We start from the raw sequence: 68,842 nt of genomic DNA on the forward strand, positions 1-68,842 counted from the left end.
AACGATTTTATTGCAAAATAAACCCCGTGGTGGCTTCTTTATTTTTTTTGTAATTTTTTTTGGGGGGGGAAACCCCTCAAATTTTGGGAAAAAAACCCCAAATCTCCCTTTTTTTCCAGCTGTTTCCTTCATTTTCCCTGTGATGATCTCCAGATCATCCCATTTTTCTGCATCACTGGGTGGAAAAAGGGGAAAGTGAAGGTTAATCCCCCCCTTTTCCCAGCTTCCCCCTCCCCCCTCCCCTTTTTTTGGGCAAGTGATGAAAATGAGGAGCTCTTGGGGATGAAGGTGGCACCTAGGGGGCTTGTCTGGTATGAAACGGGGGGAAAAAAGGGGGATTTGGGTTCATCGGATGGGATGGGGTGATGGGTGAAGGTCTGCTGATGGGGGTGAAGGACACCCGTTGGATGAAATTACTGGGGGGGGGAAAGGGGAGGAAATTTTGGGTCATACCAAGGGATGGCACCAACTGATGGAGGATTCTTCATGGTGGTGGTACCAAGGACCACGGGGGATACAACCAAGACGGAGGGAGGAGATGAAAGATGCCAGCTATCCCCCCAACGAAGACCTGGTGACACTCACGTTGGTGAAGTCGGGTGCTCTCCAAGCCTTGGCCACTGCCACCACGTCCCTCAGCAACTTCCCGTCGGGTCCTCGGAGGTCGTTGGCTGCGTCCCTGTCGTAGTCACCGCAGAGGCCACAAAGGCGTTTGCTCAGGTCCTGCCCCACCTTCATCATCATCTCGCCATCGGGGCTGAGGCCGATGATGACTTTGGGTTGGAGGGTGACCCAGATGGTGCCTTCGTTCTCGGTGATGGTCACTGCGGTGGGGATGTCAACAGGGAGGTTGGCTGGGACCCCGTTGACCTGGAGAAGACACCAAGAGGGTGATTCTGCCTCTATACAAGGCAACAAATATTTCAATAAATAAATAATATCAAAATAAAATATAAATCAGGATGAAACTGCCAGGACCTGGGTCATTTCTCCACCACTGTCCTTCTCCAGGGTGGTGGAACCCAACATGGGGTGAAGTCCCACCATCGTAAGGATGGGGCGAAGTGCCCTGAAAGGGCAGAAGGTGGGATGGAGATGGGCAGCCAGGGTTGATCCGGTGGGATTCCATCCTGCTGGGGATCAGGATGGGGATCTGGCCACTTGGGATCCCCACGTGGAGGTGGGAGAGGGGGTCTTGTGTGAAGGTAGGCACCCATGGGTGCTTCCTTGAGGTGAAATTACCCAGGAAAAGAGGAAATTTGGGTCAATTTAAATGGCTGAGGAGATGCGCCAACATCTCTTGGTGAGGGTGGGATGGAGGACAGCACCCATGGGTGGCCCACAGCTGGAAAAAGGGCTGGTTTGGTCCAAATGAAGGAAAGGCTCGATGAGTGGAGATGGTTTGGGGGTGGGATGAAGAAAAGCAGAGGTGGATGCTCCCCATGGAAGGAATTGCGGGGAAAAACAGGGATCTGGGTTAAAACGAAGGGATGGGTCAATGGGAGATCTTGTGCTGACATTGGGATGAAGGTGGCATCTCCGTAGCCTTCGCTTAGGTGGAAGTTTTTGGGAAAAAAAGGCCATTTGAAGGAAAACAAAGGGTTGGGTGGTTGTGGGGAGATGTGGAGGGGACGGTGGGAGGAGGGACAATGCAGGCAGGTCCTTCCCTTGTGGGAAATTGGTGGGAAAAGGGCAAATTGAGTCCAAATGAAGGGATGGGCCAAGGGTTTTGGCCAGCTGGTGATGATGGCAAGGAGGACAGCCCCACCCATGGACCTTGCAACATATTGGTGGAAACCATGGATTTTGGTGGAAACCATGTGGATATTGGTGGAAACCATGTAGATTTTTGTGGAAACCGCATGGATGTTGGTGGAAAATGCGTGGATTTTGGTGGCAACCATGGATTTTGGTGGAAACCACCTGGATTTTGGTGGAAACCTTGTGGATTTTGGTGGAAACCACATGGATTTTGGTGGAAACCACATGGATTTTGGTGGCAACCATGGATTTTGGTGGAAACCACGTGGATGTTGGTGAGCGCAAAGGGCAGGAGGGACATTCTGGGTGGCAGCAGGATGGAGGTGACCTACCCAGACCTTCTGGTCCCTCTTGATGGTGACGAAGGCCTTGGAGCTGAAGAGATGCAGGGCCGCCACAGCTGGCCGCTCCCCCTTCTCCCCAACATCTGCCAAGAGCCGGAACCAAGCGGCGTCGTGAGGGTCACACAAGGTGGACGCCACATAGATGCCGGTGGCCACGGTGGTGCCGGTGGCTCCATCGAAGGAGACGAAGTGGGTGGCGGGGGCCAAAAGGCAACGTCCCAGTTGCTCCACGCAGGTGCGGACACCATTCCTCATGCCACAGACTTTGCCGAAGGGGCAACTGGCCTCCTGGCACTGCATGCCACCTGCCGCCTGGCACCTGCAGCGCTTGCTGCAGTCGGGGGAGAGGACGGTCTGGGTGATCTGTGAGGCGAGACAGGCAGGGACAGCGTCTGCGACCGGTGTCCCCGTGCAAAGATGGCAAAATCTGGGAAGAACCACCACATGCAACCTGTGTGCTCCTTGCAAGCATTGCAAGCATCGCAAGCATTGCAAGCAGAAATGCTGTGTGCAACCTGTGTGCTCCTTGCAAGCACTGCAAGCATTGCAAGCAGAAAGGCTGCGTGCAACTTGTGTGCTCCTTGCAAATGTGTAGAAATGCTGCGTGCAACCCATGTGCTCCTTGCAAGCATTGCACACGTGCAGAAATGCAACACGTGTGCTCCTTGCAAGCATTGCACACGTGCAGAAGCTCTGTGTGCAACACGTGTGTGCCTTGCAAGCATTGCATGCGTGCAGAAATGCTGCGTGTGCAAAAATGCAATGCTCCTCTCACAAAGGTGAAAGCACCCATGGGGCACGCAAGGGTGCAAGCACCCTGGGGTGTGCACGGGTGCAACACTCGCCCTGCAAGGGTGCAAACACCCATGGGGCATGCAAGGGTGCAACACTCCCCTTGCAAGGGTGCAAGCACCCTGGGGTGTGCTAGGGTGCAACACTCCCTTTTTGCAAGGGTGCAAACACCTGTGGGGCATGCAAGGGTGCAACACTCCCCTTTCTCAAGGGTGCAAGCACCCACAGAGTGTGCAAGGGTGTAACACTCCCTTTTTGCAAGGGTGCAAACACCCACAGAGTGTGCAAGAGTGCAACACTCCCCTTGCAAGGGTGCAAGCACCTGTGGGGCGCGCAAGGGTGCCATGCTCACACCTCATGGGTGCAACCCTCCCCCGCAGCACCCACCTTGAAGTAGCGGCCATGGTGCATGCAGCCGCAGGCCTCGGGCACGACACACTCGTTGCCGTTGAAGAGGAAGCCGCTGTCACACTGGCAGCCCTCGAAGCACTTGGCGGTGCATGGGGCGCTGCCCAAGACGCTGGCGCAGGCATGGTCACAGCTGCGGGTGCAGAGCTCATAGTGGCTGTTGGGCGGGCAGGAGAGGGCTGGGGGGGGGGGTAAAGCAGCAGGTTTATTCCTTTAGTTTCTCCTTTTCCCAGGAAAAAGCCCTCAGCAGGACTCGTGGCAAGAGGGAATAGCACCCTGGGGCAGGTGCTGCATGCAAAGTGCCTCCCCTTGCAAAAAATGCGCCCATCGAACTGGTGAAACGCTTGCTTCTTACAAAAAAATGCAACGTTTTGCATGCAGGGGATGCCCCCCCCTCGGGTAAAATTTGCAGAACCAGGCCGAGAACTGAAAATCAAGGCACAGCTGCACACAGCTGCTTTTCCACCTTCCAAGTCTGCAAAAGTAAAAAGCAGCTGCAGGCAGCTGCGGCTCCTTTGCAGGACTGCAAACCCGCTGCATGCAACTGATTTTCCCTTGCAAAAATGCAAAGCGGCTGCATGCAACTGCTTTTCCTGGCAGAAATGCAAACCTGCTACATGCAACCACTTTTCCTTTGCGGAAATGCAAACCAGGTGCATGCAACCGCTTTTCTCCCCCTTGCAGAACTGCAAACCTGCTGCATGCAATCACTTTTCCTTGAAGAAATGCAAACTCACTGCATGCAGCTGCTGCTTTTTCTTGTAGAAATGCAAACCTGCTGCATGTAACTGCTTTTGCCTTGTGGGAATGCAAACCTGCTGCATGCAACTGCTTTTTCTCTTGCAAAACTGCAAACCCACCACATGCAGATGCTTTTCCCTTGCAGAACTGCAAACCCACTGCATGCAGCTACTTTTTCCTTGTGGGAATGCAAACCTGCTGCATGCAACCACTTTCTCCTTGTGGGAGTGCAAACCTTTTGCATACAACTGCTTTCTTTTTGCAGAACTGCAAACCCACCACATGCAACTGCTGCTCCCATGCAGAACTGCAAGCCCACTGCATGCAACTGCTTTTTCCTTGTGGAAATTCAAACCTGCTGCATGCAATTGCTTTTCCTTGCAGAACTGCAAACCCACTGCATGCAACCGCTGCAGTGGCTGCATGCAACCACTTTTTCCTTGTGGGAATGCAAATGTGGTGCATGCAATCTCTTTCTTTTTGCAGAACTGCCAACCCACCGCATGCAGCCAGTTTTCCCTTGCTGAACTGCCAACGCGGCACATGCCCCCCCTGCTCCCCCCGCAACTCACGGCAGTTGGCAGCCTCCCGCCACTCTTGCAGCTGCCCGCCGGCGGCCTGGCAAGCAGCGGCGTAGGCCTGCAGGCTGTGGCACAGCGCCTTGGTGCCTTGTGTGCACTGCTCCTGCTTGCAGCCCTCCAGGTACTCCTGTGGTGTCACCACCGCGTGGCACCCAGCAAAGGGTCCCGTCGGCTCTGTCAGCAAGGCGCAGGGTCCCGGGAGGTCAGAAGGGCAGGTGGGGGGAGGGGAGCCGTGGGTGCAGGTGTCTGTGAGGGTGCCCCAGGCACCCCCCAGCTCTTGGGGGGCGCTGAGGTCATCGCTGGCATCGCTGTTGAAGTCGCCGCAGAGGCCAGTGGTGCGCTGGCGGTAGGCATCGGGGAGGGTGAGCAGTGCATAGGCATCACCGTCGTAGAGGAGCTTGAGGCCGTCGCGCACCCGCAGCACCCGGTGGGCACCCTCCTGGGACACCGTCATGGCGCCCTCGGCCAGCGTCAGCGGCAGAAGGTGCTGCTCGCCGTCCACCTGCAGGGGGGGAGGGGGGATGAATTGATTAATTATTCAATAAATAAATACATTCAGGGGGAAGCGGGGGTGTGTGTGTGCCCCAAAGCAGGGTCTGCACACCCCACTTTGCAACCAAAAGTGGTTTTTGCACCCCAAAGCAGGGCTTGCACCCCAAGGGAAAGGTTTTTGCACCCCAAAGCAAAGATTTTTGCACAGCAAAGGATTTTTGCACTCCAAAGGAAAAGTTTGCACCCTAAAGAGGTTTTTGCACCCCAAAGCAAGGCTTGCACCCCTTGCTGTGCACCCCAGGAGAGCATCTGCAAACTAAAGAGGTGTTTGCATGCCCTGCTTTGCACCCCAAAGTTAAGGTTTTGTACCCCAAAGAAAGGTTTGCACCCCAAAGCAGGGCTTGCACCCCTCACTGTGCACCCCAGGAGAGCATCTGCAAGCTAAAGAGATGTTTGCATGCCCTGCTTTGCACCTGGAAGTGGTTTTGCACCCTGAAGTTAAGGTTTTGCACCCTAAAGTAAAGGTTTGCACCCCAAAGGAAAGATTTGCACCCCAAAGCAGGGCTTGCACCCCAAGGGAAAGGTTTTCGCACCCCAAAGCAAAGATTTTTGCACAGCAAAGGATTTTTGCACCCCAAAGGAAAGGTTTGCACCCTAAAGAGGTTTTTACACCCCAAAGCAGGGCTTGCACCCCTTGCTGTGCACCCCAGGAGAGCATCTGCAAACTAAAGAGGTGTTTGCATGCCCTGCTTTGCACCCCAAAGTGGGTTTTGCACCCCAAAGAAAGGCTTGCACCCAAAAGTAAAGATTTTTGCACCCCAAAGTAAAGATTTTTGTATCCCACATTAAAGATTTTTGCACCCCAAAGTAAAGATTTTGCACCCCAAAGTAAAGGTTTACACCCCAAAGCAGGGCTTGCACCCCAAAGAGGTTTTTGCACCCCAAAGCAGGGCTCACACCGCTCGCTGTGCAGCCCAGGAGACCATCTGCAAGCTAAAGATGCGTTTGCATGCCCTGCTTTGCACCCCCATGTGTTTTTTGCCCCCCTCCCCAATAGTTTTTGCCCCCCGAAGCAGCCCCACTCACCGTCACCTCCCACGAGGTGCCCCTGGCCATGCCCACGGTGACACCAAGCACGGTGACCAGCAGCTGGCGGATGACGGGTGCCCCCTGGCCGCTCTCCTTCTCTACCTCCACCTTGAAGGGCATCAGTGTGTCGCTGGGGCCGGCAGCCTCAACGGCCGCCAGTGTGTAGGTGCAGGTGCCGGCGAAACTCAGCGAACGCCCGTCGAAGGTGCGGTAGGAAACGGCCCCCAGCACTTGGCAGAGGCCACACTCGTGGGAGTAGCAGCCCTGCACCCCATCCTGCACTGCACACACCTCGCCGGCTGCGCAGCCCTGCGGCCGGCATTCCACTGCCCCATTGGCTTTGCAAGTGCAACGCTCGCTGCAGTTGGGGCAGGAGTAAAACTCCTCACCCGCCTTGTAGTAGCGCCCCTGGTGCAAGCAGCCGCAGTGGGGCAAGGTGACGCAGGTGTCACCACTGAGGAAGGAGCCCTCGTCGCAGAAGCAGCCTTCGGTGCAATGGTGGGGGTCGTCGCATTCCTCCGCCTCTCGCTGCCCGCGGCAGGTGGCAGGGCAGGGGGGGCCGCAGAGCTCGTAGTGCTGGTTCGGGGGGCAGATGGGACCTAGGGAGAAGAGAAATCAGGGTCTGAGGGCTGCAGAAGTGTCATGCGGGCAATACCCTGACTGCCTCCATGCATGCAATACAGCAAACGCCTCCACGCGTGCAATACACTCTGGTTGCCTCTGCGTGTGCAATACAGCAAACGCCTCTGCGCGTACAATACACCGACCACCTCAGTACATGCCATACACCAACTGCCTATGCACATGCGATACAGCAAATGCCTCCGTGTGTGCAATACCCTGACTGCCTCTGTGCATGCAATACACTGCTGCTGTGCATGCAATACACTCACTGCCTCCATGCGTGCAATACCCTGACCGCCTCTGTGCATGCAATACACCGAGTGCCTCAGTACATGCAATGCACTGACTGCCTCTGTGTGTGCAATACACCAACTGCCTACACACATGCAATACAGCAAACACCTCTGTGCGTGCAATACTGCAAACACCTCCATGTGTGCAATACACTGCCCGCACCGGCACCTGCGACCCTCAGCTGCCCCCCCTGCCCTGAACCCTGCGTACTGCAGAAGATGGCAGTGCGCCACTGCTTGATGCGGATGCCCTGGCTCTGGCAGGCGGTGACGTAGGCGCTGATGGCCTGGCAGACAATGTCTTGATGCCCCTTGTAGATGCAAGCGTCAAAGAGACAATCATTGAAGTAGGGGGCTGGGTTGATGGTGTCATGGCAGGCAGCTAAGGGTCCCCACTTCTTTATCAGGATCCCGCAGTGTTTGTCACCCTGGTAGGTGCGTTTCTGCGCTTCGGTGCAAACTTCGCAATTCTCGGTGCAACCGGCCTGGCAACCGGGGACGTCGGCCACTTTCCAGGAGTCGGCAAATTGGATTTCGTCAGCAGCCAGCTGCCCGCTGGGCAACACGAAGTCATCCTGGGGGTCACCATTGGCGTTGCCGCAGAGGCCACAGACAGCCTGAGAGTAGGTGCTGGGGAGGATGACCCTGGTGTAGCTGTACCAGTCGAAGGTGACGATGACATCAAAGTCGGTCTTGATGAAGCCGTGGACGCCTCTGAGGTAGGCATGGAGCTTATTGCCATGGCTGAAGGGCAGGTCCACCAGGATCCCGTTGACCTGGAAGGGAATCACAGGTTGTGTGATGTCATGCAAGGACTTTGAAGCCCACAAACACACCACACAAGGACTTTGAAGCACACCAAGACACCGCACAAGGACTTTGAAGCACACCAAGACACCGCACAAGGACTTTGAAGCCCACCAAGAGGTCATGCACCCAGCTTGCAACTCAGCTGTATGCCAAACAACCTTGAAATCCACCCAAATGACAAGCAATGACCTCGCAAACCAACCAGGCATCAGGCCATCAGCTTGCAGCCCACCTGAACATCACATGACGAGCTCGCAACCCACCCTGGCTCCATGCAAGGTGTTTGCAGCCCACCCAAATGTCACGCCACAACTGTGCAGCCCATCCAGACACCATGCAACAACTTTGCAACTCGCCCAGATGCCTTGCAACGACCTTGCCACTCACCAGGATGCCACGCGATCCCCTTGCAACCCAACCTGCTGCCATGCATGACCTTGTCACCCACCCAAACACCATACGAGGACCATGCAGCCCACCCAGGTGCCTTGCAATGACCTTGCAACTCACCAGCCCCTCACCTTCCCCTACCTGGAGCTTCTGGGGGTGCATCTGGCTGAGGCTGAGGGTCATGTTGTAGACGTTTAAGGTGACCTCCTTGGTGAAGGAGACCACGTGGCTGCCCCGGTTGTTGTTTTGTACAGTGACAGTGAAGGGGACAAGGGTGGGGTCATCAGAGCAGAGGGCAGCCAACTGGTAGATGCAGGTGCCCATGAAATCATAGCGCCGACCATCGAAGGTGGTGTAATGGGGGTCACCGGTGGCCACACAGATCGAGCGGGTCTTGGCCACACACCGCCGCACACCATTCACCATGGTGCACGTCTCGTCTGCCTTGCACCTGGTTTCCTTGCACACCACCATGCCCAAATCTGGGTCACACTTGCACCAAGAATGGCAGGACTCATCACCCCAAAACTCTTCACCAGGGCGGTAGTAGCGGCCGTCACGGGTGCAGCCGCAGCTGGCCATGGCCACACACTGGCCACCACTGAGGACGTAGCCCTCGTTGCAGGCGCACGTCTCTACACAGGGTTGGATGCAATTGGTAGGCGCGTCTCGGTTGGCGCACGTGGCTGGGCAGGCGTTGCCACAGGCTTCGTAGTGGCTGTTTTGGGGGCAGGGTAATGCTGCGGGGAGGCAATGGGGCAAATTAGAGGGGGAAATGCAGCAGCAGCAGCAGCACGTGGGTGCTACGAAGAGCTCACGCACCAGGGATGGAATTTGCACTGTGCGAAAGTGCTGGGCGCTTGGCATGCAACACCGCGGGGATTGGGTCTTGCATAGAGAGAAGCGCATTGAACGCATGGTGTGCAGTGTCTGGGAGATGGATATTGCACCGTGTGAACGCACCAAGTGCTTTGCATGCAACACCCCCCACCCCCCCCGGGTTGGATGTTGCACCGTGTTAACGCACCGAGTAAATCGACGTGCAACACCCTGGAGCTGGACGCTCCTCTGTGCAAATAACCCCAAGCGCTTCCCATGCCTGATCCTGTTCTAGATGTTCCCTTTCTCTGCCAAAGAAAATGCCCCACCATGCAGAGCGAGAAGGAAACCCATCGCTTACGGCAGCCTGAGGGTGTCCTCCAGTCATGCACGACGACCCCGTGCTTCTTGCAGGTGGATGCGTACGCCTCCAGCACCTGGCAGAGGATTTGCTTTGCCCCGTGACTCATGCACACGTCATAGAGGCAGTTGCGGTAGAAATCTTTGGGCTTGACGACGTCGTGGCAAGCCTGGAAGGGCCCCTGGAAGGTTTTTTTTGATGAGGCCGCAGTACTGGTTGCCGCCATACAGCTCCCTCTTCTCCTCCTCGCACACCGGGCAGGTGCCTTCACAATAATCCCAGCAAAACGGATCGTCATCGTCTGGAACTTTCCAGCCTTTAGCCCAGGCCAGCACGGCGGTGAGGTCACTGCCACCCTGGGGGACGTCATCCTCAGGCTTGAGGTTGTAGTTGCCGCAGAGGCCGCAGGTGTGTTTGTAGTAGCTGCTGGGGAGGTCGATGATTAGGTGCCAGTTCCAGTCGTACGTCACGCGGAGCCCAAAATCCGTATCCAGCACCGCACTGAGCCCACTCTGGAAGACCTGCACCTTCTCGTTCTCCAGGACCACTGGGAGCAGCGTCACCACTCCATTCACCTGCCAGTGGGGAGCAGCGAATGTGAGCGCTGAGCACGTGCACCCGTGTGGTCTCGGGGTCTGCAACACCCTCACTGCGGCGTGCAACCGCTTCTGCTGCCATTGCTCGCTGCTGCCTGCCATCCTGTCACTGCAGCGTGCAATCGCTTCTGCTGCCATTGCTCACTGCTGTGCACAACCCCCTTGCTGCAGCGTGCAATCACTTCTGCAGCCATTGCTCACTGCCGTGCACAACCCCCTCACTGTGGCTGCAGCCACGGCTCACTGCTGTGTGCCATCCCGTTGCTGCAGTCTGCAATTGCTTCTGCAGCCACTGCTCCCTGCTATGTGCAACCCCCTCGCTGCAGCATGCAACTGCTTCTGCTGCCATTGCTCCCTGCTGTGTGCAATGCCCTTGCTGCATCGTGCAACTGCTTCTGCTGCCATTGCTCCCTGCCGTGCACAACCCCCTCACTGTGGCATGCAATCAATTCTGCAGCCACTGCTTGCTGCTGTGTGCCATCCCGTTGCTGCAGTGTGCAACCCCTTCTGCTGCCACTGCTCGCTGCCGCGCACAACCCCCTCGCTGTGGCGTGCAATTGCCTCTGCAGCTGCTGCTCCCTGCTGTGTGCCACCCCTTTGCTGCGGTGTGCAGTCGCTCGCTGCAGCAGTCAGTCGCTATTGGGGTGCTGCAGCACACAGCTGCCTTGCCGTGGGGACGCAGCAGCATGCAACCACTTCACAGCGGTGTGCAACGTCTTTCCGCAGCTGCCCACTACGGCACACAATGCCCCATTGCAGTGATACAGTGGCACGTAACTCCCCCCCCCCAGCAACGTTGCAGTGTGCAATTTCCACTGCAGCCTGCAACCTGCTGCAGCAAGGCTGGGGACATGGAATCCCTGCTTACGTGCACGCTGCAGGGTGCAATATCTGCCAGGTGCAATGCGATAGTGTCCCAGCCTGCCACGGTGTGCAAGCGGTGTCAAGAAGCATAACTGCCTGCTGCAGCATGCAACCATCTGCTGCAGCGTGCAAGCAACTTCTGCAGCATGCAACCATTCACTAGGGTGTGCAGTAAGTCTTGCAGCACTATCACAGCACGCAGTCACCCGCTGCAGCAGGCAGTTGCTGCTGCGGCACTGCTACAATGTGCAATCACCCACTGCAGGGAGCTGCCACCATCGCAGCGTGCAACCATGAGCTCTGTGCTCTCCGGGCAAGATCCACACTTGGGGACAACGCTTGTCAGGAGCTTCTGTGTGTCAAAACCTCCCCAGTTTCATGATATCACTGCCTGTATCGACATCACTGCCTGCGTTGACATCACTGCCTGCGTCGACAACACTGCCTGCGTCGACAACACTGCCTGCGTCAACCTCACTGCCTGCGTCAACCTCACTGCCTGCGTCAACCTCACTGCCTGCATCGGGCTTTGCTTTTGCCTTACCCACCTCGCCTGCACTGGCTGCCACCACAAACCTCCCAGGGGGGTGGTCCCACCCACTTTGAGTTTTCTTGGAGACCTACTGCAGCCACCTTTGGCAGTTTGGGCTTCCCCAAGAGGCAGAAAACCACCTCAGGTAGCCCCATGCAAGGCAGCAAATTCCCAGCGTATCCCAGCACTTCCAAAATCCATGTTCCAGTTTGACCGATTCAGCCAAAACTACTGGTGGCCCTGACGGAGCAGGAAGAGGTGTTGGACGTGGCAGAGGAGAGGGATAAAAAAGGAGGTAGGGAAGAGATGGGTGAGAAAAGAGGTGGGAAAAGACCAATTTTCCCTCCATTTTGGGCCAACTCACCCTGACTTTGCCAACTTCCTTCTGGCGGATGGAGATCTCTTGGCCGTAGACCTTGATGTTGGCCAAGCTGACATAGGAGACGGATTTCACCCCACCACGGATGTTATTCTTGCCCTCCACCTTGAAGGGCACCAGCGTGGTGTCGTTCCCGCAGGATTCAGCCATGGTGTAGGTGCAGGTGCCTTGGAAGTCAAAATCGAGCCCATCGAAGGTGCGGTAGTGGGGGTCGCCCCAAGCCCAGCAAGTGTTGACCTGGGATGGGACACACTTGACTTGGCCGTCCTTCACCTTACACCTCTCCTTGGGCCGGCACTGAAGGGCTTTGCAGGGGTCTGGAAAGAGGAGAAACCATGGGAGAAACCATGGGAGGTGTCCTGGTGAGGGGCACATCCCATGCCATCCCTGCAAGCCAAGCATCTTCACCAGGGCTGAGGTTCCACCAAGTGTCCTCTGCTCCCCCTTGGGCTTTGGCAGGAGATTGGTGGCTCCAAGACATAAATCAGAGCAACAATAATCCATCACTGAACCCAATTTTCCCCTTTTCAGCTGTCTTTTACCTCTCCGTTCCTTGGAAAAACATCTTGAGGTTGGGTTCATCCTTACCCTAGCTCCCACGCATCCTTCAAGAACCAGATACCACCACGGTTCAACCAGGACACGTGAGTGAATGCAAAGCCAAGGGATGGCTTTTCTGAAGCATTTTGCTCCTCCAAATTTTTCCCACCACATCCCTGGCCCCTTCTCAGGGTTGGAGGAGGGATCTCTCACCTCTGTCTCCCCTTGCTGGAGGGTTTGCACCCCAAAATTAAACACCCAGCCCAGCCCCAGGATCTGCTCTGGCTTCAAGATCCCTTTTGATTTCTTTTTTTTCCACTCAAGCAACCCCATCTTTCCTTACTTTGATTGAAGCAACCCAAGATCCCATCCCGGATTTCACAAGATTCGTCGTTGGTGCAGCTATGGCTGCTGCAGGACAAGCCTTTGCTGGGGACAAACACGCAGCGCTGCTGGCAGTTGTCCTTCAAGACCGTTTCATAGGGCTGCGGGGCAAGAGGTTGCAAAGCATTACAGTGGGAAGAGCAAACTGTGTGGCACGTAAATCCATAAAAAATTGTGGAAGGGGAGAAAAAACAAATGGCATATTGAGGAATTTGTTGCTTTTGTTGCATGAAAAAAAAATGCAGGAAAAAAACCCCCAACCATCCCTTTGCCCTCTTCCACCTCCTCTGAAGGAAAATTATGTTGTTATTTAGCACCTTCAGCTGTGGAAAGCATGGCTACTATCTGAGCATCCTCATCAGCACTAGCACTGTTACACCAAGTGATAAGAGAGATGGAAATGCCCCAAATTTCTTCGTAGGTAACCCCAGAATCTCTCGGCAGAGGGGAATTTTTGTTTCGTTTCTGCAAGGAGCTTTGGGCTGCCGATGCGTCCCCTTTAGAGTGATGTGCTGAAGGGCAGGCAGGAGGAAAATATTAAAAACCCAATAAACCTAAACTAAACTCAGGAGATCGTTACCTTGTAGTATCTCCCATCCACAAAACCTCCACATTTGTCCTCAGAAACGCAGCTTTGCCCATCAAAGACGAGCCCTTCATCGCAGCGGCAGCCTTCGACGCAGGTTTTGGGGCATTTGGAGGCATCTACCAGCCCTGCACAGCTGTTGATGCAGAGGTTGGAGCAGAGAGAGTAGCTGCTGTTGGCCGGACAGCTGAGGGCTGGAATGAAAAGGACAAGAAACCCAAGGCTGAACGTTGGGTGGAAAAGCAGTGCCAGCCCAAGGTTGGAGAAGGAGTGGGACCAGCCAAATCAGGCGTCAACGAGATGAATTTTCCTTTGTGCCAGCTCTTCCCGCCCACACCCCACACCAATAAACATGTGCCTGGTTGGTGCTTCTGTTGGCTTTTCCCACTCGCCGCAAATGCCATCAAAAAGGCTCCTGTGGTTGGCACCGACATTGTCTTCCGCTTGTCCAAAACACTGATGACAACACACCCACTTGGCACTTGCGTTGGCTTTCCTCCTTTATCCCCCAACACCACCAAAAAAATGCCTCCTTGCGTTGGTTTTTCCTGGTTGCGATTATTTGCACGCCACCATCGCCCTCCCCACCCCACAGCAGCGTTTTTATCACCCTTTGCGCCGAAGGTGGTTGCCGCAGACACCTGGCCCCAACGCCCCTTCCAAATAAATTCTAAAGCCTGGCCTATTTTTCCTAATTAATCCTAACAAGGTGCAACTTCCCAGCCAAAGAGGAGGTTCCCCACCCGCAACCCCCACTTACGACGGAAGGGCGGTCTTCTCCAAGCGTCGATGATGACGCCAGCGTCTTGACAAGCGGTGGCATAGCTCTGGATGCTCTGGGAGAGGACATGGGTGTCCCCTTCAGTGAGGCAGAGGTCGTGGAGGCAGGCTTGGAAATAGAGGGTTGGGTCAATGATATTGTGGCAGGAGTCGAAGGGGCCCTTTGGGACCGTGAGGATGCCGCAGTAGTTTGGTTTCTGGAGGACCACCCGCTTCTGCACTGTGCAGGCAGGGCAGTCATCCCTGGGGCAGTCATCGCTGCAAGGCACATCAGGCATTTTCCAGGCAGAGCCAAAGGCTTTCATGTCAGGGGCATTTTGGCCACTGGGGAGGAGGAAATCATCATTGAGTTGCCCGTTGTAGTTGCCACAGAGCCCGCAAAGGTGGTCCTGGTAGCCCTGAGGGACTGTGACCGTCACGTGGTGGTGGAAGTCATAGCGTAGGACGAGGCCGAAGTCAGTCTGAAGCAGGACGCCCGTCCCATGTTGGTGCACCTGGACCTGCCCCTCGTTCAGAATGGCCGGGAGGTGGTAGGATATGGAGTTCACCTGGGACAGGGAGAAAGAAATCCTCCAATGAGCCTCAGGGATGCTAGGAGGAGAAGGCTAAGGAGGTAGGAACAAAAAACACAGGGGGGAAACACCTTCCAAGAGACCTGTTAATGAATTTACGGCTCCCACTTTGAAACTGGAAGGCAAAGTAGGGATGAGCATGGCTTTGTCTTGGAGACAGGCGTGAGGTCTCCCCTCCACCCAGGAAAATAATTTTTTGGGATGCTGTGCTTGCAATCGCAAAGAGGTGGACCACAAAACATGACTGTGACCATGCAGCTCTTGCTTCACACCCAAGTCAACATGAGCCTGTAGACCTTGACACTGGCACACTTGCCACCACAAAGGGGTCCAGCTGTGGCTCATGACCCACCACAACAGGTCCCTTGTTGCCTCACACCAAGGTCAATGCAAGCCTGTAGGCATCACCAAAACGTTTGCACTCCAAGAGATGGACCCCAAAGCACAGATTGGCTGTGGTGGTTCCCACCTCGCCTTGTGTCAAGGTCAACAGGAGCCCATAGACTCTTGACATCAGCATGATTGCACCCTAGAAAAGGTGGGCCACCGCGCATGGACCTGCTGAGACCGCGTCCCTCTCACCTCATGGCAAAGTCAACATGAGCCTGTAGACTTTGACATCAGCATGGTTGCACCCTAGAAGAGGTGGGCCACCACGCGTGGACCTGCCGAGACCACATCCTTCTCGCCTCAACATGAGCCCATAGACTTTGCCACTGGCATGCTTGCACCCAGAAAGAGGTGGACCATGAAGCCTTACCATGACAGCTCCCGTCTTGCCTTTCGTCAAGGTCAGTGTGAGCCCATAGACTTCAAGGGACAACGCTTGGATGCCAGAGACCTTCCTCTTCTGCCGGGCATCCTTCTTGATTTTCACAACAAACGGTTCAATATCGTCTGCACCGCAGGTCTCTGTGAGGATGTAGGAGCAGGTGCCTGAGATGTTGAAAGCCACCCCATCGAAGGAGAGATAGTTGTGGTCACCGGTGGCCACGCAGACCCCGAGCTCAGCCGATGGGCATTGTAAGACACCATCAACAACTTTGCCTTCAGCACCGCCAGGGCAAGAAACTTCCTCGCATTCCACGGTGCCACCAACCCGGCAGTGGCATTTCTCCTGCTTGGTGGGGAAGAAGGTCTCCTCCACCTTGTAGTAGAAGCCCCGATGCAGGCAGCCACACTGGGAGATGGGGATGCACTCATCACCACTGAACACGAACTCCTTCTCACACACGCAGCCCTCCCTGCACTGCTGTGAGCACTTCATGGGGGCGTAGACGCTGCTGCAAGTCGCGCTGCAGTCCTGGGCGCAGATCTCGTAGTGGCTGTGGGCAGGACATGAAATACCTGCCGCGAGACAAGGGGAGTCATTAGGAGCAAGGACATTACGAGCTGCATCCTGCAATTTTCCTGCCATTAAGGGGCGCAATTGTGCCCAGCGATGAGGTTCACCATATGCAGGTGACCATCCCACCATGAGGACATTCCCTCAAGCAACAGAATCTCTCCCGTGTTCGGTCCCTCATCAAGGTTCAGGCAGGGTTCCTCTCCACTTAGAACTTTTTTGGTGCATCTCGTGTGTTTTGCCCTGTGAGTGATCCAGGTGATTGGCCCTCTTGTTTTGAGCCGATGAGAAGAAATCGATGCTTAATGGGGCTAAATTATTCAACCCATCGTAGCCAGATGAGACATCTCGTTCCTTGGAAGGGTTTGTGGGCCTTGGCCATGAACAGAGAGGATGGGACTGACCAAGGCTTCGGGTGGGATAAGGCACCATGAAGTGAGATGATTCCCACTGCCGGTTTGTCCCTACGTGGGTTTAGCTGAGGATTAGGGTTCCCTTGGATGCTTGTGACCCCTCAGGAGGCCACCCCCCCCTCCTCCAATTAGCCCAACTTACTGCAGAAACCATCTGTCCTCCATTTCTCGACAGTGACGCCAGCAGCCTGGCAGGCAGCGGTGTAGTGGGCGATAATCTGGCATATCACATCTTCCTGGTCCGGGAAGAGGCAGGAATCATGAGTGCAGGCTTGGAAGTATGTGATGGCGTCCACCTGAGTGTGACAAGCTCTGAAGGGTCCATCCGCTTCCATGATGATCTCACAACTCGTCCCTGCCGTGGTGGTAGGACACGTCACCTTCGACAGCTCGACGCAACCCTGTTTGTCGGTCACCTTCCAGCTGTGCCCGAAGGCGTCCGGGTTTGATATCACTTGGTTGTTCTTCGTCATCATATCATCACCCACCTCCCCATTGTAGTTCCCACAGAGGCCACACAGGGCGTTTCCGTAAATGCCCGGCACTGACACGGTGACTTGGCTTTGCCAGTCGTAGGTGACGGTGAGGCCAAAGTCCGTCTCTACTACCACTTCCTGCCCACCTCTGTAGATGGAGATCTTCCAGTCTTTGTGGCGATACGGTAGGTTGACCAACTGGTCATTGATCTGGGGACAAAAGAAAAAAAATAATAAAAAATATTAAAATTAAAATTTGATATCTTAATAGTAAAGGTAAATTACGTTTCCACACCACCTGCAACTTGGTCTCCTGCCACAACTGCCAAAATTGTTCCAACCAAAGCACATAAATTATGGAGACGAAACCTTTTCAGATTTAATCATCTGCCCCAAATACACCCTTTGGCCACCAGCCTCGAGGTGAACGGTGCCCAAGGCTCCGGAGGTTCGATCATGCAGCGATCTCCAGCTTCAGGTAGAGATCCTTACGTTTAGTCAATTAAATCTCATCTCAGTGGGGCAAACAGATCTGGGAGCTCTGGATCATCTCAGTGGTGTGGTTGGAGGAAAATACTCAGCGTTACTCAACATAGAGAAAAAAACAGAGGGGTGATTGTGGAAGAGAAGAAATGGGGTGAGGAGCAGAAAGTGAAGAACGTGGAAATTTAGCTAAAAAACAGAGGAGTGAGGGTGGAAGAGGAGAAATGGCATGACGAGGTGTGGGGTGAGGAGCAGAAAGTGAAGAAGATGGAAATTAGATAAAAAACAGGGTGGAAGAGGAGAAATGGGATGAGGAGGTTTGGGATGAGGAGCAGAAAGGGAAGAACACGGAAATTAGATAAAAAAAGGGAGGAAGAGGAGAAATGGGATGAGGAGGTTTGGGATGAGGAGCAGAAAGCGAAGAACATGGAAATTAGATTACAAAACAGGGGGTGGAAGAGGAGAAATTGGATGAGGAGGTTTGAGGTGAGGAGCAAAGGGAAGAACATGGAAATTTAGATAAATATTTGCTAAACGCACCGTGATTTTGCCGGGGTGTTTCTGGCTGATCTCAATGTTTTTGCCATAGACTTTGACCAAGACGAGAGTGATGGAGCCCAGAAGTTGGGCATCATGGCGGCCATTCTGCACCAGCACCTGGAAGTCCACCAGACTTTGGGTCTTCTTGCACAACCCTGTCAGCTGGTACATGCATGTGCCCTGGAAGATGAACTTGGCACCGTCAAAGCTTTTGTAGTGGGTGGCGCCAACCGCGGCACAGGTCCCATATCTCTTGGGGTAGCAACCCCGGATGCCATCCTCCACCCGGCACTCTTCCTCAGCGTGGCAGCTGGCCCGGTGGCATACGGCCTTCTGGTGTTGCTCGTCACAGACGCAACGTTTGGTGCAGGTGTTGTCTGCCCAAAACTCCTCGTGGAGGCCGTAGAGGAGGCCCTCAAAGACACAGCCGCACTCGCTCTGGGGGATGCACTCATTGCCATCCAACACGAAGCCCTCGTGGCACTCACAGGTCTCCACACAAGCCGAGGTGTTGCACTCGGTGGGCACTGCGGCGGCGTTGCAGGTGGTGGGGCAGGCAGGGCCACACGTGGTGTAATTGCTGTTCTTTGGGCAGGAGAGAGCTGTCAAAGGGACAGGACACCATGGTCATGGTGGGATGGGACAGCGTGGTCATGGTGGGATGGGACCGCGTGGTCATGGTGGGATGGGACCGCGTGGTCATGGTGGGATGGGACCGCGTGGTCATGGTGGGATGGTACCGCATGGTCATGGTGGGATGAGACATCGTGGTCAGGGTGGGGGTAATACTTCTTGGCCATAAGAAGTTGTGGCAGATCACCAAGAGCTTGGAGCTCCTGGAATTTTATGTGTACTTTGTGGAGCCTGCATGGACTTTCAGGACCCTCCACATGGACCTCCTGGACACAGTTCCTGAAGTCTGCATGGACTCCCTGGGCTATCTATGCAGATTTTTGGGAGTCACTAGAGACTCCCTGGGCCTTCTGCATGGGCATGCTTCTGGGCCTTCTGAATGGACTTGCTGGACATTCAGCAGAGAATTTTCCAAGTCTCAAAGAACTTTCTGGACCTTCTGCATGGACTTTCTGGACTTACAGCAAAGACTTTTGGGAGTCTGCACTGACTTCATGGACTTCCTACTGGGACCTTTGGGATTTGGACCTTCTGGAGTTTCTACACAGACTTTCTATATGGACCTTCTGGACTTTCTACATAGGTTTTCTGGAGTCTGCCTGGACTTTCTGGGCTTCCTGCTTGGACTTGTTGCAAAAACCTTTTCCAGCCCATGAGTCTGCAAGCTTGGGACCCACAGCCCTTTTCAGGTCCAGCTTTGTGCAGCCTAATTCAAAAGACCCTGGTGGTCCCACCTTGCTTGGGAGATCAAGAGCTTTGCGGAGACACAAACATCCCTATTGACTCCATCTCCCTTTTATGCCTGTGTCTTCTGCTCATTCCCATCCCTCCTTGATGACACCCACCTTAATTATGGTTGTAGCACCCTGCCCACCCGGGGGGAGGATTTCCTGCCAACCAGGAGCTACTCACGACAACGCGCCAGCATCCTCCAATCAGGGATGGTGATCCCCTCCTCCTGGCAGTCGGCCGCGTAGGCTTCGAGGGCTCGGCACAACATGACATGGAGCCCATCAGTCATGCAGAGGTCCGAGATGCAGTTTTTCAGGTAGATGGTGGGGCTGACGGTGGTGTGGCAGTTCCTGAAGGGCCCCACGCTCTGGGTGAGCAACCCGCATAATGTCTCGCCCTGGTACTTCACCTTCTTGTCCCATGGGCAATGCCTGCACTGCCCGCTGCAGCTGTCCCAGCAGTGGTGGCTCTCCTTGGCCACCCTCCAGCTGCGGGCCAGCTCCGTGGCATCCCGCGCCAAGTTGCCGTCGGGCATGAGGGAGTCATCGCTGGGGTCACCGTTGCTGTTGCCGCACATGCCGCACACTTTGCCAGCGAGCCTGCTGGGCAGCTTCATCACCATGCGGTCATCCCAGTTGTAGAGGATCTTCAGGCCGAAGTCAGTTTGGATCAGCAGGGACTTGCCCTTCTGCTGCAGGTGGAGTCTCCCTTCGGCCAGGGAGATAGGAAGGTGGGACTGATGGTTGTTCACCTGGAGGAGGCAAAAAAACCCCCAACCAACCACAGATAACATCAAACACGGGGCAAGAAATGGAGGTTTTTGAGCTTTGAGGTGTCTTCCTGCAAGAGGCGACCATGCAGTAGCATCACCCACCCACCCACGGCAAATCACAGAACCATTTTGGTTGGACAAGACCCTTCAGATCATCCTGAAACGCGTTATTTCAGCGAAACACCATAATATTGCCTTGGATTCGAAGATTTCCATACATACCCTCACAATCCCGTTCTCGGACCTGACCGCGGTGATGGTCACATCATAGACACGGATGGTCATGGAGCTGATACAGGAGACTTTCGGGACACCTCTGTGTTCATTTTTCGCCTCGATGTTGAAGACAGGCAGGGTGGGATCCGAATCGCAGGTCTTGGTCAAGGTGTAGGTGCACGTGCCCGTGATATCAAAGCTTTTCCCATCAAAGGTTTGGTAGTGGGGATCGCCGGTGACCCAGCAGGTCGAGAAGGTTTCTTGGTGGCAAGTGTGTTGCCCATCCACCAATGTGCACTCGTCCCTGCAGCCCCAGTCTTGACAGGAAGACATAGCAGAAGCTGCAGAAAAAAAAAGGGGGGGGCGGGGGGAAATGGTGACCACCGAGAAGACCTGGCCATTGGCAAGATGGAACCATGCGTTGGCCCGACTTACGTGTGGTGCAAAGACCGGTGAAACCGTAACCGGTGTAGGGCCGGAAGCCGAAGACCAGGAGCCCAAAGGGTGTCTGCTGGTGCTCAGCACTCTGGATTTTCATCCTGGTGCCCATGGCGATGGTGGCCCAGGAGAAGTCTGTGCCGGGAATGGCCGTCCAGGACATGGCCCTGTTCACCTTCTGGTTGAGGGTAATGGTCCTGGCATCTGCGTTAGGGGCAACGAGGACCGCGTGGTTACTGTACTCATCCAGGCTGCTGAGGCGGTAGGACGTGCAGTGAGCGGAGATGGGTGGGATGGTGACCAGGAAGGAGTCTTGCATGTAGGAGCCTTTCTTGTTGCCAGTGAAGAAGAAAAGCACCTGGATAGGGGCCGAGGCACTGACATAGAGCGGTGAGTTTTCGTTGACCTCGAAGACGCGGATGCCCCCCGCCTCCATGTTTTCAGTGGAAGCCACGTTCCCCCTGTTGTAGGTGATGGAGGTTCTCTGGGCCGCCACGACATACGCGAAGTCTATTTTCTTCTGCAAGGGGTTGGGGGGGACAACGTAGGCCGTCCCCCAGGCCTGGACGGGCAGAAGTTGCTCAACCACATAATCGCAGTTCCTGGATGTCTGGACGCAGCAGTGTCCACTGAAGGCCGCAATGGCCTGGTCAGACGTGATTTCGGAGCCGGATAAATCTTGGGTGCTTTGCAGTTGGAGGCTTTGGTAGGGGCTCAAGGGTATGCGGAGGACGGTGCCGGGGGAGTAATTCCTCCCTCTGTAGTAGAAGGTGCCTGTGACCTTCATGGAAATGGAGGCTGGAGTCTTCCCGGCCACCACAGCAAATTCCTTCAAGCCACTGCTGCGGGTTCCCACCGGTGTCACCACGTAATACCTGTTGCCCAGTTTATCCACCGGCAAGATGGCGGTGGCGCCAGCAGTCTGGGCCTTGGCGTTGAGGGTGACGACGGAGATGTCCTTGGTGGACTGGATGAGGATGGCTTTATCGGAGAGGCGGCTGCCGACAAGTTCCATGGTGCTTGGGACGCGGAGGGAGAAGGTCTTGTCTCGGCTGAGGGTGACGGTGCCGGCGAAGGTGCCACGCGGCGTCGTCACCGTCACCGTGGTGGAGTCGGCGTAAGCGGTGAGGAGGAGCTGGATGGAGGCGCTGGAGCCTTCGTCGTCATTCTGTGGGATGACGGCCAGGAACTCCCTGCCGCGGAAAGTGGCAGTGGACAGGCCTGGGAGAAGCAGGGAAAATAGGTTTTGGGGCAAGTTTTGGGGTTTTCAGGCAAGTTTTGGTTTTTGGGGGCATGTTTTGGGGTTTGGGGGCAATTTTGGGGTTTTTTTGAGCAAGTTTTGGGTTTTTTTGGGCAAGTTTTGGGGTTAAGTTTTGGGGTTTTGGGGCAAGTTTTGGGTTTTTTTGAGCAAGTTTTGGGGTTTTGGGGCAAGTTTTGGGGTTTGGCGGCAAGTTTTGGGGTTTTGGGGGCAAGTTTTGGGGTTTTTGAGCATGTTTTGGGGTTTGGGGGCAAGTTCTGAGGTTTTTTTGGCAAGTTTTGGGTTTTTTTGGGGAAGTTTTGGGGTTTTTTGGGAAATTTTTGGGTTTTTTGGAGCAAGTTTTGGGTTTTTTGGGCAAGTTTTGGGTTTTTTTGGGCAAGTTTTGGGTTTTTTGGGCAAGTTTTGGGGTTTGGGGGGCAAATTTTGGGTTTTTGGGGCAAGTTTTGGGGTTTTTTGGGCAAGTTTTGGGTTTTTTTCTTGAGTTTTTTGGGGGGGAGGTTTTGGGGGGTTTGGGGGTTTGGTTTCTTGGGTTTTGTTTTTGTTTGGGTTTTGGGGTTTGGTGTTTTGGGGTTCATTTTGGGTTTTTTGGGTTTTGTTTTGTTTGGGTTTGGGTTTTTTAGGGGTTTTTGATTTTTGGGGGTTTTGGGGGTTTGTTTTTGGGTTTTTTTTTGTTTGGGTTTTGGGGTTTGGTGTTTTGAGGTTCATTTTGGTTTTTTGGGGTTTGGGTTTTGATTTGGTTGGTTTTTTGGGGTTTGTTTTGGGGGGTTTTGGTTTGGTTTGTTTTTTTGGGTTTGGGGTTTTTTAGGGGGTTTTTGGGTTTGGGGGGTTTTGGGGGTTTGGGGTTTTTGGGGTTTGATTTTGTTTGGGTTTTGGGGTTTGGTTACTTGGGGTTCATTTTTGGTTTTTTGCATGGCTTTTTTGGGGTTTGTTTTTTTGGGTTTTGGTTTGGTTTGGTTTGGGGTTTGCTTTTTTTAGTTTTTTGGGGGGTTGGGGGGTTTTGGATTTTGTTTTTGTTTGGGTTTTGGGGTTTGGTGTTTCGGGGTTCATTTTGATTCTTTGGGGCTTTGTTTTTTTGGGTTTGTTTTTTGGAGTTTTGGTTTTGTTTGGTTTTTGGGGTTTGGGTTTTTTAGGTATTTTTTGGGGGGTTGAGGGTTTGGGTTTTGCGGCTTTGGTTTGGTTTGGTTTTTGGGGGTTGTTTTTTGGGATTTTTTTTTTGGTTTTTTGAGGTTTTGGGGTTTTGGGTTTTGATTTTCTTTTGGTTTTGGGCTTTGGTTTTACATGGTTCTTTTTTGGGGTTTTTTGCATTTCGTTTTTTGGTTTTTTTGGGGGGAGTTTGGTTTGGTTTTTTGGGGTTCTTTTTGGGGGTTTTGGTGGTTTTTTTTTTTTAGGTTTTTTTTGGGGGGTTGGGGTTTTGGGGTTTTGGGTTTTTATTTTCTTTGAGGGTTTGGGTTTCGTTTTTCGGGGTTTATTTTGGTTTTTTGGAGGTTTGGGGTTTTGGGTTTGTTTTTTCTGGTTTTGGTTTGGTTTGGTTTTGGGGGTTTGTTTTTTTAGGTATTTTTTATTTTGGGGGGCTTTGGTTTGGGTTTTGGGTTTGGTTTTTTTTAGGCTTTTTGTTTGTTTTGGGGGGGTTGGGGTTTTGATTTTGTTTGGGTTTTGGGTTTGGTTTTTTGGGGTTCATTTTGCGGTTTTGGGGTTTGGTTTTGGGGTTTTTTTTTGGGATTTTGGTTTGGTTTCGGTTTTGGGGGTTTGGTTTTTCGGGTTTTTTTGGGGGGGTTGGGTTCTTTTTTTGCGTTTTGCTTTGGTTTGGTTTTTTGGGATTGTCTTTTTTGTTTTTTGGGGGGGTTGGGTGTTTTTCTTGGGGGTTCGATTTGGTTTGGGGTTTGGGTTTTTTGGGGGGTTTTTTGGATTTTGGGGGGTTTGGGGTATTTTGGGGATTTTTTTGGTTTAGGTTGGTTTGGGGGTTTGGTTTTTTGGGGTTTTTTTGTTATGGGGGTTTGTTTTTTCATGTTTTTTGTTTGGTTTGGGGTTTGGGGGATTTTTTTGGTTTTTGGGGCTTTTTTAGGATTTTGTTTTGGGTTTGGGGTTTGGTTTTTTGGGGGGGTTGTTTTTTTGGATTTTGGTTTGGTTTGGTTTTTTGGGTTTGTTTTTTTAGCTTTTTTTTTGTTTTGGGGTGTTTTGGGGTTTTTTTTGAGGGGGTTGTTTTGTTTGGGGTTTGTTTTTTGGGGCTTGATTTTTTGGTGTTGGTTTGGAGGGTTGGCTTTTTTTTGGTTTTGTTTTTTTTTGTGTGGTTTTGTTTTGGTTTGTTTTTTGGGGTTTTTTGCTTTCTTTTGGGGGTGTGTGGGGTTGGGGTTTTTTTGGGCTTGTTTTTTTGTTTTGGGGGTTGGGGGTTTGTTTTATTAGCTTTTGATTTGGTTTGGGGTTTTAGGTTTGTTTGGGGGGGGGGGTGGTTGTTTTTTGAGGGGGTTGGGATGCAGAGATGATAGGAGAAATCTCTTGCACAAAAAATAAAATAAAACCAAATAACCCAAATCAAGAGATAAGGCTGCCGCTTTTTTTGCCACAGAAACTGGCAACAGGAGGTTGTGCAAAAAAAATCCCAAGGAACGAGAGGGTTTTGGCTGAAAAAAACATTGCTGTAGGATCTTCTGAAAGAAATAAAAATAAGGATTTTTTTTTTCTGTGGAGGTTTCAGAAGGGTGGAAATGGATTTTGCGGCAGAAATTGGCGATGAGAGTTTCTGAGAACAAGGAATTAAGGAATGAGTGTGGCTTTTGCCCTGGCAGATATGGACAGTTGAGATGTCTTGAAAAATAAAAATGGGGAATAAAAGCTTTTAGCAGCAGAAATGGCCATGGAAAGCGAGTGTGGGTTTGGCGGTTTGTTTTGGTTTGGGTTTTTTGTGTGTGTGGCTGCGTTCTGGGTTGGTTTTGGTTATTTTGGGGTTTTTTGCTGTTGTTAAAACGCACAAAGGGGTTTTATTACAGAAATTGTAATAGAAAGGCCAAAAAAAAAAATCTAAAAAAAAAAAAAGTCAGGACTAAGGGCATTTTGCAGAGAAAACCAGCAGAAAGCTCCAAAGGGAAAAAATGAAAATTGTTTGGGTGGTTTTTTTTAGATGCAGAAATTGCAGCAGAAAGTCCTGAAAAAGCTCCACTTCTCAGAAATATTTCAGAAAGAAATATTATTTTTGCTGCAGAAACTCGTGGTAAAAAGTCTTATAAAATGAAGGGTTTTTTTGCTGAGGGTTATAAAAGTAAATGTCTTTTGCTGGGGGAAAAGAAAATAAAAAGGGAAATGTGGGCTTTTTCTTAAAAGAAAATGAGCCGTAAAGGGTTTTTGATTAAAACAAAACAGGTTTTAAGGGCTTTTTGATGAAAAACTCGGAGGCAGAAAGGTTTTTTTCTTTAAAAAAGCAAAGAAATCCACTAAAAAATGAAGCAACACTTAAAAAAATATTTTTAAAGAAAAAACACACCTAGGTCTGTGACCGTTTCCTAAAAAAACCCCAAATTTAAATATTTTTTTCATTAAAAATACAGATAATAGGGTTTTTTTCTGAAAGAAAAAAAGGAGAAACCCCAGGTAAGATGGTTTTGGTAAGAGAAGTGATAGGATTTTTTTTTTAAATGAAAAAAAGAACAGGACATGGAGATTTTTCTTTTTCCCCTCTGATAAACTCATAATAAAGTGGTGGTTTGTTTGTTTGTTTGTTTTCTGGGGAAAAAAAAAAGAAACGCTCAAATTTTTTAATGCTATTAAAACATGAGAAATGAAGGGCTTTTTCCTAAAAAAAAAAATAAACCCCCAAACCGGGTTAAAAATATCTGTTTATCATCTTAAGGAAAAAAACCCAAAAAAACCACAAGCAATACGTTTGGTTTTTTTTATAAATTTATATATTTTATTATTAAAACCGCTCCCAAAACTGAGACTAATGAACAGGTGAAAAGTATTGTTAAAAAAAAAAAAGTTAAAAAAAACCTACAGGGAAAATTGCTTTGTGGGTTTTTTTCTTAAAAAAAAACAAACAACAAATCTGGGAGTAAGAATTTTGTGCTCAAAGTTGAACAGGTAACATGGAGTTTTGGGTAGAAAAAAACAGGGCTTTTGCTAGAAACAAACCCAAAAAGGTGATAAAGGCTCTTTGATAAAAAAAAAATAAATTAAAAAGCAGCTGATACTATATTTCCCCCCCCCCCCAAAAAAAAAACCCAACAGGTAGTAAGGGGATTTTTTTGGTAAGAAAGTTAATTTGCACATTTCTTCCCAAAGAAAACAAAAAATAAGGGTGTTTTGGTGAAAAATAGGGAATAACAATGTCTGGCTACAGTCAAAACAGGTAATAAGGGCTTTTTTTAAAAAAAAGAATAAAATGTTTATTTTCTGAAAGAAAAAAAGCTGATAACTGGTTTTGGCTGAAAATCAAACAGGTGATGGTGGATTTTTGTGAAAAAAACCCAGGAATTTATTGACTTAAAAATACTGTCATAAGGCTTTTTTTCTGGTAAAGAAATTGTGATAAAGGCTTTTTTTCTGGGAAAATACATGGAATAAAGCCTTTTTATTTGGGGGGTGGGGTGGGGTGGGTAGCCAAACCAGAAAGGGCTTTTTTCCTAAGGGGAAAAAGAGAAATAGGTAAATAATAATTACTTTTTTCTTAAAATAAAAAGAAATAAAAGGGCTTTTTCCTAAACAAAAAATAAAATTAAAAAATATTAATAAGATTAAAAATACTATAAAAATTAAATTTTAATTTTTTAAATCAAAAATTTAAGACAATAATAGTAAAAAAGTAATAATGATGATGATGATGATGATAGTAATGATAATAATGTTAATAATGATAATAATGATAATGCAATAAGAGCTTCCTCTCCCCTTCCCAAAAGAAAGCCCTAGTATATAAGATCTTCTTTTTCTGGGAAAAAAAACACCAAATAGGTAATTTTTTTTTTTTTTTTTTTACCTGAAATAAACACAGGGGACATTACAAAGCAGGAAACTTGTTTTTTCTTTTAAAAAACAAGGAAATCAAGGCTTTTTTTTTTTTTTTTTCTTTCTTAAACCAATAAGGGGCTTTTTCGGTGCAAAAATAATTTAGGGGATGGAGATTTTTGGTGAAGAGTTAAAAACGAAATATTTTTTTTTTTGCTGGGGAGAACTGAGGCGATAAGGGGAATTTCTGCCACATGAAGAGATGGGGAATGAGGAATTTTCAGTGCCAAAACCTGAAGTGAAAATCCCTCTCAAAGCCTGGGAAATTCAATATTTTTGAGGGGAAGGGGGTGGGGTCGCTGCTTACCACAGAAAAGAGCCAGCCAGGTGGGGAGCAGCACCATCCTGCCCATCACTGGGGGGAAAAAAAAGATCAAAAATATGAATATTTTATTTTTTTGGAGGGCGGGAAAAAGCTGTCCAGGGACAAGCAGGAGCCCAGAGGGGACCCAGGTGTCCCTTCCCCCCCCTCTTGGCCTGACATTGTCCCCCAAACACTTTTTCCCCTCCCCCACCCCCATGGAAATCTCTTTGGGTTGGAGGCTTAATTCTGCTCAACCCCCTCTACCCAACGACACCCTCCCCAGTTTTCCCAGTTGTGTCCAACCCAACCATCCCCCAACCCTTCCTTGATGCCACCTGAGACTCACCCCTCCCCCTCGTGCCATCAAACCCTCCCAGGAACCTTCTCCCCCCACCCCAAATCACCAAAATTTGGGTCAAAAAGGGGGCAAGGACAAGGAACAAGCCTCACTCCCACCTTCTGGAAGGTTCTCAGAGCTTCTGGTTGCCCACCGTGCGCTATCGGTGGTCCTACCACTCAACATTTCTCGGGGTTAACCAACACACCCAACTGGGATTTACTGCACTGGGTGTCACCAAAACCATCTCCAAGAGTTTAAGAGGGAGAAAAAACCCCGTTTTTATATAGTTTTAGGGTCAATTTACCCCACCTGGGCCTCCTGCTTGGGGGGTGTGTGTGTGAAGGTGTCACCCACACCTTGTTCTGCTCAGGTGGGATACACCTGGGCTCGTGAGGATGAGGAAAAATGCAGGAAAATGAGTAAAACCAGATCCAACCCCCACCCCACCCCATCCCCCACCCCCACGTACCAGCAGGCTCCTCTCTGCCTCAGTTTCCCTCCTCGTTCCCTCCGACGCCCATGGACATCCAGGGGTGGGTGGAAAAATCGTGGTGGGTCGATCCCAAAACCTCCCTTTTTATAACTGGATCGGGCTTATCACCACGTCCCTGCCTCCGCTCCTGGTGCTCTTGCTCCCCCCAGTCCATCCCAGCAGGAATCGGCTCCAAAAAGGGCGGGGGGGTGCGGGGTCAGCGGGATCTTGTGAAAGGGGAGGAATGGGACACGGTGCTGCAGGTACTGGCACGGCCTGGGGAGGTCAGGTCATGAACCTGCCCCTGGCTTCCCGGGAACTGGAGCTGCTGGGGCACCTTGGGGCAGCCGGGACATGTCACTGCACAGCTGGGAGCCGTCACCTGCGATGGGGCCACTGAGGACATGGTGACCGGTGAGGGACCCGCAGGGGATGTTGAGATGGGTGCAGGAGCTGCAGGAGACATTGCAATGGGTGCAGGACATGCAGGGGACATTGCAATGGGTGCAGAACCCACAGGGGATATTGTGATGGGTGCAGGACCCACAGGGAATGCTGAAATGGGTGTAGAACCCACAGAGGATGTTTTGATGGGTGCAGGACCCACAGGGGATGTTGCAATGGGTGCAGGACCCGCGGGGAATATTGCAATGGGTGCAGGAGCTACAGGAGATATTGTGATGGGTGCAGGACCTGCAGAGAATGTTGCAATGGGTGCAGCACACACCAGAGATGTGTGCAATGGGTGCAGGACATGCAGAGGACATTGTGATGGGTGCAGGACCCACAGGGGGCATTGCAATGGGTGCAGGACCCTCAGAGGGTGTTGCAACAGATGCAGGAGCTGCAGGAGACATTGCAATGGGTGCAGGACCCGCATAGGATGTTGCAACAGGTGCAGGACCTACAGCGGACATTGCAATGGGTGCAGGACCCACAGGGGATGTTGCAATGGGTGCAGGACATGCAAGGGATATTGTGATGGGTGCAGGACCCACAGGGGATGTTGAAATGGGTGCAGGACCCACAGGGGACATTGTGATGTGCGTATAATCCACAGAGGACGTTTTGATGGGTGCAGGACCCACAGGAGACATTGCAATGGGTGCAGAACCCAAAGGGGAAGTTGCAATGGGTGCAGAACCCTCAGGGGACATCACAATGGGTGCAGGACCCTCAGGGGACATCACAATAGGTGCAGGACCCTCAGGGGATGTTGCAATGGGTGCAGGACCCACAGGGGTCGTTGCAACAGGTGCAGAACCCACAGAAGACATTGCAATGGGTGCAGGACCAGCAGCCATCCCTGCTAATATCATTTACTGTTTCTTCACTATTGCAAATACTGTTCACAAACCGATCCCCCAGCTGCCCCCCAGCCTCCTTCCAGGTTTCCACTCTTCTCCCCACTGCTGTGACCCCCCCAGGACTCCAGGAAACTTCTGGAAACTATGCACTCAGCACATTTTGCCCAGCCTCGTTTGCTGCTGGAGGGGGTGTGGGGACAACAGTATTTTTTTCTGACATGAGTTGCAGAAATGCCTTCTGGGAATTCCTGGGAACTGCAAGCGCACCCCCCACCCCCTCACCCCTCCGTGTCTCCTGGCCAAATCCTTATCTAGGGGTCAAAAAACATCGGGCAGAGCCAAAGGTCTCCATGGCCCCAAAATCTGACCCTCCGGAGACTGCAGCCGCCTGAGCGTGGATCCACGCTGGGTTTTTTTTACACGGTGGAGGGGGGCCAAGAGGGCTACATGTTAAAAGAAGGGGGAGGATGTGACATAAACTCATTTTCTTCATGCCTGAGCTCGTGGCGGTGCCTCCTCGCCTCACCTTTTCCTGGGGAAATTGGGACGCAGGGAGGTACCAAGGTAAAAGATTTTATTTCCATTGCCAGCGTCCCTCGCTCCCTTAGGGATATTGCTTGCACTGCATGGCTTTGAGACATTGCTCTCACTGCGCGTGGATATCACTTGCACTGCATGGCTTTGAGCCATCACTCTCACTGTGCGTGGATATTGCTTGCACTGCGTGGCTTTGAACCATTGCTCTCACTGCACGTGGATATTGCTTGCACCGCGCGGCTTTGAGCCATTGCTCACCCTGTGCGTGGATATTGCTTGCACTGTGTGGCTTTGAGCTGTCAGTCTCAATGTGCATGGATATTGCTTGCACTGTGTGGCTTTGAGACATTGCTCTCACTGCGCGTGGATATTGCTTGCATCGCATGGCTTTGAGCCATTGCTTTCACTGCCTATGGATATTGCTTGCACTGCGCGGCTTTGAGAGATTGCTCTCACTGCGTGTAGATATTGCTTGCATCGCGTGGCTTTGAGCCATTGCTCTCACTGTGCGTGGATATTGCTTGCACTACGTGGCTTTGAGCCATTGCTCTCACTGTGCGTGGATATTGCTTGCACTGCGCGGCTTTGAGCCGTTGCTCTCACTGCACGTGGATATTGCTTGCACTGCGTGGCTTTGAGACATTGCTCTCACTGTGTCTGGCTTATGAATCACACCAAACCAAAGCGCCACCCCCCCCCCCCCCCCGACTCGGTGCTGCTACGGCTCAGAAGTTGATTGTGCAAAACCCACAAAATTTTGCACCATTCTGCCAAAATGCCAAGTTTGGTGAGTAGGGGCTCCTCACATCCATGTCACACATCCTCTGTCCTGCCCCAGTTTCTCTTTTTCCAGCCAGGAAAACACCTGGGGGGGGTTTTAGTTTTTCACCCCCTCCCCCACTGATTATGCCCAACTTGGCTGCAGGGGGCAATTCCGGGGGGCAAGACCCCCGGTGGGGGCAATGTGGGGCGAGTAAAGGGTTAAAATACCCTCGGGGAATAGGGCTGTCCTCAGCTCCCATAAAAAAAGATACTTTCCCAGCCATGCAGTTTAAAAATTTGTCAAAAATGAATTTCAAATTAATTTCAAACTTGGTCCAAGTGAATTTCAAATTCATTTCAAAAATGGTCCAAATGGATTTCAAATTCATTTCAAAACTGGTCAACACGAATTTCAATTTCATTTCAAAATCGGTCAACATGAATTTCCATTTAATTTCAAAATCGATCAAAATGAATTTGAAATTCATTTCAAAATTGATCCAAATTAATTTCAAATTCATTTCAAAATTGGTCCAAATGGATTTCAAATTCATTTCAAAAATGGTCAAAGTAATCCATCCCCACCACGCCGTGGGGCAAAAAACGCCGTGAAAAGAGGACGGTTTGGATTTTAATGAGAAACCCTCCCCTTCCAGAGCACTTTTGGGCTGCTTCATCAGTTTCTCATTAGTTATTTTTGAAATTTTTTCCACATTTTTTGCAATTTTGCAGGAGCTGGGATGAAGCCTTCCTTCACTTTCCTGCTCCTGCTGTCAGGTAGGTAAAAAAAAAAAAAAGATGGACTTTCCTCCTGAGGTTGCTGCTAGATGAAGAAGTCATGGGTGGTGGGTGCTCCTGGGTTAATTCCCCCCTCCCCCATCTCTTTTCCAGGAGCCGTGATGACCGTCCAACCGAAGGAAGACAAAGGTGGATATTCACCTTGCAGGTTCTTGCCCTAAAATATGAGATTTCCACCCAAAATGGGGTTGTTTCTGCTCTGCTTTGGGAGGCAGGAAGGGAGCGAAGCTTCCTCCCAGCTACGCTGAAACCAGATGCTTGATTTTCATGCCGTTTGTCCCCAAATCCGCGTGTACCCCCTGCAATTCCCACCGGGCAATTCCCTTCGGCCCCAGGTCCACCCCCCCACCCGTCAGACATCCCATTTTTAGGTCACATGGAGCACAGGCTCCATTTCGAGTCAGGAATCCCAAAGCTGGTGGGTTTCACCCCAAAATGCAATGAGGCTGGGAGGGTTTGGTGGTGGTGGGGGGGTGGGGGGGTCCCCTGATACCTCAGCTTCTGCCTTCCGTCAGCATTCCTGCTCTACCCCTATGGTCCGGGTGAGAATGACCAGAAGAACCCCAAACTTGACGATGGGACATCGGAGAAGGTCTCCCTCACCGTGCCCTTCACCTTCTACGGCAAAGAGTACCAAAGACTTTACGTACGTGAGCCAAAATTCCACTTTCTGGTGCATCAAAGCACCAAAGGTGCATCCTCATAGGGTTGGTGGGTCTGGGGAGGAGCCCTACACCCTCCTGGATCAGTGGAGGAGAGGTCCACTGCCAAGTTGAGGTCACCGCCCTCATTTTGATAGAGCTGTAGATGCAGTAGTGACCTAAACAGCTCCAAGATGGTCGTAGAAGGCAGTGGTGAGACCACATCTGGATCCTGTGTCCATCTCCAGGTTACCCACAACTAAGTCAAGGCGTTGACCTAGTGGCAGAGGTTGCTGCCGTGTTGCGGTTGACTTGATGTCTTCTGCAGGTGAACAACAATGGAGTCATCTCCTTTGACTCCAAAGTCAAGCAATACACTCCCGACCCCTTCCCCCTGGCCGACGGGCGTCCCTTCGTGACCCCATACTGGGCGGATGTCGACAACGTGAAGGGAGGAGATATCTACTACAGAGAGAGCACCGACCCAGCACTGCTGGCACGTGCCACCAAGGACATCAACCAATACTTCCCCAAGATCCCCTACACCGCCACGTGGGTTTTTGTGGCCACCTGGGACCACGTGGCCTACTACGGCTCTACCAGCAATAAGGTAAGGTCCACACTCATGGCTTGAAGGCCACACGCCTCCAGATTCCTTTATACCACCCTGACTTGGCATGGAGGTGAGCCACAGGCAGACGCGTTCCAGAGAGCGGAGCGAAATCATGGCCTCAAATCTGTCATCGAGCAGATGACTGAGGATTGAGGCCCACCAAAACCAGAGCCCCACTGCGGGTGCGCCATTTGCGAGCCTTCGCAACCCCTTCATTCGTTTGCGTGACCCGTGTGTGGGCCTTCCAACCCATGCACTGGCCTTCCAACCCACGCACTGGCCTTCCAACCCACTCATCGGCTCTCATGACCCACTTGTCCTTATGACCCATTTCTGGGACCTGCAACCCTTGTGTTGGCCTTGAATTCCATTCATTGGTCTTCACAACCCACTCACTGACCTTGGCAACTGATGTGTTGGTCTCACAACCCATTTCTTGGCCTTACAATCTCTTTGATGGCCTTTGCAACCTCTTCCTTGGCCATCACCTTCCATTCCTGGCCTTCACAACCCATTCGTTGGCCTTCACAACCCATTCGTCGGCCTTCATGACCCATCCATTGGTCTTTGGCACCCATTCCATTGCCTTCGTGACATCTGAGGTGAGCACATGTCCTCCAGCCCCTCGATCCTACCTGCCAGCCATGGATGGACATGCGAAACCCCGTGGACTTCCTTGACTATCGCTAGGTGCCACCACGCAGATCTGGCAACTCCCCAGTCAATTGAAATTGGGGTTTATTTTAAATAATGAAATAAATCTATAAATTTAAGTAAATTATTTAAAAGAAAGGGTTTTCTCTGTGTTTGAAAGCCAGCTTTTCTACTAGGCTGCTCCTCTGCCCACCCCAAGCAGAGAAAAAGGCTGTGGCAGAACACCAAAAGTACTCATCTGAAGGTAGACACCCAAAAACCAACCCAGATGGAACACACCTCACCGTGACAGCTTCCTTGCACAGCTCTGGGCGAGCAGTCTACACCCGCCTGTAGCTTCAGGGCTCAATCCCATCCATCCCTGCTCATCCCACCACTGGTGGTGTCAACTCCTCCTTCCTCTTTGCAGGGAAACACCTTCCAAGCTGTCTTGACCACCAACACCAAGGTGTCCTTCATCATCCTCAACTACTGGGATATCCAATGGACTACAGGGTCGGCAAGCGACGGTGACCCTGAAACAGGTCTTGGAGGCACTCCAGCCCACGTACGTGAGGCTGAAGGAAAAGCAGAGGGAAATGGGATGGGGAGGGGGGAGGAACGTGGGAGGGTTTTGACCAGTCATGGTTTTTGGTGACAAAAGCAGGTTAGGTGAAGGTAGGACTTTGGCCTACAATGTTTTTTGGGGAAAACAACAGTGAAGGTGGGACTTTGACACAACATTTTTTTTGGTAGAAGACAATGCCAAAGACAGGTTGGCCCATAACATTTTGGGGGGACAACACCAGGTTCATCCAAGGCTGGAAGGTGGCCCATGCCATTTTGGGGGGGAGAGCAATGCCAGCGGTAGGATGGTGGCTCACAACATTTTGAGGGGAAAACAAAAGGTTCACTCACGGTAGGAGGCCACCTTCTGGGGTCAATGATGATGAGGGTTGGAGGTCAGCCCACAACATTTTGGAGGGGGAAAGCACTGCGCTTGCTCATGGTAGAAGGCGGTCCCACGTCGTCTTCTGGGGACAAAGATGACAAAGGTCAGAGGTTAGCCCATAACATTTGGGGGGGGACACCACCAGCTTCCCCGAAGACTGAAGGATGGCCCATCGTGTTTTTTGAGGACACCACCACCACCGGTAGGAGGCTGTCCCATGCTGTCAACCCCTTGGGTGGGGTCTGAGCCCTCCATTTTGGACCTTTCGCCAGGCTGGCTTCAACAGTGGAGATGAAACCAACTACTACAACATCCCTGGCTCCCAGACCGAAGCCATCATCAACATCACCATGACCTCCAATGTCAACGTGCCAGGGCGTTGGGTCTTCCAGGTGGATGACTTTAAGGTGACAGGAGTCCCCACAGAGGCACCCAAGGCTGCCAGCAGCAACAGCTGCTGGTTGTAAGTTGAAGGTTATTTTTGGGGAGAGAACCAAGAAAAAAGGGAAATTTGAGAATTGCTTGGGAAACTGTTTCCTCCTCTTAGGTTCTTCTCACAGATAAATCAAGGTGCCTGGGGCAGAGGGACCATCCCCATTGTCCCCATCATCCCCATTGTCCCCACTGTTATCTCCTGTGTTGCACGCGGAGGGCAAGGCCGCACGGCAGGACGCGTCAACCTCTACCAGAGCAATAAAATGGCAGCCGAGACACTGCAACTCCCGTGTCTTCTTCATTTCTCGCAGGTGTCCGCGGACGTTCAGCAGGTTTTGGACTCGATGTGAAAAAATTCAAAAAATTCAGCATTTTTTTTGCCTCTTGGTGCATTAATTTAGGTTTGGGGTTTTTTGGGTGTATTTTTTTTTCACTCTAGGTGCATGAATTCACAAATTTTTGCCCTCTGCATACACAATTTTCTGGGGGTTTTTGTGTCCATATACACAAATTGGTGATTTATCGCCCTCTCTCTGCACAAATTCATTATTTTTTTTGTTTGTCTGTAGGCATGAATTTGAATTTGTCACATTCTATATGCAAATATTTGAAATATTTTTTCCATTTGCATGAATTTATGAGTTTTCACCCTCTGTGGGGACAAATTCCTGATTTGTTTGCACCTCACACATCAATTTATAAATTTTGCCCTCTGTGTTTAAAAATTCATCTCTTTTTTTGCCCTCTACAAGCACAGATTTATGCTTTTTTGCACTCTACGTGCAGGAATGATTATTATTTTTTTTGCCAGTGTGCAGGATTTTTTTTGCGCTCAGCACATGTATTAACGATTTCTTGTAATCATGAATTTATAATTTCCCCCCCCCCTTTTTTTTTTAGAAAATGCCCCCCAAAATTATTTCCAAATGCTCAGGGCTCATTTTATGTCTTATAATCCTGGATTTTTCCCATTGATGGGCATTTTCCAACAGGAATATGAGGTCAGGATCGTGCCAAAATTCCACGTGACCAATTTTGGGGGAAAAGAATTAAATTTTAGGGGAAAAGGAATCACCTCAAAACCCCCATGAAGTGGGAATTTTCCTCCCTGAAGACAAAGTGGTTTTGCACATGGGAACCAGCACGGACACACAAGGTGTGCACAACACCTGAGACGCATGGGAGTGTCGCACACGCTGCCCATGACACGCTCGGCATGCATGTGCTGCCCAACCTGTGTGCACGTGACACGCGGAATGCACCGTGGTGTGCAATGTGCTGGTGTGCACACGCGTGCAATGCAGGTGTGCAAGGCAATGCTTAACACCGCTGTGCACACGCGTGCAACGTAGGCGTGCAAGGCAATGCTCAACACCGCTGTGTACACGTGTGCAATGCAGGTGTGCAAGGCAATGCTCAACGCTGCTGTGCTTACGCGTGCAACGCAGGTGTGCAAGGCAATGCTTAACACCACAGTGCACACACGTGCAATGCAGGCGTGCAAGGCAATGCTCAACACCACTGTGCACATGTGTGCAATGCAGGCGTGCACCCACCGCCCCAGCAACACCCCCGCCCCCCCCAAGCTGTGCATGCAACACGCACTACCGCGCACAAACACACAACACACATGACGCCATGCAATGTCCCTTCCCCCCCGCCCCCCCCCCCCCCCCCAGTTTAGCCCTATTCATCATCCCCCCAAAGGGATTTTTTTGGAAAACCCCCTCCCTCCTCCTCCCCCTACCTTTTTCTTTTTTTCTTTTTTTTTTCCTTATTTTGACCCATTAACACACCCTATTTCTGCATACACACATACACACACACACCCATCTCACACCCCTCGCCCCTGCCCGTCATTTTGGGGCAATTTCCTCCCCACCAGCAATAAAAAAAAAAAAAAAAAATCCCAATTTAGTCATTCAGATTTTTTTTTTTTTGCCATTTGCATCAACTCCTGGCGTGGCTTTCATAAAAACAATGTTTTTCTCCCTGTTTTCACCCTTTTTTCTCGCCAAAAATGATGTCAAAGCACTGGGTGGGTCGGTCCCCTGGGATCGTCTGTATTTGTCATTTTTTCTCCCACTTTTTTTTTTTTTTACCCCTGAAAAATATAATAAAGGGAGGAGCGGGAGCTGGCTGCCCTGGGGTCGCTCTCGCTGTTTGCATCAAGGATCTGAGGACAAAACGGAGCTTTTTGGGATTGGATAAAAAACAGAGGCAGGTGAGGTTAAATTCATACATATACATTTTTTATTATTATTTTTATTAATTTTTTTTTAGCAAAGAGCCCAGAATGGGAAAGCACATCTGGAAATTCCTCATCCATCCCCCCCAGCCCTGGGTTTGTTCTCGGTAGTGGAATAATTTTTCTGTTTCTGAGGGGATTTTGGGGAGGGGGGAAAAGGGACCAAAGGGGTGGAAAAGGAAAAAAAAATGGGAAAAGGAAAAAAATGAGGGAAAGGAAAAAGGGGAAAAGGAGAAAAAAAAGGGGATTTGGGGGGGGGGGAAGGGAAAAAAGGGGAAATTGGGGCAAAATAAACAAGGGAAATGGGGGGAAAGAAAGAAAAAGGAAGAAAAAAGGAAAAAAGGAAAAGGGAAAAAAGGGGTGGGGAAGGAAAAAAGTGAAAAAAGGGGGAAAAAAAGAGGAGGGGAAATGGAATAAAGCAAATATGCTCAGAGGAGAGTTTGAATTTTGTAAAATTTTGGAGGGACTCAAATCTGGGTCTGTTTCCATGAGGATGTGAAGTGCTGGGGGGTGGGGTGGGGGCTTGAATGTGGCGGAGGGCACGTGTAAATGCCCCCCAAAATAATAAAAAAGCAGATTTTGGGGTCAGGTGCATGTGCAAGTGCAAGAAAATGTAGATTTTTTGGGGACAGGCGTGAGTGCAATAAAATAGTGGCTTTGGGGATGAGTATGAGTGAAAAAAGACCCTACAAACCGGATTTTTTGGAAGTGTGAGTGTTTTGGGGGCAAACGCAATAAAAACATGTTTTGTGGATGAGTGCAGGGGGTTTTACCTTTTTTTTACGGATTTTGGAGGATGCGTATGAGTCCCAGTGCAACCACATGTCAAATTTTGGGCCAAGTGCAAGTGCGATAAACCTCGGAATTTTGGGCCCCAGGCAAAACCGAGTGGATTTTTTAAAAAAAAATCAGAGAAATAATTTTTTTCTTACCTTCTGCAGCTAAAGCACCATGGGCATTGGCCCAGGCTGGGGAAAAACTGCTGCTCTGCTGTGGGTCTGGACCGTCATGTTATGGGGTGAGTTCAACCAGGGTGGAGAAATGTATCAAAACCTGTAAAATTCACCACCCCAAAAAAGGTGAATCAACTAAAAATGAGATTTTTCCAGCCCTAAAGGCCACATGTTGCACCCTGGTCCCACGCAATGATTGAGAGGAGACAAAATTCCTACCCCCACTGTGACACATAGAGGAGAAACCAAGAGGCAAAGCCCCCACCCAAGCCATGTTTTGGGGGGGACTGGTGGAAAATCAGGCAATTTGCCCCCAGGTTGCAACCCAGCACCAGCCACAGTCCTTCAGCATCATCTCAGAACATGGCTGTCCACATTTCCACCTCCATGGCCTTTTGGAGGTGAAAGGCATTTCAAAACCCAAATTTCCCCCTTTTGAATTTCTCCATCTGGCATGAAACCTACCCAAAACGTCCATCTTTTGCCCCAGAATTCATTGCTATTTCTTCAAATGTATAGTTCTCTCCATCGATGTTCCTTCAGGACAATGCCACGTCTGTTCATGTTGGCGGACCTTCCTGCTCCAATTTGATAAACTCTCAGATCAAAAGTCCATCAAATCAATTGTCCATCAAATCAACGTGAATTCAAATTGTTGTTCCTCCAAAATAATATCCCATCAAATCCACGTGAATTCAAATTATTCCTCCAAAATAACGTCCCATCAAATCAATAAGCCACCAAATGGCTGTTCCTTATCCACCCAGATTAAACCAGTTGCCACCTCAAGCCCAACTTGAGTCTCGGTCCCCAACTAGGGTTGCTACATCTGACCTTACGGATGATGAGGGCACTGGTGGCAAGTTCTCCTCCTCCTCCTCTGGCTTTTCCAGGTGTTTTTTGCTTGCTCAGCTTCGCTGCGCCAGCTCCGCATCACCTGGGGGAAGAGTTCGTGGTGGCCTTCATGCAAAATGGTTTGCAGCAGACGCTCAACAGCGACTTCAAGCTGCTCATCACAGGTTATTCGCCCTTCACGTCCATCACCATCTCCATGAAGAAGCCCGGCTTGAGGATGACAGTGCAGGCGACCATGGGCCAAACCATTGCAGTGAAGATCCCACCCCAAGCCGAGATGGTGGGGAGCAAAATCTTTGACAACACTGTGGTGGTGAGGGCCAACAACGCCATCTCCTTGGTGATGGTCAACGAGAAACCTACTTCGGTTGACTCAACCGTCGTATACCCTGTGCACAGCTGGGGTACGAAGTACCATGTTGTGACACCCAATGTAGGCACTGACCGCTATGGTGAGTTCGTGGTGGCCGCCTGGGATGAGCCCACCACAGCTGACGTGCATCTCAAAGCCACAGTGACCTACCAAGGCCAGTCTTACCCCCGGGGCTCGGTGCTCCCCATCACACTGGAGCCTTTCCAAGCAGCCCAGCTCCAAAGCTCATCTGATATGTCTGGCACACAGATCGTGGCGCAGAAACCTGTGGCTGTTTTCACCGGTCACACTTGCTTGGCCAGGTTCACGCACTGCGACCATTTGGTGGAGCAGCTCCGGCCCGTTTCCAGCTGGGGCACCACCTTCATCGTGCCGCCGTTGCCTTTCGAGACTCAGTCTGATATCATCTATGTTACCACTTCCCAGCCAACACGTGTGGAGTCTCAACATGGGGTGACCAAGACAGTTCGGGAGCTACGGCCCAGCCGGTCAACGCTTTACGGACTCCAAGCCTTCAATACCTTGTACCTCTCTGCCAACGCTGGCATCCAGGTCATTTTTTTTGCCGACGGAGGTCATAAAGACACCATCTCCTATGACCCATTCTTCATGACCATCCCAGATGTCTCCAGTTACTGTAACTCCTACAACATCTTCACCCTGGACGGTTATGATAATTACGCCCTGCTGATAGCCAAGACCTCGGAGACATCTGGAATAATGCTCAACAAAACGCCATTGAGAAACGTCGCGTGGAAGCCCGTCCCGGGCACTGATTACTCCTGGGCCGGGCACAGTTTGGGCAACCAATTTGCCATCCATACAGTGGAGCACGAGATGTCCCCTTTTGGGCTGCTCAGCGTGGGGGTCCGGGAGCAAAAAGCCTATGGGTCGGCAGCCGTTTGCGACAGTGGTGAGCACCCCTTGGCCACCTCCACCCACCTTCAACCCTTTTTTGCCTCCCATGGCCACCTCCACCTACCTTCACCCCCTTTTTGCTTCACATGGCTACCTCCAACCCACCTCCACCCCCTTTTTGCTTCCCACGGCCATCTCCAACCCACCTTCACTCCCTTTTTTGCTTCCCATGGCCATCTCCAACCCACCTTCACCCCCTTTTTGCTTCCCTCCTGCCCTTGCAGTTGTGAGGCAAGGCAAACCCACGTGTTTTTGTGGGTCAACATTTAGTCTTCCACCTGTAACATCTTCTTTCCACCCCCACAGCTGATCAATGCCGAGCTCTCATCGAGAAAAGTATCTAAAATTAGCCAATTTGAGCTAAAAACTCATCTTTTCTCTCGTAGCACAAGGATAGGCACGTCGAAAAGGGCGTAATTAATCCCACACGGCTTTGGCCCATTTTAGGAGAGGACACTTCTGCTATAAACGTCTCATCTATAAATAACCTAAAAGTAAATCATCTACAACTAAAAAAAAAAAAAAATCAGTGCAGGGGAGCCTCAAGCCATCAACCCAGATGATCTAAGGTGGCTAAATCCACCCGGGATTAGGCCCTGCTTCAGGGTAGCGGAGATCTGGAGGTGCTGGTTTGGTTGGTGGTCTATGGTGATGCTTCCACCCTTCCCAAGGCCACTTCTGGTGCACAATTGGCCTCCCCAAGGCCAAATAACCATGTACCATGTCTTCCAGATCCCTGCCGGCTGGTGAAATGCCGCGCAAAGGAGACGTGCAAGATGGAGAAAGGGGAGGCTGTGTGCGCACACGACTACATGGGAACCTGCATGGGGTCGCAGTCCCTGCAGTACCACACCTTTGACGGGATGACCGTGGACATCCAGGGCGGCTGTGCTTACACCCTTGCCAAATATTGCGGCAACGATCCCACCCTGGTGCCTTTCATTGTGGAGGAGGAGAAGAAGGGTGAAGGCAATTCCAAGGAGTGGTTGACCAATGTCTACGTGTACGCCTACAACATCTCCATCCACAAAGGAGAAGGAGGTAAAATCCAGGTGGGTTTTTTCCAGACCGTGACACCACTTTTCTGGGCCAAGGTTTTTGTGCCAAGTGGAAGAGGATAAAATATTGTGGGCAGGTGAGGTTGAAATAAAAAAAAATAAATAAATGAGGGCGTGTGAGGTTGAAATGAAAAAAAAAAAAATGAGGACAACCACCCAAACCACAGAATGTTGGGAAATTTTGCGTGACAAATCCAGACACGGCAAAGGAGAGGGCGTTTCGTGCTTGATGAGGACTTGAGATGTCCTCAGAGGGATCACTAATTAAACCCTGCCAGCTTGCTGGTTAGCATCAAGAAAAAGGCAATTTTAAGGACGCCACTCTACCGTGGCATTGACTTTATCCACAGGGTCCACCAACCATGGAGACCTACCACAAAAAGGGAGTCGAGGTGAGACTTAAGTCCATTTTGCGAGGTCAGATGTGGTTTCTCCCAGCCTTACAGTTCATCAGTCTTAACAAAAATGAGATTTTATGCTCAGAATTTGACGGAGATGCTTCTCCCCCAACACGTTTGGGTTTTGATCTTTTCCCGCTAAAGCCTCTGAGGATCTACAGGACGTGGGGCAGAAATTCCTCATTCATGCTGATTAATTGCGTCTTCCTGAAAGAAATTTCTCTTTCTGATTGTATCTATGTGCTTTCACCTACTGGGTGAAGCAACCACCTACTGGGGTTTCATCCTTCTTCTTCTCCTTCCTTCCCCACCCCTGCCCTTCTCCTGCCCCACCCCATGCCCCCCCCCCCAAGGTCAACAACAAACTCACCAGCCTACCAGCCACCCTGGAAGCGGGAAAGATCCAGATCTCCCAAAACGAAGGTCGCACCATCCTGCAAACTGATTTTGGGCTGCAGGTGACCTACGATGAAGACTGGGCCATAATGGTGGCCGTGCCCAGCAGCTATTTCGGGGCCACCTGTGGCCTCTGCGGCAACTTCAACGAGGACGCAGAGGATGAGGTGACGCTTCCCGACAGCACTCCGGCTGCCAGCGTGGAGGAGTGGGCTGAAAGCTGGCGAGATCCCTCCTGCCAGGACAACTGTGGAGACCAGGAGATGTTGCAGGACAAAGAAGGCTGCGGTGAGCTCGGATGGGGGGTGGGGTGGCGTGGGGGCATCCCCAAGAATTTTGGGGGAGAAAGAAAGGGACCCATGTGGGGATCTGGCCACGGGTAGCTGAGTTTCTGCCCAGCCCACCAAGCCCATGCTTGTAGGCATCAACGTAACCAACACACTGCGTGTTGGGGAAGGGTTGCAGTACTGTTTTCGTGCCAAACCACCCCAAAATCCACCTCATCTGACCTCGGAGGTCCATAGCACACAGATTTATGTAGGGTTCCTCATGAGAACAATCCCACAGGGTGTCTCCTGGACTCTGAATCACTTGCAGGCATCAGCTTGGTGGGGTTTTGGGGCATCTCCAGTGTAGGAACCCAACATCCCTCTAAGGAAAGTGCTCAGCTCCTCCCTTGGGTTGGCCCTTTTTGAGATATTCTCCTCAAATATCATCCCCCCACAGCTCAGAGATGCCTCCCAAACAGCCACTTTGAAGTCTGTGGGACAGCGTGCCCTGCCACCTGCACCAACCCCAAAGCCCCCACCTCCTGCAGCAAGCCATGCGCTGCCAGCTGCCAGTGTGATGAGGGCTTTGTCCTCCACGGTGAAGCGTGTGTCCCAGCAGAGACCTGCCGTTGCTTCCACAACAGTCATTCCTACCAGGTCCATGAGGAGTTTTGGGAAGATGAGAGCTGCCAAAGCCGGTGCCGGTGTGAGGTGGGGGGCAAGGTGGCTTGCAGGAAGGCTGGGTGCAAAGCCCACCAGAAATGCATCATGGTCGATGGCGTCCCCAGCTGCCAGGCAAACAAGTACTTCACCTGCATCGGGACAGGCGACCCTCACTACACCACCTTCGACGGGTTGAGATATGACTTCCAAGGGACGTGCGTCTACCAGTTCGCAGCCCTCTGCACCCAGGACCCCCAGCTGACCCCCTTCACCATCAAGGTGGAGAACAACAACCGGGGCAGCAAAGCTGTGTCCTTCACCAAAACCGTCACCCTGGAGGTCTATGGGAATGTCATCAGCATGAGCCAGGAGCACCCACGCAAGGTCAAGGTAGGTGTCTGCCAAGGACCTCATGCAACCTGCACCTAAACTGCTTATTTGCTCTGTTTCCCCCCCCCAAAAAATCCCCCTTTTTCCTCACCCACCCCGCCACCCCCCCCGTACACCTCTGTGGAAGTATCGCTGTCTGCCTGCCATCTCCAGAGGGAGCCCTGAGCAGTTAGTTTGGATTTAAAGACTTTATTTTTAAATGTTTAAAGAAGTTCAAGGTGGGGAGAGGGGGAAAAAAAAAAAAAAGAAAGAAAAAAGGAGAAAAAAAAAAGAAAAAAGAAAAAATAAATAAAAAAAGAAAAAATAAAGAATGAAAAAAGAAAAAAGAAAAAGAAAAATAATTAAAAAAGAAAAAAGAAAAAATAAAAGAAAAAAGAAAAATAAATTAAAAAATAAAAAAAAGGAAAAAGAAAAGAAAAAAGAAAAAAAGAAAAAAAAAAAAGGAAAAAGGGAAAAAGCTTACAACTTGTTTATGGCATGCTGGCAAGCGCCCGTTTTCACTCTGGCAGGCTGAGCCAGCAAAATATATCTATGAGTAACAGTAAAAATACTTTCACACTCAAAAAGCATCAACTTGGCTTGACATCTCCAGCTTCTTTTTTTTCGCATCCATGCATTTGTATTTCTTCTCTCCCCGACAGCTGCAGGCTGACTCAATTAATTTGGGAAAAGTCCGATTTCCTGCCTTGCTTTCGCCAAAGTATTGCACAAAAGGACTGGCTCCCATTTTTTCTGGAATTTTTCTCTCTGAGCAGTTATATTTTCCCCTTGACACAGACCCCCCTGCCTGGAAATCCACCTCACACAAAAGGTTTGGGCAGAAACACCCCAAATCTCGAGCGATTTGCATGCGACCGCCAAAAAAAAAAAAAAGATAAAAAAAAGAAGCATTTTGCAATATCGCCCCCACCCCCCCAGTTTGCATTTGCCTGGAAAACCTTCCTGGCTTGTTCAAAAACACCCCAACCCCAAGTGATTCGCATTTTTTCTGGAAATTCCACCTCGCTGGGCAAAGTGTTTACCAAACCCAACTGATGGGAATTTGCCCAGAAATCCTCCCCCCATGCCAAAAAAAAAAATAAAAATGGGATGTAAACACCCAGATCTCGACGGGGTGGCGCTAGGCCTTGGTGGCCACCCGGTGCCACCACCAACCCTTGGTGCCACCACCCCCAGGTCAACGGTGCCTTCGTGGAGCTCCCGTTCAGCCAGAAGGGCCAGTTTGAGGTCTACCACAGTGGTGTCCACGGCTTCGTCCACACCATCTTTGGCCTACGGGTGAGCTTTGACTGGTACAGCTACGCCCGCGTCATCCTCCCTGATGCCTACGCCGGCGCCGTCTGCGGCCTCTGCGGCAATGCCAACGGCAACGCCGACGACGACTTCACCACCCGTGATGGCCAACGGGCTGCCGATGAAATCCAGTTGGCCAACAGCTGGAAGGTGGGAGAGGTCCCCGGTTGCTCCACTGGTTGCGTGGGGGATTGCCCCGTATGCAAAGAGGAGCAGAAGCTGCCCTACCGCAGTGACGGCTACTGTGGGGTGATCGCCAAAGCTGGGGGACCCTTCCGGGCTTGCCACCGCACCATCAACCCCGCACCCTTCCTGGAGGACTGTGCTTTTGACGCTTGCCACTACAAAGGCCACCGGGACACCTTGTGCAAAGCCATCGCCTCCTACGTGATGGAATGCCAGAGCCAGGGCATCACCGTGGAGCCGTGGAGGACGCCGTCCTTCTGCGGTGAGTGGGGCCAGAAGGGGGCTTTCCCCCCTCCGAGGCGTTGAGCACAACCAGCTGCTGGTAGCTTTGCTCAGTGCCAACGGGAACCCGCCGCCCACGCTTCCGACACCGGGTTTCTTCACCCCGTTGCCAACATCTCTTCATTCCTGCCCCTCCACTGCTCCAAGGGTTGAGGGGGCCCAATGAGTTGTTGAGTTCAATGAGTTGAGTTGCGAAGGGGGGAAATTCCCTCCAACACATTTCCCAATCCAACCTCAGCCATGCCGTCTGGCAACGGTGCAGAATAAATCCCCGTTGCTCCTCCAGATTCCTCCTTGACCAAGGAAGTGGGATCCAAAATCTGTCCCCATTGCTCTCCAGAGTGATACTGATGCTCAACCACTCAATCCTTGCTCGGATCGCAAAGATTTGCACCAATTTGCACCCTGGGCATTGGGTTGATGAAGGAATAGGATTTATCAGCCCCGTTTCCAACCATTCCTTCCAGAAAAATCCTTTTAGCCTCTCCTTCTACAGCCTGGAGGTCAAACCAGTTCAGATGCAAATATGGATGGGGGTCAATCTCCTCCAGCTTGTTTGCAAAGTAAAATTTGTTCCTCCTTCATGCAACTGAGCAAAATATATCCCAATCACCCTCTTATTTTTTATTAATGCAAGGGAAGGCAATGCAAAATAAATCCTGATCACCCTCCACATATTATTTTATTCATTCAAGGAAGGGGAACGCAAAATATTTATTTTTATAATAAAATAAATCCCAATTGCCCCCCAATTTTTTTATTAATGCAAGGGAGGGCAATGCCAAAAAAAGCCCCTTTGCCCTCCAGACGCTCCACCACCGAAGACTTGCTTGCATTTGCCCCCACCCCCCACCCCCAACCTTCAGCGCAACGATGGAAATACTCACCCTGGTGTTCCCAGCTGCAGATCTAAGCGGGGTTTGATTATTTTCTCCTCTGCTGCTCGCAGGTCCCTCCTGCCCCCGTCACTCGCACTACGAGCTCTGTGGGAGCAGCTGCCCAGCCACGTGTCGGGGTCCGGCCAGCCCGGGGGACTGCGCGTCGGTGCTGTGCATCGAAGGCTGCTTCTGCAACGAGGGCTTCATCCTCAGTGGCGATGAGTGCGTGCCGGCGGGCGAGTGTGGCTGCGAGCACCAGGGTCGCTACTACAAGAAGGGTGAGGTTTTCTACACCTCGTGCAGGGAGAGGTGCCGCTGCCAAGCCAAGGGGGTAGTGGAGTGCGAGGAGGTCTTCTGCAGCACCCACGAGGAGTGTCGAGTAGAGGACGGGGTGCTGGGGTGCTACCCGGCGGGCTATGGACGGCTGGTGGTCTCAGGGGACCCACACTACCTGACGTTCGATGGGCGAGCCTTTCACCTCCTGGGTTCCTGCACCTACGTCCTGGCGCGGCTCTGCAAGCCAGACCCGCGGCTGACGAACTTCTCAGTGCTGCTGAAGCATGACATGGGTGGCCGGGGCAACGTAGCCCTGATGAAGAAGGTGGTCATCTCCATCCACGGCCACACAGTCAGCATGGAGAGGGGCCGGAAGTGGGAGGTGATGGTAAGTTGAAAGAGCTCCCGTGCCAAAATCAGTGGTGCACATGTGCATGCAACCCCCCCGGTGCATGCATGCAGGCAAAACCCCCTGGTACACATGTGCATGCAAAACCCACCAGTGCATGCATGCATGCAAAATCCCTCGGTGCATGTGTGCATGCAAAATCCCTTGGCGCACAAGTGCATGCAAAACCCGCTGGTGCATGTGTACATGCAAAATCCCCTGGTACCATGTGCATGCAAAACCCCCTGGTGCATGCATGCATGCAAAACCTGCCAGTGCACACGTGCATGCAAAATCCCTCAGTGTACACATTCATGCAAAACCCATGCAAAACCCGCTGGTGCACATCTGCATGCAAAATCCCCTGGTGCACATGTGCATGCAACACACACACCCCGGTCCACACATGCATGCAAAATCCCCTGGTACATGTGTGCATGCAAAATCCCTTGGTGCACACATCCATGCAAAATCCATGCAAAATCCATGCAAAATCCCCTGGTGCACATGTGCATGCAACCCCCCCTGGTGCACGTGTGCATGAAAAACCCACCGGTGCATGCATGCATGCACACGCACACACACCCCGGTGCACACATACATGCAAAATCCCCCAGTGCACACGTGCATGCAAAATCCCTCAGTGCACACATGCATGCAAAATCCCGCGGTGCACACGTGCATGCAAAAACCCCCAGTGCACACGTGCATGCAAAATCCCTCGGTGCATGTGTGCATGCACCACCCCACCCCTGGTGTATACATGCACACAAAATCCCTCGGCACACGCATGCATGCAACCCCCCCTGGTGCACACATGCATGCAACACCCCCCCAGTGCACACGTGCATGCAGACCCCCCTGGTGGACGCGCACATGCAACCCCCCCCGGTGCACACGTGCATGCAACCCCTTGCCCCATACAGTCACCGCATGTGTGCACACGTATGCAGAGCCCCCCGGTGCATGTGAAAACCCCTCACTAGTGAGTCAGGGTGCCCCCAGCCCTCAGTGCACACGTCTGTGCAAGATCCTGATGCATGTGCACATGCAAATCCCCTCCCCCCCGCCACCATGCAGAAGCTGGGATGTCCCTGTCCCTCGGTGCACACACCTGTGCAGCATCCCCCTGGTGCATGTGTGTGTGCCGACATTGCCCCATCCCAGGTGGACGGGGAGCGCTACACGCTGCCACTGGTGACAGAGAAGAAGAAGCTACGGATCGTCCAAGAAGGGAACAACGTGGTCCTCCAGACGGCTGCCGGGCTGCGGCTCCTCTACAATGTGGCCACCTACCTCCTGGTCACCATCCCCGACGCCTACCGGGGCCGTGTGTGCGGGCTGGGTGGCAACTACAACGGGGACCCCGGTGATGATTTCCAGCTGCCTGGAGGGTCCTTGGTGCAAAGCACCGAGGAGTTCATCACCTCCTGGAAGGTGCCCATGGAGGATGGAGCGTGCACTGAGGGTTGCAACGGCAAGGACTGCGCCATGTGCGACGCCGCCGACACTGCTCCCTATAGCGTCAGTGACTCCTGCGGGCTCATCTGGGACCCGGCAGGACCTTTCGGACCGTGTCACCCACGGGTGAGCCCAGTGGAGTACTACAACCACTGCCTCCACGATGTCTGTGCTGCCAACGGTGCCAGTGACGTTCTATGCCACAGCCTCCAAGCCTACGCCACTGCTTGCCAAGCCGCCGCGGCCGAGATCAGCGGGTGGAGAACAACCACTTTTTGCCGTAAGCACTCGAGAACATCTTCATGGAGCCACTTCAACCCCTACTTCCCTCCAAAGCCACATTTACCCCCAGTAAACCCCTCCCATTTTTCAATGCATGCATCAAACTCACCTTCACCGTCCAGACCAAGATGACCTAAAACGACCTGTGTGCTATCAGGCAAGGTTGCCTTCTGCTGAACTCCCCCTAAAATCTATCAAATAACCCAGAAATTACTTTTAAACCTCCCCAAAAAGCTCATCTTGGGGCTTAAATAACCTACTTCCCAAAACACCATGGAACCACAAAATTCCAGCTTACTGTCTCCAAAACATCAATTATTTGGGTCAAACAAGTTCAAAACGGGCATCCCCCTTCCTTCCTCACATTGAGGGAACTGGTCACATCGAGGTGACTGGTGATGTGCTTCAACTTGGGTGCTAAAAGCAGGATTTGGTTGTTTTAACAGCTTCTGGGGCCAGCAGAGAGGCCCAAGACCATTGGATAGCCATGACAATGCCCTGTTGGGTCCAGGAACAACAGCAATGACATTTTTTTGGGGGGGAATAATGGTATATCTCTCCTTTTTTCCAGCTCTTTCCTGCCCACCCCACAGCCACTACGAGCTCTGCACCCGTACCTGTGACTTCACCTGCGCCAGCCTCTCCATGCCGGCCCCGTGCAGCTGGACGTGCTTCGAGGGCTGCCAGTGTGACGATGGGTACCTCTTCGATGGAGAAGCCTGCGTGTCCTTGGAGCAGTGTGGCTGCATGCACCAGGGGCGGTATTTCAAGGTGAGGTTGACCATCAAGGCTTGGCATTGGTGGTTTTGGTGGAATTTGTGGGGATTGTGGGGGTGGGTTGTCCCACCTGGCTGATGCAAGGGGTTTGGGGATTCAGTTCTTGATGGGGTAGGTTGTCCCATCTCATCAATGCAACTGGTTTGGGGGCTCCAATCTTCTATGAGGTGGCTTGTCCCATCTCATCAATGCAACTGGTTTGGGGGCTCCAATCTTCTATGAGGTGGCTTGTCCCATCTCATTGAGGCAACTGCTTTGGGGGCTCCAATCTTCCATGAGGTGGGTTGTCCCATCTCATCGATGCAACTGGTCTGGGGACTCCAATCTTCCATGAGGTGGGTTGTTCCACCTCATCGATGCAGTGATGCTGCATGCACCAGGGGTGGTATTTCAAGGTGAGGTTGACCATCAAGGCTTGGCATTGGTGGTTTTGGTGGAATCTGTGGGGATTGTGGGGGTGGGTTGTCCCACCTGGCTGATGCAAGGGGTTTGGGGATTCAGTTCTTGATGGGGTAGGTTGTCCCATCTCATCGATGCAACTGGTTTGGGGGCTCCAATCTGCCGTGAGGTGGGTTGTCCCACCTCATCGATGCAATGAATTTGGGGATTCCATCTTTGATGAGGCTGGTTGTCCCACTTAGTCAACGCAACTGGTGTGGGGGCTCAATGGGTGGGTCACCACTTCGTTTTTAGGACACACGTCCAAAATAACGTGATTAGTAACATCTGAAAATGCCTATTTTGCTCTGCCAGCCCCGGGGGACAAAGGACAATTAATTCGTTGAGTTGCACAAACTCCACCAAATCCATCTTCCAGTTTTTCTTTCTTTCTCTGGGACTTCTTCCCCCTCTGAAAGGTGGGAAATTCCCCCAAAATTTGGAGAACAGTGTCCATGGGGAATAACCTCCCAGCTTTTCCTTTCCAGGCGCGTGAGACCATCATCTCCAACAACTGCTCCACCAAATGCAGCTGCCACCCATCCCAAGGACTCATCTGCGAGGACATGTGGTGTCCCCCGGACGAGGTCTGCACCAGACGGGATGGGGCACAGTTGTGTGTCAAGCGGGAAGGTCGATGCCGGGTTTCTCCGGGGGCTTCCTTGACCACGTTTGATGGCACCAGGGGAGATCTCCTCACCAGCGGCACCTACAAAGTGGCCGCCCTTTGCAACGAGCAGTCCCCCAACTGGTTCAAGGTGGTGGTGGAGGTCAGCGAGTGCCGGGACGACAACATCCCGGCTGCCGTGGCCGTCTTCGTCTTCTTCCGCGAAGCTTTCATCACTGTGAACAACAACATGGAGGTGTGGGTAAGCCGGGGTAGGACATGGGCAACCCTTGGGGATGAGCAAGATGAATCGTTAAATGAAGACATGGCGTTTGGGTGGGATTTATCTCCTCTTCCTTTAGAAGGTGTGCAACCCCAGTGATGACTTTGGGCTGTACGATGTTTTTTATTTTTTTATTTTTTTTATGGAGCGTTCTGGAATTTTTTAACTTGTTTTCGATGTTCTACGTTGCTGCAGGTGAACGGACTTTTCACCCGACCTCCAGCTGCAGTGTCCAAAGCTGTTTCCTTGAGCGCGGTGGCGGGGAACATCACCATCTCCCACACCTCAGGAATGGACGTGCTCTTCAGCCCTGGAGGGGAGATGACAATCACCGTGGGGGCCACCTTGGTCAACCAGCTCTGCGCTCCCTGTGGCAACTTCAACGGCGACCCCAGCGATGACCTGAAGCTGCCCAACGGCCGGACTGTGAGGACCATCGCAGAGGTTGCGGATGCCTGGAAAGCCAGGGATTTTGCAGGATGGTGAGTGACCCCCAAAAGACACCCCACCCCCCCAAAAAAAACCCATGGGGTGATATATTTTTTTAAGCTTGGGCAAGCAAGAGGGTAGGGAACTACCTCCATGGGGCATCAATGGGTTGGGCCAGGCAACGTCCAGGAAGGACATCTCCATCTTCTTTGGTTTCATCCACAGCGACTGACACACAAACCCATGGAAATGACCCTGGTAAGTGACTCTTCTCCTCCTTCACTGTCACGTCTCATGCTACGAATGTTCCTGCAGCCCCATGGATGAGGTTTAGGCTGTTCCACCACCCCCTTAATTAATTAGCTGAATACCTGAGGCGGGGGGGGGGGGCGGTCCTGGTGCCTCAGCACGGACTGGCCTTAGAGAGACGTGTATGGAGAGCAGATACCCAATGCCTTCCTCAGCCCCCACGTCCCACAAATGGGCATCGACGGAAATCGTGACGTCGGGGAGGGTTTTGGGGGAGTCAAGCTGAGAAATGATGTTTCTGCCTGTCACGGGACATCTCCTGCCTCACCGTGCTGCTCGCGTTGGTGCCAGTGAGAGGCGGAAAGACCAAGTGCTGGGTGACTGTCGAATTCAGGCAGATTTCACCCAGGGTGGAACGGTCCCACTGGATTTCGGGGAATTTGGCCCAACATAGAACGTTCTGGATGGACCTAGGGCCTCCTGGTGGAAGGTGGGGCGGTTTGGATAAATAGAGGGGGATTGGGACAAAGACGAGGCAATTTTGGTAAAAGTAGGGTAATTTCACCAAATACAGGGCAATTTTGACAAATATAGGTGATTTTGACCAAGACAGGGCAATTTTGACAAAAACCAGGCAATTTTGCAAAGACAGGGACATTTTGCCAAATATAGGTCAATTTGATAAATAAGGGCAATTTTGACAAAAACAGGGCAATTTTGATAAATAAAGGGCAATTTCACCAAATATAGGGCCATTTCACCAAATACAGGGCAATTTCACCAAATACAGGACAGTTTCACCAAATACAGGGCAATTTTGCCAAATGTAGTGTGTTTTCACAAAATAATAGGGCAATTTTGACAACTATAGGGTAATCTTGACAAAGACAGGGAGGTTTTGCCAAATACAGGGCAATTTGGACAAATACAGGGTGATTTTGCCAAATATAGGGTAATTTTCCCAAATACAGGGCAATTTCACCAAATACAGGGCAGTTTCACCAAAGACAGGGCAATTTTGCCAAATACAGAGGGGTTTCACCAAATATAGGGCAATTTTGACAAATACAGGGCAATCTTGATAAATGAAAGGTAATTTTGACAAAGACAGGGACATTTTGCCAAATACAGTGTAGTTTCACCAAAGACAGGGCAATTTTGACAAATACAGGGTGGTTTTGCCAAAGAACAGGCAATTTTTACAAATACAGATTGGTTTCACCAAATATAGGGCAATTTTGACAAATATAGGGTAATCTTGACAAACACAGGGCAATTTTGCCAAAGACAGGGCAATTTCACCAAATATAGGGCAATTCCACCAAATACAGGGCCATTTCACTAAATACAGGGCAATTTCACAACATACAGGACGGTTTCACCAAAGACAGGGCAATTTTGCCAAATACAGTGTGGTTTCACAAAATATAGGGCAATTTTGACAAATATAGGGTAATCTTCACAAAGACAGGGAGGTTTTGCCAAATACAGGGCTATTTTGACAAATATAGGGTGGTTTTGCCAAATATAGGGTAATTTTCCCAAATACAGGGCAATTTTGCCAACTGAATATAAGCTGACCTCGCCAAATATTAAGTGACCTCGCCGAATATACGCTGATGTCACCAGATATAAGGTGACCTTGCCGAATATGAGGTGACCTCACCAAATATAAGGTGACCTCACCAAATATAAGGTGACCTCACCAAATACGAGGTGACCTTGCCAAACAGAATCTGGTTGAAGATGTAGCGATTTTTTACCCACGAACGAGCGACCTTGCCCAAGGTCAAGCCCTTTTGCCAAAAACGGAGCTTTTTTGCCCAATTTCACGCCCCTGGGGCAAACATCCAGCACCCCCAAAGCCACCACCCCCGGGGTCACCAAGGTCCCTCCCATGGCCACCACGCTGGCCTCACTGGCACGCCTCGCTTGGCACACTTGTGGGCCTGCCCTCACTGCACTGCCATCTCCACTGCCTTCCCCTGCGCCCCGCATGGCGCGGCCTGTCCTGCATGGCACCCCCACACCAGCCCAGCACCCCAACGCACCCCTGCAACCATTGTGCCTGCTCTGCCCCTCTTCTGCGGGTGACGGGGTGCTCCTGGGGGAGACGGCACTATAGAAATATATTTATATTTTTTATATATAATATATATTTTTTAATTGTTATTAAAATTAAAATTTAAATATTATATATAATTTGTATATATTATATAAAAATATACAATTTTTAAATATATTTTTAATTTTATTTATTTTTAACAAATACTTTTAATTTTTTTAAGATAATATTTTTTATTTTATAATAAAATAAAAATAAAACAATAAAAATAATTTTAAAATAAAATAAAATTAATTTAAAATTACTTATACTTTTAATAAAAACTAACAAATAATAAATTTAATTAAAATATTATAAATAAATTTAAAAAATATATTTTCTATATTTCTACATGTAATATATATAATACAAATTATATATAATATGTAAAAATAAAAATATAATTTCATGTATTTATATAAATTAATGAAATTTTATATTTTAATTTTTAATAAATAAATATATTTAGATTTTTAAAATTAAATATAATTAATATTAAATTTTATTTTATAATAAAATAAAAATAAAACAATAAAAAATAAAATTAAAAAATAAAATAAAATTATATTTTTAATAAATAAATAATAAACAATAAAATTTAATTAAAATATTTAAATAAATAAAAATATATTTTATATGTAATATATAAGTATAATTTTATATGTAAGTTATTTATATAAATTATTTATAAATATAATTTATATATTACTTATAAATCTATTTTATATATAATATATAAGTACATAATATATATAAATATAAAATAATGAAAACGGTTGCAACAAGGGGGTGTCGGGGGTGTTGGGTGCTGCAGCTCTTTGGTGACCTCCACCACGGGGAATGTGAAGGCAGCGCCGCCGTCCGTTGGGAATTTCTTTGCCCCCGACCCCCCGGGTGGCTCGACCCCCCTTGGAACCACCGTTGTGCTGAGCACTACGCACCTGGCGGGAAGGGGACGATGCAGCGCCGCGTGCCGGCGCCGTGCCGGCGCCGTGCCGGTGGGTGGGGCAGGGCTGCAGATGGGTTCCTCACCAGAAGGGGGCGCTGACGGCGCCGCGTTCCATCTCTTCCAGCCGCGCCGCCGACCTCGTGCGGATGGAGGTGGAGGCCCCTGTCTACCCTACGCGGTAGACGCCGACATCTACCACTCACGCTCCTTCCAGATACCCCCAGCAGAAATTTTTGACGCCTCTTAGAAGCCCCGACCAGGGTCGGGAGGGGTGGGGGGGTTGCTGGTGCCAAAGGAAAACCAGCAGGTCGCATGGCCTTAAATACCTTTAAAAAAAAAAATATTAAAAAACGCTGGATCTGGCCTCGAATCGGCGAGTAAAAATGTGGATTTTAAAGAGCTGATACAGTAGAGCCCAACGCTGAGATGATCCACCTGCACCCCAGTGGCCTGAAGGAGAAGGTGACAAGGTGGAGCCAAAACCAGCATAAAATGGAGATGAACAGACCGAAATCCCAGCTGTTTTCCCCCAAAACCGCGCTGTTCCCATCGGCTGTTTCCGGTATCATGCTGCCTGCCATTGGGTCCACCAATAAACACTTTTTATCGGACCGTTTTTATGGGTTTTTTATGGTGGGGTGGGGGTCTTTTGCTTTGTGAATTCTGGGGTGGGGGAAAAAAAAACCTAAAAAAAATATGGGAATTTGTCTTGACACCGTTGGTGGGGAAACATCCCAGCATTTCTCCTGTGGGGGAAATGGCTCCGTGTGGCCTCCCAGGGTGGGAATGTCCATGTCTTGCCCATGTGGAAATGACCCAATGCAAAAGCAATTAAAACACATGCAAAATCAATTATAAGAAATGCAAAAGCAATTATAAAAAATGCAAAGGCAATTAAAACACATGCAAAAGCAATTAAAACATGCAAAGGCAAAGGCAATTATAACAAATGCAAAAGCAATTAAAACACATGCAAAAGCAATTACAACACATGCAAAAGCAATTAACTACCTCCCATCTGACGCACCCACCCAACCTGTCTCCCACCGGGAAACGCCACATTTTTCCATGGGAAAACATGGGAAAAGCGTATTTCCCAGGGAAAAGCACCGCGGATTACTTCTAATTCATGTAATAATAATAATAGTAGTAGTAGTAGTAATAAAATAATAGAATGTTTCTAATTTTATTCCTATTTCACCCCAAGACTTTCCTGGAGGTGTCGCAAGCACAACCTCAGCACCGGCCTTGGCATCACGTGGGGACATAGCAACAGGCTGAGGGATGAAAAACAAATAAAGATTAACGACTGACGGGATAAAAATTAATTGCGTGCTTGATAAACAAGGCTCTAGGGGTGGTGGAAGCCGGGAACTTGCTCAAGGTGACGGGAGGCACACGTCCGCCTCCACGTGCACCCGCCATCCCTCTCCCTGGGAGGCTGGGGTTTTTTTTAATGTATTTTATACCCCGACATTAAAACCTTGCAAAAAGTAAAAAAAAAAAAAATATATCCCAAGAAAACAACTTTTTCCTGAAGGAATAACGGTGTTCATGCAATGGCACATGGGGAGAGCAGTTACAGCACATGCAAAAGGAATTAAATGCAAAAGCAGCTGTAACAAATGCAAAAGCAATTAAATGCAAAGGCAAGGGCCATTAACAAATGTAAAAACAATTAAAACAAATGCAAGCCCAATTAAAACACATGCAAAGACAATTATGACAAATGCAAAAGCAATTAAAATGCATGCAAAAGCAATTATAACAAATGCAATTATAACAAATACAAAAGCAATTAAGTGCAAAAGCAATTAAATACAAAAGCAAATAAAACACATGCAAAGACAATAAGAAATGCAAAAGCAATTAAAAACACATGCAAAGGCAATTATAACAAATGCAAAGGCAATTACAACAAATGCAAAGGCAATTATAACAAATGCAAAGGCAATTATAACAAATGAAAAAGCAATTATAACAAACGCATTTGTAACAAATGTAAAAGCAATGAAATGCAAAAGCAATTATAATACCAAAGCAATTATAACAAATGCAAAAGCAATTAAAACACATGCCAAAGCAATTAAAGCAAATCCCAAAGCAATTAAAGCAAATCCCAAGGCAACCAACAACAAATCTCAAGGCCCTTATCACAAAATCCCGAAACCTTGACATAAAATCCCACCGTTTTTATAAATTATCCCCAAAGTGGCCTAAGAAACCCCAAAGGATGTTGTGCAATGGCCAAAAAATTCACGGGGTGCCAAAAAGTGGGGGGTCGGGCACCACCAGGGGGAGGAATTGCATTTCCCCCCCCAAAAAAATTCCTAAATCCCTAAAAAAAATGCATGGCAGGAAAAAAAAATATTGCAATTTGATTAACCAAGGCGACAGGGCGGATTGTTGCAACGCTGCAGCTGGTGGGATGGAGGTGGGTGAGGGGTGGGTGCAACGCAGAGCAAGGCCCACTGCGCCGTGGAGCAAACCTGTTGTAACTGTGGAGAAAGGGCATTGCAAGATGCAACGGGGATGTTGCAAAGTGCAGCGGGGGCATTGCACATCGTAACAGGGGTGTTGCAAACTGCAACGGGGGCATTGCATGCTGCAACAGGGGTGTTGCATGCTGCAAGGGGGCATTGCAAATGGCAACAGGGGCATTACATGCTGCAACAGGGGCGTTACACGCTGCAACGGGGGCATTGGACATTGTTACGGGGGTGTTGCAAACTGCAACAGGGCATTGCACATTGTAACAGGGAGTGTTGCAAATGGCTATGGGGGCATTGCATGACGCAACGGGGTTATTGCAAACTGCAACAGGCCATTGCAAACTGCAACGGGGGCATTGCACATCGTAACGGGGGTGCTGCAAACGGCAACGGGGGCGTTGCACATTGTAACAGGGATGTTGTGAACAGCAACAGGGCATTGCAAACGGCAATGGGGGCATTGCACGCTGCAACGGGGGGGCATTGCACATCGTAATGGGAGTGTTGCAAACTGCAAGGGGGGCAGGGGGGTGACGACATGACACGACACAACACATTGCACACTGCAACAGGGGGCACTGCAAACCGCAAGGGAGGGGGGCATCGAAAACCACAACGGGGGAGGGGGGCATTGCACACTGCAATGGGAGGCACTGCACACCACAGCGGGGGGGTACTGCATGCTGCAAGGGGGGGGGGGGGCATTGCAAACTGCAATGGGGGGGGCATCGCGCGCTGCAACAGGGAGCATTGCATGCTGCAACAGGGGGGTATTGCAAACAGCAACGGGGGGGGGGGGGGCACTGCACACTGCAACGGTGAGGGGGGCATTGCAAACTGCAACGGGAGGGGGGGCATTACAAACCGCAACAGGGGGGCACTGCACATGGCAAGGGGGGGGTTGGGGGGGCGAGTGGGGGACACTGCAATCCACAGCGTCTCCCAAGGCCTCTCGCAACCGCAGCCACCCAAGCCTGTCAGCCCCGATGATGCAACACCCGGGGGAGGGGAGTGTGTGGGGGGTGTTGGGGGAGGGGGGGGGGCCAGATCCCTGTTTGCTTTGCATTTACCTCCTGAGGGAGCAGAAATATCAGGTGTCTCCCTCCCTCCCCCCCCCCCCCCCCCCCCCCCCGGTGGTGGCCACGTCTCAACTGTCCCGTGCGCGTGTCCTGTATATGTGTCCCCCTCCCCCACCCCCACCCCCAATAAAATACTCAAACAAAGGCGCGAGCAGGAAGTGAGGGCGCAAGAGCAACAGCAGCGGGAGGCCCGAATTTTCCAGAAATCCGAGAAGGGTTGGCGGAATGCCCGGTTTGCTTTTGCAATCCTGCTTGCCCCGCCCTCCCCGCCCCCACCCCCCGGCTCGCGTTGCAAGAAGAAACGGGGATGCTGCAGGAAAAGCAATGCCGGGGGGGTGTATTGTTGTTGTTGTTGTTTTTGGCATGGTTTTGCAAAAATCCCAGCGTTGCACGGGTGGTGCATGCATTTTTTTTTTTGGGGGGGGGGGGAGCTGCAACGAACAACCCCCCTTTTTTTGGCTCTGCAAAAAAAGCAAAGCGTTGCAAAAAGCAAAAAACCGTCCCCGGGGTTAATCTTGCCCCGACTTGTGCCGCCAATTTCCCTGAAAAGAAAGCAAATTCCTTTATTTTATTCGGTTTTTTTTCTTCTTAGCCCGACTCTGGGCTGGGTTTGTTGGTTTTTGTTTTTGTTTTTGTGGGGGTTTTTTTTGCATTTGTGGGAAATTCATCCGGAGAGGGGGAGGGAGGGGAGAGGGGGACCAGGCAAATGCAAATTGCACAATGCAATTTGATGCAAAACCAATAATGAGGTGAAATAATCCATCCAGTGAGAGGATGTAACTCGATGCAAATCCGGTAAAGAGAAATAATCCAGGCTGGGTGCAAAAGCAAACGGTGGGATGATTTAACCCCGTGCAAATGCAAAAAAAAAAAAAGAGAGAGAGAGAAAAATCATTGCACCCAATGCAAATGGCGCAATGATTTAACCTGGTACAAATAAAAAAAAAAAAAAGGAGAAATAATAAAACCCGATGCAAATGGTGCAATGATTAATATTGGTGCAAATGCAAAAACATATTGAGGAGAAATAATCCAGCCTGGGTGTGAATGCAAACAGTGCAATGATTAAACATGATGTAGATGCAAAAGGAGTGAAGAATAACCAGGCCCAAATGCAGAAGCAAACTGTGCAATGACTTAAACTGGTGCAAATGCAAAAAAAATCAGAGGAATTATTAAACTCGATGCAAAAGCAAAATATGCAAGGATTAATCTTGGTGCAAATACAAAAATGGGGAGAAAGAATCCAGCCTGGGTGTGAATGCAAGTGGTGCAATGATTTAACCTGGTACAAATGCAAATGCAAATGAAAAAAAAAAAAAGAAATTATTAAACCAAATGCAAATGGTGCAATGATTAATCTTGGGGCAAATGAAAAACGGGGAGAACTAATCGATCCTGGGTGCAAATGCAAATGGTGCAATGATTAAACATGATGCAGATGCAAAAGGAGGGAAGAATAACCAGGCCCAAGTGCAGAAGCAAACTGTGCAATGACTTAAACTGGTGCAAATGCAAAAAAATTCAGAGGAATTATTAAACACGATGCAAATGCAAAATATGCAAGGATTAATTTTGGTGCAAATGCAAAAATGGGGAGAAATGAGTCTGGGTGTGAATGCAAGTGGTGGAATGATTTAACCTGGTGCAAATGAAAATGCAAAAAAAAAAATTAAACCAAATGCAAATGGTGCAATGATTAATTCTGGTGCAAATGCAAAACTGGGGAGAAATAATCGAGTCTGAGTGCAAATGTAAGCAGTGCAATGATTAAAAATTACACAGAGGCAAAAGGAGGGAAGAATAACCAGACCCAAGAGCAAATGCAAAAAATGAAATTACTTAACCTGGTATAAATACAAAAATGGAGAGAAATAATCCAGCCTGGGTGCGAATGCAAACGGAGCAATGACTTAAACTGGTGCAAATGCAAAAAAAATCAGAGGAATTATTAAAATCGATGCAAATGCAAAATATGCAATGATTAATCTCGGTGCAAATGCAAAAATGGGGAGAAATAATTCAGCCTGGGTGCAAATGCAAATGGTGCAATGATTAAAAATGACTCAGATAACAAAAGGAGGGAAGAATAACCAGGCCCAAGAGCAAATGCAAAAAATGAAATTACTTAACCTGGTATAAATACAAAAATGGAGAGAAATAATCCAGCCTGGGTGCGAATGCAAACAGAGCAATGACTTAAACTGGTGCAAATGCAAAAAAATTCAGAGGAATTATTAAATTCGATGCAAATGCAAAATATGCAATGATTAATTTTGGTGCAAATGCAAAAATGGGGAGAAATAATTGAGTCTGGGTGTGAAGGCAGAAGGTGCAATGATTAATTTTGGTGCAAATGCAAAACTGGGGAGAAATAATCCAGCCTGGGTGCAAATGCAAACGGTGCAATGATTTAACCCAGTGCAAATGCAAAAATGGCGAGAGAGAATTGAGTCTGGGTGTGAATGCAAATGGTGCAATGAGTAATCCTGTTACAAATGCAAAACTGGGGGGAAATAATAGAGTCTGGGTGCAAATGCAAACAGTGAAATAATTAAAAATGATGCAGATGCAAAAGGAGGAAAGAATAACCAGGCCCAAGTGCAAATGCAAACAATGCAATGACTTCACCTGGTGCAAATGCAAAATTGGGGAGAAATAATCGAGTCTGGGTGCAAATGCAAATGGTGCAATGATTAATTTTGGTGCAAATGCAAAAATGGGGAGAAATAATTCAGCCTGGGTGCAAATGCAAACGGTGCAATGACTTAACCTGGTACAAATGCAAAAATGGGGAGAAATAATCGAGTCTGGGTGCAAATGCAAAGGGTGCATTGATTTAACCTGGTGCAAATGCAAAAATGGGGAGAAATAATCGAGTCTGGGTGCAAATGCAAAGGTGCAATGCTTAAAAGTGACGCAGATGCAGAAGGAGGGAAGAATAACCAGGCCCAAGTGCAGAAGCAAACGGTGCAATGACTTAAACGGGTGCAAATGCAAAAATGGGGAGAAATAATCGAGTCTGGGTGTGAATGCAAATGGTGCAATGACTTAACCTGGTACAAATGCAGAAATGGGGAGAAATAATCGAGTCTGGGTTTGAATGCAGAAGGTGCAATGATTAAAACTGTTGCAAATGCAAAACTGGGGAGAAATAATCCAGCCTGAGTGCAAATGCAAAAGGTGCAATGATTAATTTTGGTGCAAATGCAAAAATGGGGAGAAATAATCGAGTCTGGGTGCAAATGCAAATGGTGCAATGATTAATTTCCGTGCAAATGCAAGGCGGGGGGAGGAACGATGCACCCCAGTGCAAATGCAAATTGCCCGGGTTACCCGGGCTGACCTCTGCCCCATCACCTGGGGGTCCCAGTCCCCTCCCTCCCCCACCCCCCCACCCCCGACCGATCCCCTGGTGCCCTGGGCCTGGGGACAAGCGGCCCTGCTATGGTCAGTCGGTTTCCAGCCATGGGGGACGCTGGCCCCCTGCCAGCCCGTGATGAAATCCCCCGTCAGCGGCAGCACCCATGGGTGCTCCCAGCCCTCCCAGTTACCCACTGGGGCACCTGCCGCAGAGGAGCCGCAGGGTAATGCTCCCCTGGGGTGGAGGGGACCCCAAATTTGGGGGGGATGCACCCCCCTCTCTGGACAAGGGGGTGTCCAGGGGGAACCTGGGCATCTGGGCCCCCCCCCCGAACCTCCCCCCCCCGCCCCCGCCACCTTTTACAGCCATGATGGTGACATCCATGGAATTATTGGTGTGGGCTGCACTAGTCTTACTGGGAGGTAAGTGCTGGGAGGGGGGGGGGGGGGGGCTGGGTGCCCTGGGGGGGGTGCCTGGATATCGGGGTCCCTTGGGGGGGGGAGGGGGTTGGATGCCAAAGTCCTCTGGGGGGTTGGGGGGGGCTGGGGTTGTCCTGGGGTCACCTTAGGGGTGGGCTGATCCCGAGGCCCATTTTGGGGGGTGGGGGTGGGGTGGGGGGTGGGGATGGGGAGGGTCTTGGAGACCTGGGTCACCTGCACCCGTTGCTTCCACTCGTGTCGCTGCTGCCATCTGCTGCCCCGCCCCGGGCAGGCTCATGCGTGAGCATGTGTGCCCCCCCACCATTTTTGCACACTCACCCCCCTTTTTTGCACACACCCTCATTATTGCACTGTCCCTAATTTTTCCACCCCCCGTTTTGCACCCCTTCCTTTTAGCACCCCCATCCCCCCTTTGCACCCCCCCTTTTTGCACCCCTCTTTGCACCCCCCCCGTTGCACGCCCCCCTTTTTGCCCCCCCTTTTTTGCACACACACCCCTTTGCACCCCCCGCCTTTGCACCCCCCTTTTTTACCCCCATTTTTTTACCCCCATTTTTTTACCCCCCCTTATTTTACCCCACACTTTTTTGCACACACCCCCTTTGCACACACGCCCCTTTGCACCCCCCTTTTTGCACCCCCCTTTTTTGCACCCCCCCTTTTTTGCACCCCCCCGTTGCACCTCCCCCCTTTTGCCCCCCCTTTTTCCCCCCCCTTTTCCCCCCCCATTTTTGCACTCCCCGTTTTTGCACCCCTCCGTTTTTGCACCCCCCCTTTTGCTCCCCCTTTTGCCCCCCCCTTTTGCCCCCTCCCTTTTTGCACCCCCCTTTGCCCCCCCTTTTTGCACCCCCCCCTTTTTGCACCCCCCGTCCTTTTTGCACCCCCTTTTGCCCCCCGTTTTTGCATCCCACCCCTTTTGCCCCCCCTTTTGCACCCCCCCTTATGAAGCCCCCCCTTTTGCAGCCCCCCCTTTTTGCACCCCCGCTTTTTGCCCTCCTTTTTGCCCCCCCTCCCCACCCCCACTCCCTGATGACCCTCTCCTCCCTCACAGCCTCCGCCACCCTCCACCCCCACCCCCTCCGGACCCGACCGTGCTCCCCGTGCCCCCTCATCGCCAGCGCCCCCCACCTCTGCCACCCACCCACCCTGCTGCCCTGGCACCCCCCTGCCACCAAGCAGCTCCCCCCCCCTCGCTGGGGGCGCCGCTTTGTGGTGGCACCCTTGGGCACCGGGCGAAGCCGTGGGGGCATCGCGTACATCCTGGCGACGCGCAGCACGCGCCTGATGTGCAGTGGCAGCAGCGACAGCACCACATGGGTGACACTGCGCGCGGGCCAGGTGCTGCCCATCACCCTGCGGCCACTGCAGGTGATGGCCCTGGTGGCCACCTCGCCCGTGGCCATCTACTATGTCCACCGTGGCCCCCGACCCTTGGTGGCCGCCGTGGCGCCCTTGGGTGACTTCTGCAGCTCATACCACTTGCACACCCCACCGGGTGCCACCATCCTACTGGTGGCAACTGGTGGCGGTGCCGGCATGGTGGTGGACGGGCGACCCTTGGATGCTGGGGGGTGGCAGCGGGTGGGGGGAGGAGGGTTTTGGTGGCGGGAGGTGGCCTTGGAGGATGGAGGCGGTGGTGGCCATCATCTGCAGCGACTCGATGGGACCTTTGGGGTGCTGAGCTACGGCGGTGGGCACAGCGAGGCGGCCGGCGGGGTATGGGCGGTGTGCGAGTGCGGTGAGTGGCGGGCAGTCACGCTCCATGGGCACGGTGGTGGTGGTGCACCATTCTTGGGGTGCAGTGGGTGTGTAATGGTGGTGGTTGCACACTCCTCATGGTGCAATGGTGGTGGTTGCATGCTCCCCAGGTGCAGTGGTGGTGGTGCACACTCCACGGGTGCAATGGTGGTGGTACACACTCTACTGGTGCAATGGTGGTGGTACATGCTCCTTGGGGTGCAGTGGTGGTGGTTGCACGCTCCCCGGGTGCAATGATGGTGGTACATGCTCTCCGGGATGCAGTGGTGGTACAATGGTGGTGGTTGCATGCTCCTCATGGTGCAATGGTGGTGGTTGCATGCTCCCTGGGTGCAATGGTGGCGGTACATGCTCCTTGGGGTGCAGTGGTGACGGTTACACACTCCATGGGTGCAATGGTGGTGCAACAGTGGTCATTGCACACTCCCTGGGTGCAGTGGTGGTGGTGCACCATCCTTGCGGTGCAATGGTGGTGCGATGGTGGTGGTTGCACACTCCCTGGGTGCAACGGTGGTGGTGGACCATCCTTAGGGTGCAATGGTGGTGTGATGGTGGTGGTGCACACTCCTCACTGTGCAATGGTGGTGGTTGAACGCTCCCTGGGTGCAATAGTGGTACAGCGGTGGTGTTGCACGCCCCCGGGCTGCAGCCCCTCCGCAGGCCAGCCCCCCTTTCTCACTGCCACCTCCCCTTCCCCACAGCCACCCCCAACCCCTGCAGCGGTGTCCCCTGTGCCCCCGGCCAGCGCTGCCACCTCTCCCCGTGCCGCCCGCACTGCGAGGCTGCAGCTGAAGCAACCTGCCAGCTGGCCCCCGGTGCCCCCGCCTGCCGTGCCCGCACCTTCGCCGGCGCTACCGTCTCCCTGCCGGGACCTTGCCTCTACCTGCTGGCCAGGACCTGCCGCCCCAACACCTCCACGCCTGCCTTCAGCATGGAGGCCACCATGCTCGACGCCCGCGTCGCCTCCATCACTCTCAGGGTCCACAACGTCACCCTGGAGGCCCGACAGGGGGAGGAGGGGGTTGTCTGGGTGAGGGAGGCGGCCAGCAGGCAGGGGGGGAGGGGGGCAAGGGGCGCGCTGTCTTGCACACTGATGCTGGTTCTTGCACGCCAGTGCATGCTTGTGCACACTCATGCATGCTCTTGCACACTGACGCTGGCTCTTGCACACTGATGCATGCTCTTGCATGCTGGTGCGTGCTCTTGTGCACCAATGCTGGGTCTTGCACACCCTTGCACACCAGTGCATACTCTTGCATGCCGATGCTGGTTCTTGCACACCAATGCGTGCTCTTGCACACCAATGCCTGCTCTTGTGCACCGATGCATGCCCTTGCATGCTGATACTGGCTCTTGCACACCAGTGCACGCTCTTGCAAGCCAGTGCATGCTCGTGTGCACTGATGCATGCTCTTGTGCACCAATGCATGCCCTTGCACACTGATGCATGCTCTTGCATGCCAATGCATACTCTTGTACACTCATGCATGCTCTTGCACACCATGCATGATCCTGCACACCAATGCCTGCTCTTGTGCACCGATGCATGCTCTTGCACACTCATGCATGCTCTTGCATGCCAGTGCTGGTTCTTGCACACCAATGCATGCCCTTGCACACCGATGCATGCCCTTGCATGCCAATACTGGCTCTTGCATGCCAATGCCTGCTCTTGCATGCCGATACTGGCTCTTGCATGCCAATACTGGCTCTTGCACACCAATGCCTGCTCTTGTGCACCGATGCATGCTCGTGCACACTGATGCATGCTCTTGCACACTCATACATGCTCTTGCACACTCATACATGCTCTTGCACGCCAATGCTGGCTCTTGCACGTCAATACTGGCTCTTGCATGCTGATGCGTGCTCTTGCAGACTTATTCATGCTCTTGCGCACCAACACATGCTCTTGCACACTCATGCAGGGTTGTGCATGCTCACGTGGGCTCTTGCACGCTCACCCAGGCTCCCACATGCTATTCCTTGCCGTTGCACATGACATGCATTTGCACACCCGCGTTTTTTGCTGCCGCCAGCTGCACGCTCCCATGTCCTTGCACGCCCTTGCACGCCCTCAGCGGTGACACCAGCCCCCCTCCCTTCCAACCTCTGCTTTTCACCCCCCCCGCCCCCGGCAGGTGAACAACCGGAGCTTCCCACTGCCAGTGGCCTTGCACGGGGCACTGGTCCGGGCGTCGCGTCGCGGCAGCGGGGTGATGCTGGAGACCGACTTCACTCTGCGTGTCACCTACGATGGGCAAGGCGCCACGAATGTCACCATCCCCAGTGCCTTCGTCCAGAGCCTTTGTGGCATCTGCGGCGATGCCAGCGGTGACACCAGCTCCTTCGCCAGAACCGCGTCCATCTGCGGGCGCCTGGTCCAGGGGGACCTTTTGAGGATGTGCCAGGGGGTGGTGGATCCCTGGGGATTCCTGGAGGGGTGCGTGGGGGAGGGGTGCAGCGGTGGTGGCAGCACCTGTGAGGCCCTGGCAAGCTACGCGGATGCATGCGAGGAGCATGGCGTGCAAGTGCCTGGCTGGCGGAGGTCAGAGGGGTGTGGTGAGTGGGGAGGTGGGGAGGGTTGGGGGTTGCCAAACTCTGGGATTTGGGATGTGCTGGGAGTGGGGGTGTTGCAATGCCGGTTGCTACTGGGATTGGGGTTTGCAACGCCCAGGTTGTTACTGGGATTGGGATTTGCAATGCCCAGGTTGCTACTGGGATTGGGACTTGCTGTGGGATTGGGATTTGCAATGCCCAGGTTGCTACTGGGATTTGGGATTTGCAATGCAGAGGTTGCCCTGGGATTTGGGATTTGCTGTGGGATTGGGATTTGCAATGCCCAGGTTGCTACTGGGATTGGGATTTGCAATGCCCAGGTTACTACTGGGATTTGGGATTTGCTGTGGGATTGGGATTTGCTGTGGGATTGGGGTTTGCAATGCAGGAGTTTCCCTGGGATTGGGATTTGCAATGCCCAGGTTGCTACTGGGATTGGGATTTGCAATGCAGATGTTGCCCTGAGATTGGGATTTGTAATGCCTGGGTTTCCCTGGGATTGGGATTTGCTGTGGGATTGGGGTTTGCAATGCAGGAGTTTCCCTGGGATTGGGATTTGCAATGCCCAGGTTGCTACTGGGATTGGGATTTGCAATGCAGATGTTGCCCTGAGATTGGGATTTGTAATGCCTGGGTTTCCCTGGGATTGGGATTTGCTGTGGGATTGGGGTTTGCGTTGCAGGCGCTGCCCTGCAGACCACCACCACCACCTCGTGCCACGGGGTGGTGCTGGATTTCGCACCTTTAGGACCGGTGCCTCCCCCCTCCTTCCTGCAGCCCTGTCCTGCCCACCAAACAGCCGCTACAACCCCTGCGGTTGCCCCAGGACCTGCAGCCACCCCGACGGCCCTGAGAACTGCTCGACCACCTGCCAGGAGACCTGCGAGTGTGCCCAGGGCTTGGTGGTCCTCAACGGCATCTGCGTGGCTGCGGAGGTGGCTTGTGGTTGCCTCCACGCCGGCCACCGTTATGGCCCGGGTCAGCATTTTTGGGAGGATGAAAATTGCACCCGTAGGTGTAACTGTGACCCACAGGAGCAGCGGGTTCGGTGCTGGGAGGACCGTTGTCACCGGGGCGAGTGGTGCAGCATGGAGAACGGTGTCACCGCGTGTCACCCCAAGACCTACCGGAGGTGCAGTGCTGGGAGGGATCTGCGTTACGTCACCTTCGATGGGCAGCACTATGGTTTTGGGGGCACTTGCCCCTATGAGTTTGCCAGGGCGTGCAGGGCAAGCGAGGGGGTGGTGGGCTTCCAGGTGTGGGTGCAGAACTGGGCGCAGGAGAGACGTGCCGCCTCCTTCGCCCGCTCAGTCCACATCGTCGTCTATGGGTACAATGTCACCCTCAGCTACGACTTCCCCGGGAGAGCCATGGTGAGGGTCCCGATGGGGGGGTTTGGGGGTGGGGTGTCCTGATTGCGGGGGGGGGGGGGGGCGCTTGGAGTGAGGAAGGGAGTTGGAGTTGGGTGGGTTGGGGATGGAGCTGGTGCTGAGGTAGATGTTTGGGTTGGGTTTGGGGTAGGGTTGGAGATTGGGGTGATGGTGGGGTGATGGTGGGGGTGGGGTCCAAGTTTGGGTTAGGGTTGGATTTGAGTTTAGGGGTGGGGGTGGGGTTCTGGGGTTGGGGTTGAGTTTTGGGGTTGGGGTTGGTGTTTTGGGGTTGGAGCCAAGTTTTGGGATTGAATTTTGGGTTTGGGGCTGAGGTTTAGAGATGGCTTTGGCCTGAGTTTTGGGGCCAGGGTTGAGTTTTGGTGCTGAGTTTTGGGCTTGGGGCTTGGGCTTGGGGTTGAGTTTTGGGGCCAAGTGTTGGAGCTGGGGATGAGTTTTGGGGCCAAGGTTTGGGGTTGAGGTTGAGTTTTGGGGCCGAGACCAAGGTTTGGGGTCAGCATCAGGTTTGGGGTTGGGGTTGGGGCTTGGGGTTGAGGTTTGGGCCTGAGCTCGGTCTTGACCTTTGGGCTTGGGACCCCCAGCTCCACCTCCACTTGGTGTCCTTCCTCCTTCACCAAGCATCCCATAACCCCTCTCCCTGCCCCAGATCAATGGTCTGTTGGTCAACCTGCCTCACGCTGACCCCGAGGGCAAGTTCTCCATTGCCCGCCGGGGCTGGGGCACCTCCTTGCGCACTGACTTCCACTTGACCGTCTCCTTCGACGGATGGAGCCACCTGGCTGTCACCGTCCCCAGCGCCTACGCTGGGGCTCTGTGTGGCCTCTGCGGCAATTTCGATGGTGACCCCCACAATGATGTCCCCGAAGTGGTGACGGCGCCGACAGCGGGTTGCAGCGAGCCAGCGCCACACCGATGCGCCAGCCGCGCCATCATCAGCCGCAAGCAACGGGGCAATGGGGAGGAGTGTGGCCTCATCCTGTTGGCCGAAGGTCCATTCCGGGCTTGTCACCCCCACACCTTGATCCCGAGAGCTACTTCCAGGCTTGTGTCACTGATTACTGCATCTTCCGAGGTCACAAGGCCATCGTCTGCCTGGCAGTGACGGGCTACGCTGCAGCCTGCCAGGAGGCTGGAGTTGTCCTGGAGCCATGGCGGTCCAAGACCTTCTGCGGTAGGTGGTCTCAGGGGGTTGCCAGGACAGTGGGGGAGGAGGGAAAGCTGGGGATTTGGATCTCTGTCCAAGCCCGTTGAAGCAGGAACATGTTTGGGTAGTGGTTTCCATCAGAGGTGGGGTCAGGAGGGAGATGGGAGCATCTTCGGAGGAGGAAAAGCCCAGGTTGGGATCTCCATCCCAACTAGCTGGAGGAGGGTCCATGGATAATGGTTTCCATCAGAGATGGGGACAGGAGGGAGATGGGAGCACCCTTGGAAGAGGAGAAGCCCAAGTTTGGGATCTCCATCCCAACTAGCTGGAGCAGGAACACCATTGGATAATGGTTTCAATCAGAGATGGGGTCAGGAGGGAG

The 68,842-nt window shown here is 51.5% G+C and overlaps 3 protein-coding genes and 2 long non-coding RNA genes across 9 annotated transcripts; 2 read left to right on the forward strand and 3 right to left on the reverse strand.

Annotated features, from left to right (window-relative positions):
• Positions 1-22: 22 nt before the first annotated feature.
• LOC130146474 (uncharacterized) lies at positions 23-725 on the reverse strand. Its single transcript, XR_008820922.1, has 2 exons — positions 586-725; positions 23-175 (listed from the first exon to the last, which is right to left on the reverse strand). It is a non-coding gene; the product is annotated as an uncharacterized LOC130146474 (long non-coding RNA).
• Positions 726-9,535: 8,810 nt separating this feature from the next.
• Positions 9,536-28,316, reverse strand: LOC130146473 (IgGFc-binding protein-like). Of its 2 annotated transcripts, none has more exons than XM_056332614.1 (13): positions 28,153-28,315; positions 27,347-27,394; positions 20,784-22,007; positions 20,355-20,689; positions 19,541-20,111; positions 17,996-18,597; positions 16,639-17,182; positions 15,499-16,085; positions 14,147-14,714; positions 13,381-13,580; positions 12,760-12,901; positions 11,862-12,193; positions 9,536-10,080 (listed from the first exon to the last, which is right to left on the reverse strand). In XM_056332614.1, exons 2-13 carry the CDS (start codon positions 27,390-27,392, stop codon positions 9,622-9,624), a joined length of 5,610 nt encoding a protein of 1,869 aa, XP_056188589.1. In that variant the 5' UTR covers positions 27,393-27,394; positions 28,153-28,315; the 3' UTR covers positions 9,536-9,621. The 2 variants fall into 2 exon arrangements, with proteins under 2 accessions (XP_056188589.1, XP_056188590.1); XM_056332615.1 differs by having other exon boundaries at positions 9,782-9,928; positions 28,153-28,316.
• A 1,538-nt stretch (positions 28,317-29,854) lies between these two features.
• LOC130146486 (sushi, nidogen and EGF-like domain-containing protein 1) lies at positions 29,855-35,117 on the forward strand. Its single transcript, XM_056332643.1, has 7 exons — positions 29,855-30,026; positions 31,494-31,538; positions 31,653-31,688; positions 32,075-32,205; positions 32,529-32,810; positions 33,877-34,014; positions 34,671-35,117. Exons 1-7 carry the CDS (start codon positions 29,954-29,956, stop codon positions 34,863-34,865), a joined length of 900 nt encoding a protein of 299 aa, XP_056188618.1. The 5' UTR covers positions 29,855-29,953; the 3' UTR covers positions 34,866-35,117.
• A 1,555-nt stretch (positions 35,118-36,672) lies between these two features.
• Positions 36,673-54,847, forward strand: LOC130146485 (IgGFc-binding protein-like). Of its 4 annotated transcripts, XM_056332641.1 has the most exons (14): positions 37,069-37,188; positions 38,023-38,099; positions 38,928-40,175; positions 40,913-41,232; positions 41,990-42,320; positions 42,759-43,354; positions 44,531-45,095; positions 46,065-46,657; positions 47,825-48,398; positions 48,972-49,171; positions 50,104-50,484; positions 50,701-50,987; positions 51,160-51,192; positions 54,361-54,847. In XM_056332641.1, exons 2-13 carry the CDS (start codon positions 38,033-38,035, stop codon positions 51,164-51,166), a joined length of 5,169 nt encoding a protein of 1,722 aa, XP_056188616.1. In that variant the 5' UTR covers positions 37,069-37,188; positions 38,023-38,032; the 3' UTR covers positions 51,167-51,192; positions 54,361-54,847. The 4 variants fall into 4 exon arrangements, with proteins under 4 accessions (XP_056188615.1, XP_056188616.1, XP_056188614.1 ...); XM_056332640.1 differs by lacking the exons at positions 37,069-37,188; positions 51,160-51,192 and adding an exon at positions 36,673-37,057; XM_056332639.1 differs by lacking the exon at positions 51,160-51,192.
• A 562-nt stretch (positions 54,848-55,409) lies between these two features.
• LOC130146487 (uncharacterized) lies at positions 55,410-57,839 on the reverse strand. The gene is made up of 2 exons (XR_008820924.1): positions 57,799-57,839; positions 55,410-55,513 (listed from the first exon to the last, which is right to left on the reverse strand). It is a non-coding gene; the product is annotated as an uncharacterized LOC130146487 (long non-coding RNA).
• Positions 57,840-68,842: the final 11,003 nt, after the last annotated feature.

Source organism: Falco biarmicus, chromosome 3, assembly GCF_023638135.1.
Source record: "Falco biarmicus isolate bFalBia1 chromosome 3, bFalBia1.pri, whole genome shotgun sequence".
NCBI lineage: Eukaryota > Metazoa > Chordata > Aves > Falconiformes > Falconidae > Falco > Falco biarmicus.

Bases quoted from the DNA above. Each gene is read 5' to 3' on its own strand.
- LOC130146473 (XM_056332614.1), bottom strand. From the start codon at position 27,392: ATGGGCAGGATGGTGCTGCTCCCCACCTGGCTGGCTCTTTTCTGTG. The intron at 20,112-20,354 runs GTATGTATGGAA...TGCCTCCTCCAG, and splicing joins CCGAGAACGGGATTGTGAGG to GTGAACAACCATCAGTCCCA. The intron at 14,715-15,498 runs GTAAGGCTTCAT...TCCCTGTCCCAG, and splicing joins GCAAGACGGGAGCTGTCATG to GTGAACTCCATATCCTACCA.
- LOC130146485 (XM_056332640.1), top strand. From the start codon at position 38,033: ATGGGCATTGGCCCAGGCTGGGGAAAAACTGCTGCTCTGCTGTGGGTC. The intron at 42,321-42,758 runs GTGAGCTCGGAT...ATCCCCCCACAG, and splicing joins GCAGGACAAAGAAGGCTGCG to CTCAGAGATGCCTCCCAAAC. The intron at 50,485-50,700 runs GTAAGCCGGGGT...ACGTTGCTGCAG, and splicing joins ACAACAACATGGAGGTGTGG to GTGAACGGACTTTTCACCCG.
- LOC130146486 (XM_056332643.1), top strand. From the start codon at position 29,954: ATGCCTGAGCTCGTGGCGGTGCCTCCTCGCCTCACCTTTTCCTGGGGA. The intron at 32,206-32,528 runs GTACGTGAGCCA...TGTCTTCTGCAG, and splicing joins AAGAGTACCAAAGACTTTAC to GTGAACAACAATGGAGTCAT. The intron at 32,811-33,876 runs GTAAGGTCCACA...TCCTCTTTGCAG, and splicing joins ACGGCTCTACCAGCAATAAG to GGAAACACCTTCCAAGCTGT.